This window comes from Haliotis cracherodii, unplaced genomic scaffold (assembly GCF_022045235.1).
Source record: "Haliotis cracherodii isolate W230 unplaced genomic scaffold, xgHalCrac1.p SCAF_2, whole genome shotgun sequence".
Lineage (NCBI taxonomy): Eukaryota > Metazoa > Mollusca > Gastropoda > Lepetellida > Haliotidae > Haliotis > Haliotis cracherodii.
Genome location: NW_027266275.1, coordinates 66747298 through 66819386, shown reverse-complemented (window position 1 = coordinate 66819386; position 72089 = coordinate 66747298). Strand labels below are relative to the sequence as shown.

Here is a 72089-nt window from a genome sequence, read left to right as displayed (position 1 = left end):
AATAAAGAATGTTTATTTCTCCTCCTACAGCTACTGCGATCCACGCGCTGTGAAACATCAACAATCTGTCCCCCCTCCCCAACAAGGACCTTTAGGCCAAACAGATTACAGATTACACAACTATTCACATCAGTACCCCTAGCTCTCTGTACCTGACTCGGAGAAAAGGCAGCAGACTTAAATTTCTGTTTTACATTCAATATTATCAAAGGAGGTTTCAAATGCGACTCTCTAATAACAGCAGTACGTTTCAGTCGCATCTGTCGTAAACAAAAACAGCCTCCGTGTCTGCTGCTTTCGTTAACAGCAGTATCATAAACAAGTTACAACTTCGAACCAACACGAAATTGAAATGGAATTTTCTTGCAATAAAAGGAATAAATACATAAGTTAATGACTACACCCCTCCTTACAGAGAGACAAGTGAGCTGGGAGACTTTAAATTTGGCACTTTCTTAAATTTACGAGTCCGCTTGAAGGAAACGAACATCTGAAATTCGTGACAGGGTTTTTTTCTTGACAGATTTATGCTCGGCACATGGAGCAGTATTACAGGCTTGAAGGGGCGACGTCAGCAACGGACGTCTCTGTCAGCGGTTAAACCTCTGTGATCTTCTGTGACAGCCGTAAAGAGGGGACAACAGGTCAAAGGTCACACCCCTGTGGGAATGTTTCTACAATTTCGTGAGAGACACAAAGCTGATGTTTATTCATCAAACGCAATGACAAGAGACAACATAAACAAAGCATAAGGGCGTATGAACCACGTCTTGCAATTGTGAAGAGTAACAACGTCTATGAATATGACATAAGACGATGAAAAACATTACGTAATGGACAGGTCAAAGCATTGTAGTGAAATGAGTAGAACCACTGATTTCCAAATATGCTACATTATACGCTATGAAACTATCAATATAAATAATCTAGTTCTAATATACTTTCAAATGTGATATTCAAAATATACAAGCCAAAAGTTTCCTTGCATATAGAAATATTTGGAATATATCCGTGTGTGTGTGTGTGTGTGTGTGTGTGTGTGTGTGTGTGGACAAGTCCGAACTAATGCCGTCTGTGTGATATGTCATTCGTCAATTAATTGTTTGTTGTTGAACTCAGCAATACTCTAGCTAAATGACGACGGCTTGTTTGCTTGTGTGTTGTTTAACGCCACACCAAACAGTATTCCATCTTTTAAAGGTCTGTAAATAATCAAGTCTGGGCCAGGCAATCCAGTGATTGTCATCATGATCATCGATCAACGCAATTCGGATCGATGACATGCATCAACAAAGTCCTCGAGCCAGACCACCCGATCCCGTTTGTCGCCTCTTACGGATAAGTGTCAGTGTAGAGAATATAGAACATGTTCTACCAATTCCAACATCTATATTGATGTTTTATAATGCTTGTACTGTTCCTCAATTGACTGGCTAAGCAAAATATCTTATCCTATCTTTTGACACATGTTATAAATGAAGTACGCTGTGGGGTTTTAAATCACTGTCATTAGGTCTTTGTCATACAAGTATTGATGTCGTGCAAATGAATGCCGTACGTCGCTGACATTTTCATTACAAACACTAAACGGTGGAACACGAGCCCTTGACATTCTAAATATGATAAAAAAAATCTACTCATCTAATTTCTATGCAAAACGAAGTGATGATACCTTTGCTTGTGGAGTTTTATGTCAGTTCTATATTAGCAAAATATGGGCCTGTCAACATAACATTTGTAGAAAACTGGCATTTAGTAAATCCAAAATAACTAACAGACATTAACGTTCTTTGTTAGGTCATGGGGTAGCAATGTCTTGTGTCGAGTAGCAATCTTCAATTATTCTCTGTGGGAAGTATGTCAGCAGTAACTGGACACGAGACTGGGAATGAGAGGTCTACATCCGGGCACTGACGTAGCTATTGCACCTCCTAATGCCTGGAATCAGACTGAATTGTAACCTCAAGCTGCGTGTCATCTAAATCTCGGCAGCGCAAAATAACCCCTGTGTCGTGCAATAAAACATAATTTTCTCGAACAATACACCAAATTTGAAGAAAAACATACTAGTTCAACAAAAACACCCCGCTATTGTTTTTAAAGAGTTGATTTTGCCCCCGGAAGTCCCAAGACGACTATTTGCTAGCACGTGACCCACGATCCGCCATTGTTAATGACGCGTGATGTCATTGGCACGTGGCCCCACGTGATCTCATTTGCGCGAGACCATCTGCCGGCGCTCGCCTCTCAGCACTGCATTGTAAACACAACAATAGAAGCAGATCCCGAAATGCCCAATTACAGTCGGCTACTTGAATGCAAAGTTCATTATTTGTTTTATTAAAGTGTCAACGCAAGCAAACCTCCAATCTCCTAATTAGAACCAAGCTATGCGCCGGATATGTCCCCAGTAAACTTTACCCAGTTAATTTGACAAAACATTTAAAACTAATAACCTCCACCAAACACGCTCACACACTGGAACAAAAGTCCGCGTTAATGTGTATTTTCTCCTCTGGGATGCCTGTCCTATGATAGACTGCAACTCGAACACAAACCAATGTTCGGGACACCGTGCAATGACTTCCGGGTTTGCATAACTGAAGCAGATAGTAAACATATGTCCCAGATTTTCTTACGGCATGTTCAAGTTCAATTTTGGAAACAGATAATGAATTCATTCCCAAGTGATGTAACCAAGATCCTCTCAACTAACGTCGTTACCCGACATTGCATTAATCATTTGACTTTCTGGGGATTAACGTCATGTTAAGATGCTCTGTTATTTGTCTCTCCATGTTCCTTGTAATATGGATAACCAGGTTCGAAAAATGTGAATGGGTGAGTGAGTTGGGCTTAACGCCGCTTTTAACAGTATTACAGTTATATCACGGCGTGTCAGCTTAATGTGGGAGGAAAGCCCGAAGTGATGCAGGCCTCAGACGTTTACCACTTTGGTGAAACCCAGGTATGGTGCTGACAAACCTAGAAACATCATAGGGGCGAACCGGGATTCGAACCCACAATCATTTTTTCTGGCGTGCCCAAGGGACGCAACTCTGCACAGCGAATCGCGGCGCCTTAGACGACCTGGCCCCTCGCGCTCCCGACAAATGTGAATATAAAAGCTGGTTAATTATAAAACTAACTAACCTTTCAGTAATAAATTAGTAATCGGTCATTAATTCATATGGTATAGTGGTTCGCCGGAATGAACTAAACGCCGATTTCCTTTACAGGGTGTGGAATGAACAAATAACTGCAATTAATTAGTAAATCATGTTTAATGCAGAGTTAATGAGTGAGTGAGTTGGGTTGAAAAGTATTCCAGTATTTGATGGGCGGTTAGAAGTTGGAAGAACATGAAGACATGACACATTTTATGGATAGCAACTTCTTTTATTCTTTCTCGGGACGTTTCAGAGCTGCTTCTTGCTCCTTCATCAGGCGAAGGTCGAGTAAGTGAAAGAGTATTCCAGTTATATTATGGCGCGTTAGCTAAAGTATGGGAGAAAAGCCCGAATTGATGCAGGTCTCAGACGTTTACATCTTTGGTAAAAAACAAGGAGCACTGGCATCGTGCTGACAAACCTAAAAACTTAATCAGGGCGAAACGTTAAAATAGAGAACACGCCATGAAGGATTTTTTTATTTAAAAAAAAAAATAACTGGGTTCACAACTATTCTTGTGATACTAGCCAGGTAACCTATTTGTACCGTTCATGGCAGCCATGCAGGGCCTCGCTTTGGAATAGGTTTGATTAGATTCCTTGAATCAGCTTCAAGAATGATGTCACTCCCTGTAGTTTCCTGTTGAAGGTTTCTGTGACGTACACGTACATCTACCTAAGACCTGCCTATTATCCAGATCTCTTCATTGAACATGTGGTCATTGATATTCGGTGCATCCCTAAATAGTAATCCACCGAGATTGCCGCAAAACATCTTTTGTGGCACGACATGTTTTGTCACGTGACCATATACAGTTTCGTTCATAACAGAAAAATTCTTCACAAAAACATGTTCTCATATACCATGATCCTGAAACACAATAGAGGGACATATGCATTTAATTCAAGAATAGATTTAATTTAGAGAAACGAATAACGGACCGGAATGATTCATTTTTGTGGAATTTCACCTGTCACCGGGTAAGATAAACGTTAATAACAAATGATACGGATACGTGCTCAAAATACGAATGTCTAAATGATACGAAAACAGATAAAGTACAGCCCTCCACTCTAAGTCTTTGAACAATAATTACTTGTTTGTTTGTTTGTTGTTTAACGCCACAATCAGCACTATTCCAGCTATGTGTCGGCGATCTGTAAATAATCGAGTCTGGACCAGACAATCAAGTGATTGATATCATGAGCATCGATCCACGCAATCGGGATACGATGACATGCATCAACCAAGTCAGCGATCCTAACCACCCGATCCCGTTAGTCGCCTCTTACCACAAGCATAGTCGCCTTTTACGGTAAGCATGGGTTGCTGAAGACCTACATGTATTCCTCCCCGGACCTTCACGAACAATAATTACTGATCGTCTAAATATGATATTAAACCCATTTCCAATCTCATTCACATCTCGTACCAAAGAAGATCAGAACTATATGGAGCAACTTTAATAAGCTGTCGGTATAATGCAAGCTGTATTTAATTAAAAGCGACAAAACCTTTTTATTTTCAAATGAAATATTTGCCCAAAGCAGAGGCGATTGTACGATTCCGACTATATCATGAGCTAGTGTTTATGAATCACTGCCAAATAGTGAGGATACTAGGCGTTCGCGAAAGGGTGAGCGTATCCTGCACATCGGTGGCACTCATAAACACATGCAAAGGCAAGTCAATTGTTCAACAATAAGTGAGCATAAGGTAAAAATCAAAAGAGGAATTGCATCGGACATTATTCTTGTCACTGATGCGTCAAATTTGGAAATGTCTTCCACAAAGAACGTATGACGTGTATGTATGTGCTCTGTTAGGTCACATGTTTTTTGTACGATAAACTTCTTCTAGAGGGGAGTGATAGGGTTTCCGTCAGTACATGAGCATATACAGAAAATGAGCAGCGTAAACCATATATATTACCTACGAGGGCAAACATATCTGGGTTCATAAATATCATATGTGCCGTAGGGTCATATCACGTCACTAGACAACAGTGTATTGTGTCCGTCCTCTCGACGGCATTGTTGACGTCATTCGAATCTTATTGTGACGTGAGGTCGGAATGACGTCCCACTAGAAACGACGTCACAGCTGAAGATGTCCTTAAAGGTAAACACTAAAATTCGTCTTTGTATGCAGACATCTTTTCGGTAATACATAAACATAAACCACATCATATTCGTGTTCATGTCAAACTATCTTTACGACACTCGTGCCTAAATTCCGATATTTGCCTCGCTCTCGCTCGGGAAAGACCGGGATTTAGACACTCGTGTCGTATAAATAGTATGGCATGAACACTCATGTAATATCCTCTGTATATGGTTCTAATTGAATGGATGAATGAATGACAAGCCTCGAATTTGTTCCTCAGGCATCTCGAGTGGCCTTCTATACAATGTCCAAACACAAAACGAACAGTATTGTGACACTGCCTTCATGATATGCAACTGACACCATGGAGACTTTACAGCTGTGTGTTTCACTCCATCAGTCGTTAAAGGTCATAAAAATATTTAGTGTTTGGAACAGAGGTTCTATCTGAAGGTTTATCATTGCTCTGATTGACATTGGCAGACATTGTTCTCTGACATAGGGGGTCCTTTTGTCTTTAACACTTGAGTGTATGGTGTATCTTTGTCATTTTGGTAACTAAAGATTATGTTTCCGGGAATAAAACCTCAGAGAATGATGTCATTGATCCTTGTTTGATTTAGGAAGCCGTCTCATGGCAGTTGTAATACTGATGCGGCGTCAGGGAACAAGCACTTACTTATATATGCAAATTGGCCAGTGTTACCGGTAGGTCAGGACATGCTTACCCTTTTTGCCAACATCTGGTGTCATCTCTGAATTTCAGTAATCCATTCATCTGATTGTCACCTCTATGTGGCCTTTTACACCCAAAGGAATGTTTTGGCGGATAATCGAGTCAGGTTTTTCTCTGGGGTTGACCTTTTTTTATTTAGAGGAAGTAGACATGAACACGTGTCACGTGACCTGTTCTGAACTGTGACTGGCTGCAAAGGTTCGCCAGTCGTAATAGTATACAAATCACCTTTTCTTTTGAAATTACCTTGTGTTGTTCTTCGTGGTGATAAATGGCTGAAGTGTCTTTTCTGTAAAGAAAATTTCAATTTAATTGAGTAAAGGAGGTTCAAATAAAGACTAAAATTGTGTTGGTGTCTTACCATGTTCCCGAGGCGAGGGAGTTAACTGACTTTAAAAGGCCAGTTTCCACCCTTGCCGATCTAGGCTGGAATTATGCATAGCCCAATCAAAATCCCGTAACTAAACCTATATCCGGTTCATTAACAACATTGTAACTGCCGTGCCGATTTCGTTCGACTGCAGAATTTGCAGAGCATTTGTACCGTCAATATCGCGTCGACAGATATTTCAAAAAATCTTTTCATGTTTCAGTCAAGGTGCCCAAGTGATATGATTCACTTCGAGCGGTAAAACACGTTTTTTTTATAATAAAGACCTTTGTTATAGATGAGATCGTCTCGATTGGGCGCCGCCATTTTGTTTGAAGCAAATTCAAGTGATATGTGACGCGGAATCTGATTGGTTAGTACGAGGGAACATAGAAGGCATGTAACTCCAAATAGCCACTGGTGGCTCTCCGATCGAGCCCAGAAATTCCAGACTGAGTCTAGTTCGGCAAGGGTGGAAACTGGAGTTTTAAAGTCAGTTAACTACCTTGCCTCGGGAAGATGGTGTCTTACAAAGTAATACAGTCGAACCTCGTCCGGGAACCTGGGAAATAGTTCGGGTTATCACGGTCACTCAAAATGGTCATTAAAAGTCTGTTAATGTGTGGGGTATGGCATACACTGTGAATCATAAAGGCGACAGTAAGTTACTGCAAAAGTCAACGGTAAAGGGGTATAAAATGATTTTTGTTTCTTTAACATAGTGAAGGACAAGGCAGAATGAAGGCACTTTTCGTCCTACTGAAAAAAAAAAATATATATATATAATAATGATAATATCGAGTTTATGTGCAGTGTGTTGAGAAGATCAGCAATCCTGCAGAGTCATTTGCTTGGATGAAGTCGTCTGGCCTAAAAAGTGAAACAGACGGCTTTCTGTTTGCTGCTCAGGACCAGTCACTTCCCACTCGAAACCGTCAATGTGTGATTTTGCATCAAAATGTGAATATGAAATGTAGATTATGTAATGAATTTAAGGAGACTGTCCAACACATTGTCAGTGGATTCCAAGCTTTGGCACAAACACAGTATCTTACACGACATGATGGTGTAGATCGATCATTTTATTACCGACGTCGCCATGCTTGTGGTTTTGACACAGAGGTCCACCCATGGTACGACCCGGAATATGTAGAGGGCGTCATGGAAAATGATAAATACATAATTCTTTGGGAAAGGCCCATTTACAGCCAACAAACCTGATCTTGTCCTTTTTGATAAATCCAATGAAATCATACATATCATTGAATTTTCTGTCCCCTTTGACACTAATGTAATTGACAAGATTGAGGAAAAACATGGCATATATGCGGACCTCGCTTTCGAAATTTCACGCTTGCATTCCAAGTACCAAGTTGTTCAACTCCCCATTGTTCTCGGTGCCTTAGGTGTGGTACCTCCCAATCTGTTGACTGACATTGGGAGAGTACCCGGGTTTGCTACCAGGAATACAGCCCTTCTGACAATCTGGGTAATGCAGAAGGCTGCAGTGCTGAGGAGTCTTCACATTCTCCGAAAAGTTCTGGGTGGGTTTGACTAGGCAGCGCTTCCTGGGAGAAGTCCCATTTGCTGTCTGGGCTGCGTGCAGAGGGGTAAAGGGCACTGAGCTGATGATGAGCCTAACCAGCCTGACTGTGCCAGGATCACCTAAACCCTCTTTGCTGCATTTTTTATCCTAATCTGTAGATAATAATAATACTAACCAAACAGCAACCAGCTGAGGCAAATAATCTAGAATTAGTCTATCATTTTGATATAAATCAATTTAAGTGAACATTCCTCTAGGTATTTCACTTTGACAGGCGAGACTTATGGCAAATATTATATGTTTATCTGTAGATATGTAAATGTAACAGTAGCTACGCATAGTGTTTTCCGAACAACTATGTCTGTGCTGAAGATATCGGTACGACACGCAAGAGACGTTTCTAATACATTCTCGACCATCAAACACTACATGTGCACGTGGAGGAGATCATTATACACATAACTAAATCACCTGATGTTTACTGTTGTTTTCACCAGGATGCTTACATGGGTGCAAAGATAAACATGATCATATCAAAGAAATATGAGACTGCTAATCCTCGTGACAGGTGGAAATGTGCGGTAAACGTTTGTTTCGCGACACCTGAAGTCATCACTGATTTTTCAGAGATCAATTTATATAGTTTTCACCTCTCTTAAACCTTTACGCCCAATTGATAATCGACGTTTAATATTTGCTAATCAAGTTCCAAAAAGGAGTTAAAATAAAACATAATATTTTAAAATCTTTATTGCGCAATTCATGTCTTTTTCATTGGACGAGGAGCATGTTGAGTTTTTTATTAAATTAAAAATAAATAAATAATGTAACCGCCATCATTATTCTTCCTAAGGCTGTGTAATAAGATTCTGGACTTTTTCAACATAACATTTCATGCAGAACTGCATGTCGACACTCTGTCATGAAATCCATCATCAACCGTTCTGAAGAACCCCCATTAATGCAATCATTGCCGAGCCCGTAGAGTTGGTAAATGCCGTCATTAGTTCTCAATTAGTCCTAAAGTCAACAAAGAAGAAAAGAAAACAAGCCCAGTTTATGATTCTCCCAGAATATGTCATCCTTCCAACGAGTCCGATTCCAAGTGGGAGGACGTAGGAAAGACAATCACCATCAGTTTCTGCACGTTATTTAGGAGAAAATCTTACGACCATGAAACAATACACAGGAAGGTTGGGAACCGTTAACCAAGATCTAATAGCGGCTTTGGCTCCAAGACAATAGTAATGAAAGTTTTCAGCTGCGGAGCTTGATAATGGCCGTTCTAACGGTTCATTGTGTCCAGTCTGGACGTGTCAAGGGCCGCTTGAGATCAACTCGCCATAGAGAGGATAAGTTAAGGGGCCACTTTTCGACCAGCTCTTTGTAATGACACGATTTCTATCTTTTGATCATAAAAATTGTTTGAAAGAGATATTTTCTACTTCTTTTGATTATTGTCCGAAATACGACTCTTTGTCAAAATATTAACCGTATCAATTATAGCGATTGGATGTTAATCCTGTTATTGTTTTCGCTTCTGTGTATCAGAGGAAGAACGTTTCAAGTGATTGATACGCCGGTGTTCACCTTTCATCCGCTTGATCCCTGCAATGAAATCACAAGTTTATTGATAACATTGTTTCCCTTGATTGCTCTTATTTCTCTTCAGCATTGATTAAAGTCTAAAAAAGCTTCGTTTGGGGAAATACAATTTCAAACAAATGACATTTTCAGTATTTCAGATGAGTTTGAACATTTTAATCATATTAGTATTGTGATGCTGTTCCGAAAGAAAACAATTTCTTCTTTCAGTTGTTCTTGTTCGATCTGCTTTCATGTCTGAAGTATTATGATCAGATCAGTGTATTCTCCCGGTTTTGTCTCTACTTATGTGTTGTACAAAAGGTCGGCTGTGAAACCAGATTTTGAAGTCAATTCTACACCGAGGATATTACGTCTTAAAACTTTCATAGGCTTATATCTTTTTATGCATTATAGACAACACCATCTCTGGTTCCGTTCATATCAAGTTCATCGCTATTTTGCCTTTTACGCCCAATGGAGTCTGTTCGGCGGATAGTGATGACAGATTATTCTTTGGCGTTTGTGTTTTATATCTATAAGCACTCACGTCTCGAATAGGTCTATACTTCGATATTTGTCTCAGCCATTCCTTAGAAATTTCTTCGTAAATGTTTGGCACCAATCAAGTTAAATTAATTAAAAAAAAATTCTTACTGGTTATAGGTTTAAAAGTTACTATTTTTACACGATTTAAATCATATTAACGTATCATATTGATCCTATCAAACAAGACCTGTTATATTGATCCTATCAAACAAGCACTATCATATTGATCCTATCAAACAAGCACTATCATATTGATCCTATCAGACAAGCCCTATCCTGTTTGGACATTTCAGAAAACGATTGAGTCTGAATCGGACATGAGAGAAACGTAATTCACTTTTAAGTTTAAGTGAACTGAAGTAATTCTATCAACATTCCTTTTATCCTTTACTGATATAATAAAATAAATATTCAATGAATTTTGATGAACCTCCGCGTATTAATCATCATAGTTCAAAGTTCAGTATCGATCCCCGTGTCCTGCTTTCTCTGAACTCTCGTCAATCCTCACCCATTCTCGCCCTAACGGTACCACCAAGCAATGCCTATTGCGTCACCATTTTTCAAAATCCTTCATGCAATGGTCCTATCATTCCGCGCATCAGTCAACGAGATGAAAGACAGATGGGTGTGCCCGACCCCCCTCCGCATTTTCAATCCCCAAGTGGGCGTCACGCAACCGTCCCCCTCTTCTGTCTTCCCAGAAATAGATCAGTAAATGAAACAAAGAAGCGACAATACAAAAATAAATCTCGTCTCGATCACGTGACCAGGTCTTCAGACGGAGGTGGTGACAGAAGGCAGATGTGGAAGAGTCACGCCGATAACCACCCATCCCCCCCCCCCCCCCCCCCCCCCCCCCGAACGGTAATTAGTCCTTATGATTAGACTAGGAACTCAAACCGACTTGGGAAAGGCTTCTGTAATCCACCTATTCTCTTCTCATTATTAAATGCTAAATTAAGACAGATATGTTGATGTGATTGATTTTGTTCTTTAATTTGAACGACTCTGCGGACTGAAATTCAATCCTCCATTTTCAACCTGGGTTTGATGATTCCACCAAAGGTGGAGACATTGGCTTTGTCTGGTTTTAAAGTAATCCTTGGCAAACCCAGGCTGCCATTTTGCTGTCCAGGATCGTGTTGCGATGTTTTCAATCAGGACAGCTTAATTTGAGTTATGTTTTTCCCCTTGTAATTTAAAACGGTAATTCAATTTCGTGTGTTCGGGTCTATTACCAGTTGATTGCGTCAGACTACACAAAACAGGAAAGCTTTTAAGGTCATGTCAGATTAGGCCATAGCAGGTGTATTAGCATAGTCAAACACTGGACAAAAACATCGTCTATGTTTAAACAGCATTAAGATTTTTATGAGTGAAGACTTAAGGCAGAAGGTCAAGGTTCCTGCTGAGAGATAAAGGGAGGTAACTTGTAGAGAACAGTTATTGAGAGAGACCGTGGCTAAATTAATGTTGAAACTGTACTTTATAAAACAATAGTACATTGAACTGTCCTTTGTGTTACACGTCAGGTACCCGTCATGTATATCGCTGTTCTGCCCTGTCGTTTAAGGCGCCGCGATTCGTTCTGCAGAGTTGCGTCCCTTTGGCACGCCAGGAAAATATGATTGTGGGTTTTTATCCGTTGGCTTTATCCTGCCGACAAACCTGCCCATTGTATGAAAATGTTCAATATTGGTAAAATAGCCAGTTCCGTTTTATTGATTTTCCCACCTGAGCTAGAAATAAAAGTGACCAGTGACACCGCTTCGCCTGTTTCATATTTAGATCTATGCATAAACACTTTCCACCAAACTGAATGACAAGCTGGATGACTTCAACTTTCCAACAGTCCACTTGTCCTATAGGCCGATCAATATTCCAGCAGCTCCAGTCTTTGGCATAATCGAGCATGTACTTTCTACGAAGATTTCAAGGAGCGTCATACGACTTGCTCAATAGTTTTTGATTAGATTTACAGCATTCAATGACATGGTAAAGCTCACGAAACGTTTTATGATAGACATGTAGAGTACATTTAATAATTTGACGCATCAGTTTAATTTTTTGTCTGATATAATTCCCTATTTAGATTAGCATCACATGTTCCCATTTGTTCAGGCGAACTCTTAACTTGCCTTTGCATGTATTTGTTTGTTTGCTCTTTAACGTCGCAAGCAACAATATTCATGCTATATGACGGTTGTCTTTAAATAATCTAGTCTGGGCCAGACAATCCAGTGATTGACAGTATGAGCATCGATTTACGCAATTGGGATACGATGACATGCATAAATCAATTCAGCCAGTCTGAACACCCGATCCCATTAGACGCCTCTTTCGACAAGCATAGTCGCCTCTGACGGCACATGGGTTGCTGAAGACCTATTCTACCCCGGATCTTCACGGGTTACGTCTTCGGCGTGACGAGAGAACGCTTTAACCACTAGGCTACCCGACCGCCCCTTCACGAGAAGAAAGAATGTCGGGTTCCGGTAAACACAAAATTTTATTTCTCTGTCCCATCTCTCCGTCATCCCAGGTTAAATTTGTCACCAGGATGGATGATGGTGCTCTTGATGAAGATTAACACGTCTGTGTGTCTTATTTTGTTGGCTAAAGCTGATAAAGCATGCATCGGAGTAGACGTGATAGAATACCAGCAAACCAGAACACGTCGTCGTAACATGCCCCATGTCATTACCGTGGCCTCTACATACATCAAGACAAGCTGGTTCCATCCCCTCTGTATACCATGGACACGTTGTAAGATTACCCTACAATGCTTTCCGAACATTCAGCCCGTTTCAGCATTGGCCAGACAGGGCAATGTCACATGTGTCAGGTACATCAGCATCTCTTGACGGTTAAGGATTACGCTTCGTGACGTAATTTCTATAAACCCTGTTTATATGAAGATTTCCTGCTATACCTGCCACGCATTGTCGGCACCAACATGGCTGGCATATGCCGTCTACGATCACGGATTCATAGCATTAACTAAACGTCATATAAAACTTGTACATTTATCATTACGAGACCCCATAAATAGTACCATTTGTGACATTCATGATTATATTTTTACTTTTTTTAAAGTCACGGGGGTTTGTTTCTATTTTAGTGTGTATAAGTCGATCACGCGACCCGGAAACTGACGTCCTTGCTGGCTGAATGACATTGTTTGACGTTGATTACCCTTCCTCAAGGTTATACGTTAACCGTTATACGTTATAACACCGATATAGTACGCACTGTTAGATTTGCAGGGGATCTCAGGTTTCAGTAGCACAAACCAGGTTATAAATTAATATTGATGGATACTTTTTATATTACCATATTTCGTTCTGAAAACTAGGAAATCGCTTGGTTGTTAAATCTTGTTCGCCATATCTAGCTACATTTATCTTCTACGTTATACAATAGCAGTACAGCAGATTTCGAAGGTTGAGTAAATGCAATTTTACATCTTATAAGCAATATTTCTGCCTTAAAGTAAGATTTCGAAGGGCGAGTTTGTTGATTGTTTACAAGCACCCGTCTCGTTCTGCTGTGCGGCGTTGAGAAACAAACAGACACTTACCTTTTCACGCCTTGGAGACCATTGTATTTACTATTGTGTTTAAAAGTGATAACAATCAAACGGAAAGATATTGACTATTGATTTGACACAGTTCATGCTGTATGCTGCAACTGTAAACCTCTTTTATTCACAAGGGGAGGGGAGGTGAAATGGGGTTTAACGTCGCGTCCAGGATTATTGCACCTATATAGCGACGTGCATGTACGTGTGTGTGTTTGTGTAGCTGCTTGTACTAGTCCGGACTGATGCCGGTTTATAGTGCTAGCAGTTTAACATGAATACCCCACTCAGACATAGTATACTGACTCCGAGCCGACCAGTCCTTATTTTAGCCTCTTAATGCCGAGCGCCAGACAGGGTAACAACAAGTACCATTTCGTAACGTCTTTTGGTATGACGCAGCCGGGATCGAACCCCGGACCTTCCGCTTTCCGGGCGGACGCTTTACCACTAGACCACGGAGGCGGTCTCTTTTATTCACAAACAGCAATGTTATTTAACACTGGTCATATGTAATCTTACGGTTCGCGACATTTTTAAGTGTAACAACGTAATACATATGGGTGCACAACTGTTAATGTTGTACGATATTCAATTGCAGTGCATAAACAACTGTTGATAAACATGTCAGGGGGATGTTCAAATATTAAACAAGTTACCGAGGATTCTGGAGCTGATGCATAAAATATGAAAAGAGCGTTCCAAATAAACGTACCAAGAATAGCTACTATTATTCAGTTTACAAACATACACGTAGAAGCAATTTGTAATATACAGAATTCAGTCATAACACAACGATATCAAGGTTTTGCTCATCTGATTAAAACCTATTTGTACACAAGCTCGTGGGTTTTTTTCTCACACCGCGTCGCCTACCAACTCACGATAATCAATTCCTACATTGTGTGAACACCGTTCGAGATATTACCATGGTTACACATGCAGATGCATGTACGGAGGAAATTAAAACAGGGATCCGGTATTGGTCAGTCAGTCAGAACAACATCCAATCACGTCACGCAAAACACGGGAGACATCTTTCTGGCATGCAATCTTTCCTGTACACAAATATCAAGCTACACCACATGGTAAAGGATGTTTTTATTTAAATTTGAAATAATAATAACAGCAAGAATGATCATGACGTCGGTAGAATTAAGCCCACAAGAAATGTATGATAAGTTTGAACAATGGGAGACAGGATCAAAGCGCCCCAGATTGCCTCCAAGTAACAAGTTGACTTCAAAGGCGCCCTCTATCGGGCTGATTGCTTGCATGCTCGTGTAATCAGTCCTGAAAACACAATGTCTTGTGGTTTGTATGCGTTTTTATCAAAGTTGGGATGATATTTTGATTTATTTTGAGATTACAGACTCCACTAGTGCGTCACGACACAAAAAGTGTTCAACTTGTAAACATTCTGACTACGAAAGCACTCACTTTATGAAAAAAAAGTTACAGGAAAGATGTTTTCAAATTTGTATTTAAATAGGAGCACTTGTTTCCGCAACATGAAACCTCAAACGATTGTTGCGGCCAATTATTTTAAACCGTTGGTCTCAGAGGGATGCCAAATCTTAAGATGAACCGTTCAGGTTAATATGCGGGTACTCACACTTCAAGCTCGATCCTTTGACAAGAAGACGTGTCCCCAAACGCACAAACATCCGCCATCAAACCTAACTTCGAGTCTACCTCATTACTCGCAGGGTGCTCCTTTTGGGCATGTCTGGACCGGATAAAAAATGGCCGCTCTGTAGTTTCCGGTTAAACAACTACGTCGCATTGCAGTTGAAATGAAAGGGCTTATCAAATACGAGTGGGTTTTTTTCTTTTGGAGCAGAAAAAAACTGACAAAGTTCTAGGATATTAGCTGCATTACTGCAATAATTGTTTGAAAATCTGTAGGTGGTCGAAATTAAGGACTACTTTTACATTATTTGCAATTATCTTTTGGCAATTGTTTTGTTCAACGCCGCACTCAGATATATTCCAGATATATGACATCGGTCTGTAAATAATCTGGACCGCAATTTGGATTAGATGACTTCCATCAACCAAGTCAGCAAGAATGACCACCGAATCCCGTCTCAGGCCTTTTCCAACACTCATTGGTTGCGGAATGCCAATTCTAACCCTGATCTTCATGGGACTTGTGTTTGTTAGTTTTGCCAACAACATATCATTTTCTAGTTGATAGCTTATGTAAATATGGCAGACATGTTCATCAAAGTCTTCACAGACTCACGAATGTGGGTAATTCTACTAGTCGCGCGGTCAGTAACGATTATAGGAGCGGTAACAGCCATCACAGAGCTCATCTACGGAGGACGGCAATAGGTTAAGTGCTGTTTCGGTAATTGAACAACTTGGCCAAATCATACCGATTTTCAGACTGTCCCTTGCCTGTTAGATATATTGACGAGCTTGACGCCAGTTCAAAGGCTAAGAATCACTGTACAATCACGCCAACCATTCTAGATGCTCTCTTAGTGGGGAAAGAGGAATCGATTCTGGTGCTTGTGCAGAACGATTTCACCATACACTGGGTGGTAGACTCAGCAATAGGAACCGATAAATAAATTCAATTACCAGAATCATGTCAGTCTGATTGTGTACACTAATGACTTGAAGATACCGACGATGGCACACTCTAAAGATCACTGATAATACGACCTATAGAGCAGGGCGACTTGGTTCTATCATGCGGATATTCATTATGATTTGCGAATAGGAACCTTTATGGATTTGGGTTTAGTCAAGCGATGTCCAATATGGCTTGTCTGGGACGCAAACGGAATATTATATCATAATTAATGAATAAAAATATTATTAAAATACCATCCAAAGTTGCATAATCGTAAAATTAGCATTGTGAAGTTGTTGTTGGGGAACGAAAGCAAAGACCTTGCCTATACACCAGAAACATGTCGGAAACTGGTTTTAATTTCTTCAATTTGCGCTATACAATTTGTGGGCCAATTTTTTAAAAAATATGTCAAATGTGGGGTTCATCAAATTAGGTTATTCTTCCATGAAACCACCTGTGTCACGGATATCACTGACTAGCTACACGTTGTATTGAAGTTGTTTCATGATATATTCGAAATTCGAAATCTTTATTCGCAATGGCTACGTTTTGGTATTGCTGCGAACATGTTTGTTATGCATGTGTTTGTATTAATCACGAATCACAAGAAACGAAAGAATGAGTGAGTGAGTGAGTGAGTTCGGTTTAACGTAGCTTAACACGCCAATACAGCGTGTCAAGTAATGTAAGGACATTTGCCACTGTGGAGGAACCAGTGACGACGGGTGCACCGAATGCGATTGAGACTTTTAATTCTTACTCGTGTAGTCGTTCTTTACTAACACTAGCACACTCTTGTCCAATTAAAGGAGACCCGTTAAGATCCAGGGTAGAAAAGGTCTTCAGCCACCCATGCCTGCCGTAAAAGGCGACTATGCTTGTCATAAGAGGCGACTAACGGGATCGGGTGGTCAGGTTCACTGACTTGGTCGATGCATGTCATCGATCCCAATTGCGTGGATCGATGCTCATGATGTCAATAACTGGCGGCGTTAAACAACAAACAAACAATTAAAGGATGATAAATTAACAATAGAGAACGTCAACGCCAAAGACTTTTTATCTGCCGAAACAGATTATGTTGGGCGTAAAAGGACAATAGCGGTGTAATGTATATGGGTGGATAAGTGATGACACCGGGTGTTCGGGGAAAGGGTAAGTATGTCCTGCTGTAGTACCCGTCTGTAGTACCCGTCGATCACTAAAGTTGCATTCAAAGGTGGATGTTTATCTGTTGCCTAGCACCGCACTGCAATACTCCTGCCACACAAATGCTGTCTGTAAAAAATCGAATCGTAAACAATCAGGTGATGGACCAGACAATCCAGTGATTGAGAGCCCGAACAGACAAGATAGTCAAGTGACAGCGCATTGACTGGAACCCCTCAAAGTCCTGGGGGACTTTTAATAAATGTCAAAACGAATTATTCAGGTTTTCCGCGACACAGTTCACATAGCCACACCGGGCCCCACAACTCTCTGGTTAGACTAATATCTGAAATGAATAAACTTGGCAGCTAATATTTTTTGTTAAATTATAATTATGAAATATAATATAAAAGGAGCCCATAGACTTCAGTTTTAGATACTGCAGTTATCGAGACTTGCCAAATGTTATAGACTTGCATGGGCTGTATTGGATATATTTGTTTCAGGGTCTGTATGACAGATTACTCGCTTGTATTCTCCCTAATATCACGCATATATGAGCCATATACTTGATCACGTTCCTCACATCGTTGTCGTGTAAGTAGACAGCAGTTTGGTACCATAGGAAGGAGCGACAAAGCCAGGGATCAACAGGAGGCACTGGCACAACTGTTACTCGCGCTATCTAGTTACGTGGACGCCTCGTTATGGGGGCAAAACATCCTCTCTCCACTGAACACATACACCCGCCATTGTAAAATATGTCTGGAAAAGTAGACGCAAGATTTATGAGGATATGAAAAAGCGGTCGGTGCAGAGGACGGGGGTTGGGGTTGGAGGGGGAGGGGGAGGGGGAGGGGGAGGGGGTGAGTATAATGACGTCGTTGACCCTGACGTTACGTCACTGTATATACGTATATGCTCTATACACTGTATCTCCCTCAAGGTGTTTTCAAAGTGCTTAATTCATTCGGTTACGTGATTCTATACACGTCAACACATGCTGTGCCCTTCTGTATAATTTAGTAAAAAGGGACGGCGAAACAAATCATGTGCGATTAGATGTATCTTGTGTCTAGTTATTGGTGACACTCAGTAGATGTATCTTGTGTCTAGTTATTGGTGACACACAGTAGATGTATCTTGTGTCTAGTTATTGGTGACACACATTAGATGTATCTTGTGTCTAGTTATTGATGACACTAAGTAGATGTATCTTGTGTCTAGTTATTGGTGACACACAGTAGATGTATCTTGTGTCTAGTTATTGATGACACTAAGTAGATGTATCTTGTGTCTAGTTATTGGTGACACTAAATAGATGTATCTTGTGTCTAGTTATTGGTGACACTAAATAGATGTATCTTGTGTCTAGTTATTGGTGACACTCAGTAGATGTATCTTGTGTCTAGTTATTGGTGACACACAGTAGATGTATCTTGTGTCTAGTTATTGGTGACACACAGTAGATGTATCTTGTGTCTAGTTATTGGTGACACACAGTAGATGTATCTTGTGTCTAGTTATTGGTGACACACAGTAGATGTATCTTGTGTCTAGTTATTGGTGACACTCAGTAGATGTATCTTGTGTCTAGTTATTGGTGACACACAGTAGATGTATCTTGTGTCTAGTTATTGGTGACACACAGTAGATGTATCTTGTGTCTAGTTATTGGTGACACTCAGTAGATGTATCTTGTGTCTAGTTATTGGTGACACTAAGTAGATGTATCTTGTGTCTAGTTATTGGTGACACTAAGTAGATGTATCTCGTGTCTAGTTATTGGTGACACTACGTAGATGTATTTGTGTCTAGTTATTGGTGACACTAAGTAGATGTATTTGTGTCTAGTTATTGGTGACACTACGTAGATGTATTTGTGTCTAGTTATTGGTGACACTACGTAGATGTATTTGTGTCTAGTTATTGGTGACACTACGTAGATGTATTTGTGTCTAGTTATTGGTGACACACAGTAGATGTATTTGTGTCTAGTTATAGGTGACACCCAGTAGATGCACATATGTGCTCTTTCGCCATCTTAATTCCATCTTTTTAACCAAAATTACTCTTCATCTCTCTCTTCCCTACAGTTCTACAGGCCTGTCTCTTTGACACGTTCCACATGTCTACTTATATACCGGGTATCGAATACATTAGGGCTTCAATAAACGTCGGGTGTAGGGCAAATATGTCAACAAGCACCTGGTCAGATTTACGGAATTTATTCATTCAAAAAACCTTCCAGTAAATTCGCCTTTGTTATTAACCAAGTCACATCACTAGAAACCTGAATTTACTGGCAGTATGCCGCAATAAATGAACCCCACTGATGAAAGATGGTTACAAAAATAAGCCTCCATGCGTTCATAGAGGGAGTATGGTGTATGTGGGCGGAGGTGGCCTCTGATCCATCAGACATACCAAACGTATCTCACCTGGGCCGGGATACCGACTTCCAACTTTCCCCTGTGGCGATCTGACATTCACGGATGCCATCTCGGATATCGACAGAGGGACGGAGAGACGACAATGTACACCACACCATGTACCGCTTGTTTTATTGTCTGGGGTTTAAAATATAACTATGTACGACCACAAATCATGACCGTAGTTAAATAGGTGCGCAAGGAGACTCTTTGACATTGAGTTTCAGAAATATGTTTTCGCATCATACATCATGGTGTTATTATATACATGAAATTGTTGTTACACAACGTATGTTATTACATACACCACATGGGGAAATCATAAAGGGCCCTGGTCATTTATATAATCCCCCCTGGATGATAAATATGAATGAGGGGAAAGAAACCATACGGGAGATACAGCATCCTAGCATGTGGGCTTTGTGTTGCATGATTGCCATGTGTAAATCATATGTATCGTGTATACAGGATCGACATGAGTAAAGCTTCCCACGTTATGGCGCGGCAGGGTGGCCCAGCAGTTCACGTGATCAGACGTCATACAGACGGCCCTGTAACGCACACCGGTGCAATTTGGGAAGTCAACTCGAGGTGTTCCCCGCCATGATATGAGAGAAATATTTCTAAAGCGGCGTCAAAACTCCACACCGACGTCTGATGTCTACCTAACATACAATTGTTGGAGGATTAATCTAGAAATGCCCCCCCCCCCCCCCCCCCCCCCCCCCCGCCTCCTGCTCCTCCCCTTAGACTATAGGCGTGGTTTTGTTTATCTATTGTTCTCTTTGATTTAGGCATTGCCTTGCATACGAGGTCAGCGTCGAGCTACAGGTGTGTGTATAATTTACCGTTATGACTCAATCAACGTGAGGCGGTGTGGTAGCCTAATGGTTACTGCATATTGCTGGAATATTGCTAAGAAGGGAGTAAAACCTACTCACTCAAATCAACGTAAAATGGAGAGGTCATATATTAAGACAAACAGCGGGTGGAGGGTTTTAGCCGAGCGGTAACAGTGTTCGCTCGTCACGCCAGCCCGGGTTCGATGTCCGTATGGGCACTTCGCGTGAAACCCATTATTGATGTCTTTGGCATGGATTTGGTTTAAAAAATGCTAAAACGACATAAAACCAAACTCACTCAATTTGTCAGCCATACATTCTACCATAAGCAGATTAAGCCCATAGGCTCAACCAGAACGTTAAAAATGTGCTGAAAGGGTCGTTCGGTCATTTTGTATCTGAATCAACCATATCTATGTGAAACAAAACATCACCGAGTTAACTTTTATCATGGAAATGTTTAATCATTGATTCCCTCTCACGGGCTGATGTGATATTGAAATACACTCGAGAAAGGAGCCTTTTGATTACACCCGGGCCTATTCATCATAAAACTGTACTAAAACTAGCATAACATATCATACAATAATTGATTTTTATAGGAAGTTCCGAGTGAAGTGTTGTCGGTCATCAAAGCCCAAATTACCTCGGTGTCTATTGCCCTACTTCAACTGATGGGTCGTTCCATCCAATACATCACGCGCCTGCACGAACATAACGGTCATGTGACCTACATCTCCACTGCACGTTCTTCACGTGCTACCTCGAAAGGCGACTGACTTTTCTCAACATCTATTTCGGGTGCGTTTTGTTTGATTTTACGTCAAGTTCAGTTTCAGACCATCGATCTGGATGATTAAAACTATCTCGAATATTGTAACGAACATTTTAAATCCATATACAAGGCGGGAAAATGAGTTCATTTCAGTACCGGGGGTACTAGAAGCATATAATCTATATACGTTGAGGAGATTAGAAATATAGATTGTAACCAGTGCACCTTGCTATCAAAGAAAACTAAATTTGATTGAGATTATAACATTTTGGCATCTTAATAACGAAATTTACTATTTCCCGGATAATTTAGACAAGCGAATTCATCTTTTAGTTACATCATTGTCATATACGAAATGTGTGTGTCAAGAGCCATCGGGTTAAAATTCGAACGTAGCAACTTTATTAAGTTTATGTATCTTTAATAACGCCTAAATTTGAAATATTTACTTCAGATGGATCATGCATTGTAGGACAAAGCCGTAGATTTCTTAATTTGAAGGGGCGTAACTCTTGATGTTTTGGTCGCCGAATGCTGATGCGGCTTCAGTGAGTGAGTTGGGTTTAACGCCGCATTTAACAGTATTACAGTTATATCGCGGCATGTCAGCTTAATGTGGGAGGAAAGCCCGAAGTGATGCAGGTCTCAGACGTTTACCACTTCGGTGAAACCCACGAGCACGGGTAGGGTGGTGACAAACCTCGAAACATAATCGGGGCGAACCGGGATTCGAACCCACAATCATAGGCAACTCTGCACAGCGAGTCGCGGCGCCTTAGTCGACTGGGCCACCCATGCCCCGGATGCGGCTTCAAACATGATTACTCGACAGATATCAGCCCTTATCAACAATTCGTCCGATGCTGGCTTCGGATTAGTCAGTGGGAATCAAAAGATCCCTTCTATTTATTTTGGTCTGCAGAGAAATTAGTGTGATGAGAAACAGAAAACTAAATGGTTCCCTTACCAGCTTACGGTGCAACAAGAGAGGCGGCGCGCCAGGGGACTTGCTGCCTGAAACCAGGCTGATGAATCGTGCACCACGGACTGTTATCGTAATTCCTGGTCAATGAGTTCCTGGTCAATGAGCCATTGTGCATTTTATTGCTGACATTAACAGATTAAGTCTTCCATTTCTGTAGTGTACATGTTAGAACGGATCGTGTTGGGAGTGAGATATTTCCTGGAATATTGATTGTATGTGGGGAATGTAAATGTTTATGCACACACGCACGCGCACACCTCTAGCCCCATCCCAACCCGTGGTCATACGTACGCATTCTCGCACACACGTTCACACACACACACAGACACGCACACAAACAAACAAACACACCATTAACCGTGCGGTGGGGTTGCCAAGTGGTTAAAGCGTTCACTCGTCACGCAGTAGACCCGGGTTCGATTCCCCACATGGGTACAAAGTATAATTAAAAGCACATTTCTGGTGTCCTCCGCCGTCATATTGCAGGAATGTTGCTAAAAGCGGCGTAAAACCATACTCACTCTATTAATCTATGAGGCACTAGTACTTTACAGTAGACTGAGTAGTCTGATGTAGTGAAGGTTGTTTGACGCCGTTTTGTCACCTCAGTCACATCACGTCATCCAGCTTATAATCAAGTCTGGACCAGTCAAACCGCACAAATCATGCTTTCGGCGCAAAGGGACAAGTCAGAGAGACTTCAGGTCCCCGAGCATCGGTGGATCTTGTGTGATCGATGGATTGAGTGAGTACGGTTTTACGCCTCTTATAGCAATATTCCAGCAATATCACGGCGGGGAACACAAGAAATGGGCTTCACACATTGTACCCAGGTGGGAAATCGAACCCGGGTCTTCGGCGTGACGAGCGAACGCTTTAACCACTAGGCAAACCGACCGCCCCTTTGTGTGATCGAAAGTCCGACAGGTAACTGGCGATGCGATCTATAATGATATCATGGTGTGCTACCGCAATGTGGGAGGATCAAAATCCCGAAGTGGTGCATGTCTCAGGCGTTCCTATTTGGTGAAACCCACGAGCATGGGTTTGGTGCTGACAAACCAAGAAACACACGATCGTAGGTTTCTGGCGTGCCCAAGGGAAACAACTCTGCACTGAGCATTGCGGTGCCTTAGACGACTGGGCCACCCATGCTCCCGAAATACCAGGTCTGATATAAATAAGCGAGCATTCTTTAAATACACAATTACGCTTTGAATCACTGGTAACATGGACATTTCGACACATAGGGAGTGGTGACATAAAGCTACCCCATTGCTCTCTGGATAACTTAGAAATAACAGTAGGTTCGACATAAAAGTGGTGAGGTGAAATTGGGTTTAACGTCGCGTCCAAGATTATTGCACTTATATGGCGACGTGCATGCACGTGTGTGTGTGGCTGTTTGTACTAGTCCGGGCTGATGCCAATTTATAGTGGTAGCACACTGAGATACCATGCTGCAGTTCAACATGAATACCCCACTCAGACACAGTATACTGACTCCGAGCCGACCAGTCCTTGTTTTAGCCCCTTAATGCCGAGCGCCAGACAGGGTAACAACAAGTATCATCTTTTAACGTCTTTTGGTATAACGCGGCCGGGGATCGAACCCCGGACCTTCCGCTCTACCACTAGACCACGGAGGCGGTCCCTTGACATAAAAGAACTTGGCCAGATCGACATATATAAAGCGACATAAACATACCACATTCAACTCAGGACAACTAACCGGAGGTTCGATATAAGCGATTGATGAAACAATTTACACATCCGCTCTAAACAACTTGTTCCTGTAGGATAGAGAACAACGAAATTAAAACACATTAACATTGGCTGTTCGTAACAGTAAATCTGATACTACACACCTTTATGTTTATTTATTGATAAGAACATCAACTGTATTACAAATCGTTTGAAATACCTCCCACGTCTATTGGCGAGATGTTGTATAAGATCTAGACATCTGGCGAGCATCGTTTCTTTCATCCAAGCAGTTGTTCACGTTGTTGTATGACGAACCGATGGCATGCATCGAGTAATTTCATTACAAAAAACGTAATGAAACGAGCGGCCGCCATCAAATTAGGTTCGTGTTCAGAATTTGGTTTGCGTGATTTGTAGGTTTTTCTAATCCTGTCACACAACGTTCAAATATGACAACGTATTTCCAAGCTGGGCGGAGCTCTCCCTTATCCCTGCTTAATATATGTGTATATGACACGGGATATTTATAACGTTCATGTAGATATTTACTTGAGAGCTTGTTACTTATGTTCAGCTCCTCTTGATGAAGGAGAAGGAGAGTGGTATTTGACGTTGGGGAAAACTATTCTACCTATTCATAGTTTTGTTCGACCTCATTGGATTCCTGCTCAGAATTGGCCCCCAGAACCCCATATTTCCAAGCACTGGTTATAACCTGTAATCTGAATGGCAGTGTGTCGTCGCAGCACGGCGGCGGGATCGTGTCTCATGCTATCAACCACTGGTTAGTATGGCCCCAAACTACTATTTACATCGTTATTGATACAGCTGTAATATTGAGTGAGAGGCAACTAACGGGATTAGGTGGTCAGGCTCGATGACTGAATAGATGACCATATCCACTGCGTGGATCGGTGATCGTGATGTTAATCAATGGATTGTCTGGTCCAGACGCGGTTATTTATAGACCGATGTCATATAACTGGAACGAGTGCGGCGTTAAACAACAGATAAATATTGTAATATTATTGACTGTGGCGTAAAACAGAAGTCGCTTATTCTAATTCCACTTACTCTATAAATTCGTTTGTTCTCTCTAACTCTACTGCTATGTGATAATGCGTCGTTTTGACGAACTATTGGGGATTTTAACTGAAAGCGAAAGCTGTTTATGAAACTATTATATCCTATTATTGCAAAACGAAAGCCTGAATTCCTTAAAAAAGCAATACGCCAGCAAAGTCGATTTTCAATTTTACCAAAACTTCTGCCATTACGAAACCAGAAGAGTATCAATAAACGCCGTGATGGCTCCGACCCGAAACCTCGCGAGAAATGACGAGAAGTCATTATTCCCTAATGACGTTGATGTTATTCTCGCTAATACTCATTAGCCCAGTGATAACATTGAATCGTTCCCTGTCAGCCGCCAATAATACCCCAATACACCAACTAGTCGTCATTTATTACGCAACACGAAACTATGATTGGCCAATAGAGATGGAGTGTGATAGGCATCAGGCATTTGTGTATCAGCCCATCACAGGATGGATGGGGGCCAGTCGTCTTCTCTGTGCAGAGTTGCGCCCCTTAGGCGTGACAGAAACCTGTGATAGTAAGTTCAAATCCCGGTTCGGACTGATTATGTGTCAAAGTTAATCAGCACCATACCCGTGCTCTTCGGTTAAGCCAAAGTGATAAACGCCTAAGACTTCGGGCTTTCCTCCCACGTCAAGCTGACACGCCGTGATATAAGTAGAATACATCAGAAAAATGATCAAATTTCATGACGTCCCCGCAATAGATCCAGATTTGCGTCTATGTTACCTGTCTGTTGACGTCAAACCTACCAGTTTGTTGTCGTCAGCGTTACCTGTCTGTTGACGTCAAACCTACCAGTTTGTTGTCGTCAGCGTAACCTGTCTGTTGACGTCAAACCTACCAGTGTGTTGTCGTCAGCGTTACCTGTCTGTTGACGTCAAACCTACCAGTGTGTTATCGTCAGCGTTACCTGTCTGTTGACGTCAAACCTACCAGTTTGTTGACATCAACGTTACCTGTCTGTTGACGTCAAACCTACCAGTGTGTTGTCGTCAGCGTTACCTGTCTGTTGACGTCAACCCTACCAGTGTGTTGTCGTCAGCGTTACCTGTCTGTTGACGTCAACCCTACCAGTGTGTTGTCGTCAGCGTTACCTCTCTGTTGACGTCAAACCTACCAGTTTGTTATCGTCAGCATTACCTGTCTGTTGACGTCAAACCTACCAGTTTGTTGTCGTCAGCGTTACCTGTCTGTTGATGTCTGTGCTAGCTTTCTGTTGTCGTCAGCGTTACCTCCCTGTTGAGGTCAACCCTACCAGTTTGTTGTCGTCAGCGTTACCTGTCTGTTGATATCTCTGTTAACTGTATGTTACCAGTCAGTTGATATCTCTGTTACCTGCCTGTTGGCGTCAACGTTACCTGTCAGATGATATTTGAATTCTGTTACCTGCCTGTTGGCTTCAACGTTACCTGTCAGTTAATATCTCTGTTACCTGCCTTTTGGCGTCAACGTTACCCGTTAGTTGATATCTCTGTTACCTGCCTGTTTGCGCCAAGGTTACCTGTCAGTTGATATCTCTGTTACATGTCCGTTGGCGTCTAAGTTATCTGTCTGTCGTGGGTTTTTTTAGAGAGATAAAAAGATTTAAATACCAGCATTACCAACAGCTACAGCAACAGGTTGTTTACGTAAGTGCCATGTTGAATACTCAATTACTGATGGGCCTGTCAGGTACGGTATGAAACGACACCAGGTAAACCCGTACACATGAAACACCCATCTGCTCTATAAAGTCATCAGTACCTATATGACCTATTATGCTAGCTTGTTATTTCAAAATCGATTCAGACTATGACATGAAGACAAATCCTTTTCTTAAAATGCATCGCGTGTTTTACGTATCAAAGTGCAGAAAGGTTCGTCCTCAGTGAGTAACTTACAGTTGCAGATGTCGCTGTCTTAGTTGTAGGGTTTTCTCGAGACACATAATGGATCAATTTGTCAGTATACCACGGGAGGCTTTGACTGCATGATGCCTACAGGCCAGTTTGACCATCTCCTGAAATGGAATTGATTCCTGGCAAACAAACGACATGGTTTTGTAAAGGGACAAAACAGATAATATAACGCCATTAATTTGATGTATCGTTTGCAAAGATCGGAACTGCGATCTAATATCATCACTCCGCTGGTCTCGAATTTCGGAACCTGGACATTTTCCTGAGGAGTTCGCGTAACTATTCTAACGGTTCCTCGTCACAAATGAATATTTTTGCCGACAAAAAATATTCACAGTAAGGTCGAATCGAAATGTACAAAAAGAGTTCTCACTTTGGAGATCTGAAGTTTGTATTCCTTGGATGGATTTCTTACTGGAGATTATGGGTCCGGAGGTTTTTATGTGTCTCTCTCTGTTCTTAAAAATATGTTTCCATGGAAACAGTCAGAAGAAAGACACCCATAAGCTGAATGCATCATTCAAAATGAGCCTTTATATTTCATGTGATTGACACTAGCAAGTAGAGATATAATCATTTTTAAAACCTTTTCGATGAAACATGTTCTAAACCAGCAATCGTTCCACAATGTGAACTAAGCACTACGTCAACCTGAAAACTAATACTGAAATATAGACTGGTGACAGTCGTAGCACTGGGGTCGATTTTTGGAACGAGGCCCATCGTGACGGGTTCTGTGGTTACATAAAGACGCTTGTGTTTCCCGCACTTCAAACTAGGGATTACACGCGACGAGAAACGTATACGAGGACCAGTACAGTTAGATAAATGTTCAAACGTTTTTAAAGACAGTCCGTTTTTACAAAACTGTAAAGAACGCATCCCAGCCGACGGTCACATTGCAACTTGGAGGTTTGTACACTAAAGACGTAGAGCAAGACATATATGCAGATCTCTGAAACAACAGACGGCATCAGCGGAACATGAACACGTGATGTCAAATCTTTCTGACTCGTCTTATCCACATGTTATGTTTGAAATGGCATCAGCTAGATACTCATTCTGTGGTAACGTGAAAAACCATTCTTGGAGGATCGACTTGCATCACTTCGGGCTTTCCTCCCACATTAAGCTGACATGCCGTGATATAACTGGAATACTGTTCAAAACGGCGTTAAACCTACTGACGGACTTACTCTTGGATCGTTAATACGTTCGATATAACTCATGTTATAACAAGAGTAAACTGTATATCAATCTTCGTAGCTATCGACGATTGTAGGTAAGTGTGTTTGTATTGGTAGAAGAAAAGGGAGACGTTGCAAACAGTCGATGTAGTACCTTCAGTCGATGTAGTACCACATATATACGTTCAATAAACCGTTACTTATCAATCACAGTCTAGTCATATTGCACAATAAACGCTGACGTCCTCATACATTGTGTCACAGACTGGTGGGGCAGTTGGGTAGCCCAGCGTTCGCTTGTAACGCCAAAGGGGCGGGTTCGATTCCCCAAATGTGCACGTATTTCTGGTGACCCCCGCCTTGAAATTACTCGAAAACTGCTAAAAGCGGCGTTAACTATATTCACTCACTCATAGACAGAGGTCTCACCTTTAAAACGGTTCAGTTCGTCAAGTCGTCAACAAAAATGAAGATATTTACAAACTGCACATTTCTTTGGTGATAAAGAACCTCATCCAATATCATATATTCTCACTCAAGACTGACTAACGCTCGCGAGGTGTCAATCAGCTGATTGCGACCATGGCTCCTTTCATCTTCACGACCCTGCCTGACAGGACTCCAGTATATCAAATAAAATTAACAAACTTGCAACTCAGCACAGAAAATATCAACTCGTTATTATTCATATCTTGCAGCATGTCTGTTTCGTTTACAGAGACCCGGACTGACGTGCATGTTATCTAATAAACACAGACTCCTCACAAGCGTCTAGTTCGTCCCGTGCTTCAAGAAGCTGTCAATAGCACGGGGACGCCATTGACAAAAAGTCTAATGTCGATCGATTGAATCTAGATTTCATTTTAAATTTGCATAAGTAGTCATTGGACAAAAACAAATAATGCTAAGCTGCAGTTTTAGCCATCACACACGCCACCCTCCTCCTCCAATATTGTTTGACTGTACAGGAACCTGGGCTAAACTGTTTCGGCCTTGTGGGTATTCCTCTACGTAATTCAGGCTTGTGTTTCTGAACTCTGAGATTGCATTTCTGTGTTTCCTGTACACAATGTAAATATTAGAGATTCATGAACAACATAAACACCGATTGAATTGTCGTCCATGGAGGCCCTGTGTTATATGACACGCACTTATCCAGCGCCATTGATGTCTGCGCCAAACTGCAGCCTGCTGCGAGTGACTGAATGAAACATCTTGGATTATTCAAAAGATACTTCCAATTCAAAATATTTAAAAGTTGGATATCATATCTTAATTCAATTACCTGATTATTTGCTTTCTCTTCCGGGTTAATGCACTAAAGTGGTCATTTGGTTTTATTGTTACTGGGTCAATTATTGAAGTAGTCCTTTGGTTTAAGTCCAGAGATATTTCATTTATGTAGTCCTTTAATAGTTAATCTGTTTAGTTGTTCTTTGGTTTAAGTGACGGGGTAAGTCAGTAAAGTGTTTCTTTGGGTTATGCTAGAGAGTATTTATTAATTAAAGTGTTAGTTTAAGACATGGGGGGTAATTCATTAAAGTGGTCCTTTGGGTTAAGTACAGTGATATTTCATTTATGTGGTCCTTTAATAGTTATTCTGTTTAGTTGTTCTTTGGTTTAAGTGACGGGGTAAGTCAGTAAAGTGTTTCTTTGGGTTATGTTAGAGAGTATTTATTAATTAAAGTGTCAGTTTAAGTCATGGGGGGTAATTCATTAACGTGGTCCTTTGGGTTAAGTAAAAGATTAATTCATTTAAAATGGAACTTTCATGAAGTCAAGGGGGTAATTCATTAAAAAGGTTCTTTGGGTTAAGTAACAGATTAATTCATTTAAAATGATCCTTTAATTGAAGTCATGGGAGTAGTTCATTAAAAAGGTTCTTTGGGTTAAATAACAGATTAATTCATTAAAAATGGCTCTTTAATTTTAAGTCATGGGGGTAGTTTAATAAAGTGGTCCTTTGGGTTAAATAACAGATTAATTCATTTAAAATGGCCCTTTAATTTAAGTCATGGGGGTAATTGATTAAAGTGGTTCTTCGGGTTACGTAACAGGGTTATTCCTTTTAGTTATTCTCCGGTTAAAATCACGGGATAATTAACTAAAGTTATCCTTTGGGTTGTGTAACAAGGTAATTCACAGATCCTTTGTTCAAGTACTATAGTTGAATTCATTTTAGGTCTTTAGTTTTGTTAATTCGAAGAGACCGTTCCAAAAATTATTTCTGAATATGCCTTGCCTCCGTGATGGACCATATCCTCAAAAAGAAATTGAAAGAGGAAAATTAAATATAAAACGTCAACGCCAGGCAATAACCAGTCTCGACTATCTACTAAAACAGATTCCATTGGGCGTAAAAGACAAAAAAGTGATGAAAATTATATGATGAATCACTGAAATCTGTGATTTCACCAGGTGTTTGCGACATCATCTTCTAGAGAAACATTTACTCCAAGAAACGTTTTTCCTTCAAGAAGACCATTTCTTCGACATAAGCCATACATTATGACCTTATGATTGATGTAAAAAAGCATGCAACCTTTAACACAAGGCTACCAAAACTATTTAAAATTCTTACACAATTGAACAGAGTTTATCAATGTCTGAAGTGCATTCCCTGCGTTCCTAAGATTATAGGCGGGAGTGTTTACATACATTATACTGTCAAAGGTTAGTGATTTATCGCTTTCTGCTTACACTGTAGTGTTTTGGCGATCACTTCATCATAAAGTGTCATGACACATGTAGGCCCATAGTTATGTTCAGCATAAGGCTCGCGGTCATTCAGATACTGTTTACTTCGCGGTTTCATAAGGACAATGATAGCTAATCCGGTATTACTCTGTCTTGTAGTGTTATCGGAGCTAACATATGTCTGGGGGATAACATATGTTTCAACGAACCCACGACCTTACTACATATGGCAATCTAAACACACTTGCGTTCGATTCTACAACATATTTTATTAGCTGGTGTTAATTAATTTGTGTAAAACACAGCTTAACTACAACTGTAGTGATCCATGTAGGGTATAGGCCGGTGATCGATGTACTGTGCTAACACTTGTGGGCGTGATGGCATTAGTCGGTTAGCTATCGCTAACACATGGTGTAATGCTTGTAACTGATAGCGGCCCCTTGGTTCAACCGGAATTTCCATGCATACGACGGTCCTGCGTTCACGCTATACCGAGAGAGCTGTAACCTGAAGAAGCGGACGTACAATGTCTGCAGTTTGACGATGATGCATGCTGACGCCGATGGAGGCTGCAGTGGAGGTTGTCGTCTTCACGTATTATTTTTATTAAAGTATATTGGCGGCATTCCTGGATGGTTCTGTAAAATTCTCCAATCGCTGGTAGCCTAGTTGTTTGTCGTCACGCCTCACTCAGACTGGTCAAATCCACCCACTTACTCGCTCAACCACCTACCCACTCACTCGTCCACTTCCTCACTCAACTACCCAGCCACTGTGTCACTCAGACTACCCAAATCCACCCACTCACTCACATAACTACCGACTTACTTAATTAACTACCCATACCCTCACTAATTTAACTAGCCACTAAGTCTTGCTCACACAAGTAACCACTCACTCATTCAACTACCCACTCACTCACTCTGTAGACAGAATGTGATAGACTATGTATTATGCTATATACTACATAAATGGTACTATCATTCTTTAACGCGTAATATCTATCTATCTATCTATCTATCTATCTATCTATCTATCTATCTATCTATCTTAGTTATATAAACATAAAACTGCCGGTGCCTGACCGCAAACGGTGAGGCGGCTCCATGACGTAGGTCATCTGAATACTTGCAGTGTAAAAGAAATAAGGTTAAACCATTCCATCTGTGGAATTGTTGTTGTTCTTATCGACCTGTCTCTTGTCCAAATCCCAGTGTCTCTAGCATACGTGATGCGCTTATTCCGGCGGATCTGTAATGGTGTTTTACAAGAACTCCACACTCGCAGACAACAGAACCGTTTCTCTCAGCGCCAGAGCTTAATTCTCTTCGTGCTGAAACCAACCCGACCATACCATCAGCCAAATGTTCATGACAAGCCCGTACACTGATCCTGGTGTATGTTGCACAAAATCGGTAGCTGAGTAATGGATGGCGGGGAGTTGGTAAGAGAGAGTTGTTGCTTTTTTTCACACCGCTTTTTGCAATACTCCAGCATTATCACGGCGGGGGACAACATTATACCCATGTTGGGAATCGAACCCGGGCCTTCGCGTGACGAGGGAACGCTTCAACCAGATTCAACCCATATAATAGAAGTGTTATATGTCCATTTTGGTGTGGATGGGGAACGCCTCAACCACTAGACAAACTGCCACCCCGGGTTAGAGAGAGAGAGAGAGGGAGAGAGAGAGAGAAAAAGAGAGATATTCAAACAGATTCAACCTATCTAATAGAAGCGTTATCTGTCCACTCTCGCAGGTGATGATGGGGGGACTGGAAAACAGTCACGGTGTATAGCCTCATGTAGTGTTGCCAATGTGACATCAAGGCTGAGAAACGCCACGTTATGTAATCGCCTTTATATGTTACTTTCAGCGTGACATCTCGATTCTCCATGCCGAGAATAACTGACGTAAAACTGCGACAAAGAGCAATATTTATTCCACCTCGTTTCTCTATTGTCACAGAAGTTCTGTTTGGTTTGAACTTTTTATATCTTTCTAAATTTAAAATAAATGTATTTATTTGAATATTAGAATTCATTGACAGATGCATAAACAGTCAACAGTACAACAATACAAAAACAAACCAGCCATGTTTAGACAGACCACGGACATTTTACATGTAAGTGTCCAGGCTGTACAGTATGGAAATATCATCGCCGTTAATTTCCAAGATTCACTGAGGTAACTGACTATTCTGATGACATGATCTCACAGAATCAAATGAGTTATTAAATGCTATACCTTTGGTGATACGATTTATCAGAATCAGTCGGGTTATTCAATGTGGACGATATGACCTCCCAGAATCAATGGGGTTATTCAATGTTCTGCCTTTTGATGATATGATTTCCCAGAATCAATGGGGTTATTCAATGTTCTGCCTTTGACGATATGACTTTCCAGGATCAATGGGGTTATTCAATGTTCTGCCTTTGGTGTTAGATCTAACAGTCGCCATCACTGTCCATCAAGGAAGACGCCATGCTGATCCTTGGGGAACCGGATGCCAGGGAACACCACCCGGGCCACCTCCTGCAGGGTCCCCGCATCCAGGATGAGGAGGAAGTCTTCCTGATCCTCCCCAATAGTCCCAACCACCGACAGCAACATACCTGCAACGATATCATACCCACAAAGACATTATACAATTCTGCTATTTATTTGGATCATGAGGTTTCAAATCACAATAACCACTGCTAATATGAAACAAGTGGTTTGACGGCAGCGTCAAAGCGGAAGTTAATGTTAATAGAAATCATTGTCGATAGGAGTTTTGTCGTCATAATATCTTGTCTGTCCGGGTTTGGTTGTTGGGTGATGGTCGTCTTTTTCAGGTGTTGGTCAATGGTCAGCTGTTTCAGGTATTGGTCAATGGTCAAATGTTTCAGGCGTTGGTTTATGGTCAACCGTTTCAGGTGTTGGTTAATGGTCAACTGTTTCAGGTGTTGGTTATTGGTCAATTGTTTTAGATAATGGTTTATGGTCACTGAGGCAAGTGAATGCCGGGGAATTTTTGTAAGTGAAGTTATTGAAACAATTAAGCTGCTGTTCTTTGCAGATGATATGTCCTACTTCCAGACTCCGCGATAGAATTTCAAAGGAAATTAGATACATTAGAATTATTTTGCAATAAATGGGCAATGAGGGTAAATCTAGAGAAAGAGTACAAAGTTTATTCTTTAAAAGATTTTTGAAACTGGGAAAACAAGCACATTCAAGTGCTGTTTTGGGCGAAGTTGGCCGTTAAAATTTATGTATAAACTATTTTAACAGATGTTTAAAATATTGGTGTAGACTTATTTGTATGAATCCGAAGCGTTACCCCTATGCCCGTTATAAAATTTTAAAATCATTTGATGCGATTGGGGCTTAAATTGGGTTTCACATGTCAGGATGTTATTATTTTAAACGCCGCCTCCGTGGTCTTGTGGTAGAACGTCCGCCCGGAGAGCGGAAGGTCCGGGGTTCGATCCCCGGCCGCGTCATACCAAAAGACGTTAAAAAATGGTACTTGTTGTTACCCTGTCTGGCGCTCGGCATTAAGGGGCTAAAACAAGGACTGGTCGGCTCGGTGTCAGTATACTGTGTCTGAGTGGGGTATTCATGTTAAACTGCGGCATGGTATCTCAGTGAGCTAGCACTATAAATCGGCATCAGTACGGACTTGTACAAGCAGACACACACACACGTACATGCACGTCGCTATATAAGTGCAATAATCTTGGACGCCACGTTAAACCCCATTTCTCCTCACCTCACCTCAACCTTGCCATGGCAGAACGACCGGCCAGATGTTCCCTGCACATGGTATAAACCTACCTCATAAGGTATATGAATAGGTCACACAACTGACAACAGCGACACAGGTTGTAAAACATACATGACATCGTTGTATATAAACATCCCATCCTGTGACACCAGAAACCTGATGCTATGCACCATGGGATTATTCCATGAAAGGTCATTTCTTTAACAATATTTCAGTTGTGAAATATCATCTTCTAAAGAAAATAGTATTATTATGACATTAATAGATGATTCTGCTCGGAGATCAGGTGTAGGGAGATCCTAATGCTGGTGTCCCTGGTGGTTCCTGCTCCCAAACTGAACTTCATCAACATTAATCTCATCCACATCCTTCTGCCATCAATAACCAAGTGCCAAGGCCTTGAAGCGGATCTCCCTCCGGATGATGGCTGTATATACCAATATATCTCATCTCTCCACACAGGGTCAGGGGAACAGTATCATCCACTATCACCATCAACTCTTCTGAACACTAGCATTAGACATGACGGGCCAAACAACTCAATGGTCTTAAATTGTCTAGACTTAAGTAAAAATAACATTAAGAGTAGTCTCAACAAATTAGGGGGACCGATCATGTATTTCATGGTTTTGTGGGAACGGGGAGAATGGAAGGCGAGGGACTGTTTTGTTGTCGTAAGAGACAAAGTATGTTCCCGGTCACTGCTTCATTAGATATGAGGGAACAATTATAAAAAACATTCTATCACATTTTAGCACATATGCCGCGTTTTCAGCAACACTTTATTTCCAGTATTTTCAACAACAAACTATTTTTTCAGGAACATCTTTTTCGGTGTAGATTGTAAATTTAGAGGGAAAGGTCATAATCTTATTAATAATTCTGTTTTTCGACAGCAGTGAAATGATTTGGACATTTTTATTACCCCAAGTATGAAATTTCATGCAATCAATCATTGTTTTGCTTTTTAAATGCTCGTTGAAACTCGTCGCTGTTGTATAGCCCCGACTACACGTCACGGTGACGTAACTGTACCTGTTGCTGACTGCAGCTCTCGTGACATAACTGCAATATTGCTGAATACAAGCTTCCGTGACATAGCTTGGACACGCCAGAAACCTATGATCCTGGGTTCGAGTCCCGGTTCGCCCCAATTATGTTTCTAGGTTTGTCAGCACCATACCCGTGCTCGTGGGTTTCACCGAAGTGGTAAACGTCTGATACCTGCATCACTTCGGGCTTTCCTCCCACATTAAGTTGACACGCCGTGATATAACTGGAATAGTGTTAAAAGTGGCGTTAAACCCAACTCACTCACTCGCTCACTCGCTGCAATATTGCTGATTACAAGCCACCACGTAGCTGTAATATTGATGACTACATGCTCCCGTGAAATCCCTGTCAAATTGCTGACGACAAACCACCACACAGCCGTAAGGTCGCTGATTACAAGCCACCACAGAGCTGTTATATTTCTGACTACAGCGTTAACCTTCACTCACTCCTTACCGTCATCTTCACGTGAAGCTGAAGGTCGCGGCACAAAGATGGCTTCGGAAGGGAAGCATCCGTCTTCGCACCATTTCAAGGTCGTCTTCTCGTTGATGTCAACCTTGAATATCTGAAAACAATGAAACGGAATTGTTCCTTACTAACTGAGATTCATTAAAATGTATGTCGTCTGACAATTTATATCAAATAGGTATAATCAAATGCAACGATAACGCAGAAATAAAACAACATAATCACTGAATTTGAAGGAACTGATGAAAAGAATTATACCATAAACGGTCGCTTCAGACATGACTATCTTTTAACTCTAACCGTTGCTGCACTTAACCAATAAAAACGGCAACTTAAGACGAATACATTATTTACCGCGAAATCCGATACTTTAATAATGTACATCACTAAGATTCAGAGTAGAGCAGGCGCATCAATCACGCCTCTTAGACAACTTGCTCTTTCTGATTGTGTCAATACACAGAATGGGTAGGTATGGAAGATAAATGATTTGTTAATACATTTCTAAAAAATGAAATACGAGTCTCGTTGTGCACCCCACAAATGAATATGTTTTGTCCGATGGCAGATCAGTCAAATGCCGCCCTGTTAATCACTGATCACATTAGTTATCGTGTAAACGTATTACGTACGCCTGACGCAAAGTAAAACAAATGATTTATGCTGCTGCTTTTGGGTTTACCCATTATGTGTTTTTTTTGTAACAAATCGTTAAATTACGTCAGTCTCTGAAGGCGAACGAAAAATCAATCTGTTTTATGAGTAAAGTTAATTGGATTTGGAAAAAAAATTGCTCCTTCCTGCCTGAAGCGGTATGGCGACCATGCCTTTAATTGGGCTAATTGTGTCTTTAAAAATTTAGACAAACCAATAACAAAAAGTTCAGACTTTGCCTTTTGGGTTGCCATTGTGCCGAAGTCCCGGTAAGCAATGTCGTGGTGGGGAGTGGGGTAGTGGAAGTAGCAGCAGCAGTAGTAGTAGCAGAAGTGGTAGTAGTAGTAGCAGTCGCAGTAGAAGAAGTAGTTGTAGCAGCAACAGTAGTAGCAGCAGCAATAGCAACAGTAGCAGTAGCAGCAATAGCAGCAGTAGCAATAACGGTAGCAGTAACAGCAACAGTAGCAATGACAGTAGTAGTAACAACAACAGTAGTAGTAGCAGCAATAGCAGCAGTGGCAGTTGTAATAGTAACAGTAACAGTAGCAGCAGCAGTAGCAGTAGCAGTCGCAGTCGCAGTAGCAGCAGTAGCAGCAATAGTAGCAGTAGCAGTAGTAATAGTAGCAGTAGCAGTAGTAGAAGTAGTAGTAGCAGTACCAGTAGCAGCAATAGAAGTAACAGTAGCAGTAGCAGCAGTAGTAGTAACAGTTGCACTAGTAGTAGCAGTAGCAATAGTAGTAAAGGTAGCAGTAGCAGCAGTAGCAGTGGTAGTAGTAACAGTAACGGTAGCAGTAGCAGTAGCAGCATAAGCAGCAGTAGCAGTGGCAGTAACAGTAGTAGTAGTAGTAGTAGTAGTAGTAGTAGTAGTAGTAGTAATAGTTGTAGTGGAGGCTGTGGTAGTGGTGAATATGTTGGTATCGGTACTCAGTGTGCTGAAGACCTTAAGGAGGTTGTAGTGATGCGGTTTGTGATGTTGTTGTTGGTGTTTTAGTTGTTGATGAAGTTGGTTTTGGTTGTGTTGATGTTGGTGTTGGCGATTGTGGGAGAGATGTAATTGTTTGAATTCCTGTCAATGTTTGTGGTTCTGTTGTCGGCGTTGGGGTTGGAGACGTTGGGGTTGTATGGTGTTGCTGGTGTTGTGAGTGTTTCTGTTGTAGGCAGTGGTGGTGTCGGTGTTGCTGTTGGTGGTGATGTTGTCGTTGGTGTTGTAGATGTTGGTTGTTTCTAGTGCTAGTACAACAGTTGATGATGTATTAGTGGTGTTAGTGTTGGTGTTGAAAGTGTGGTTGTTGATGGTGATGGTGACTTCGGTGATGTAGATGTTGGTGGTTTCTGGTGATGTTAGTAGGGCTTCTGTAGTGTTGCTTGCGGTGTTGTTAGTGTTGATGGTGTCGGTGGTGGTGGAGATGATGGACTTGCAGTGGGTGCTGGCGTTGTGTATCACGTATGCTAAGCATCACTACACAGGTACGTACTGTAGGCTGATTCCCCGGCGCTGCCTGGAGCCCTATCCCGTACATGTAGCGGTACTTCCTCCCGTTGACCATAGAGTAGTTGATGATCGGTAGGTCCATCGCTGAATAAAGAAGGAAGCTGGCATAATTACACCGACAACGTTAACTCTCGTCTACACTCGCGAACTCGCGTCAACACACGCGAACTCTCGTCTACACTCGCGAACTCCCATCTACACTCACGAACTCTCGTCTACACTCGCGAAGGCTCGTCTACACTCGCGAACGCTCGTCTACACTGGTCAATACTCATCAGACCAGTGAAGATCCGGGGTAGATAAGGTCTCCAGCAACCCATGCTTGCCTTGAGAGGCGATTATGCTTGTTGTAAGAGGCGACTAACGGAATCGGGTAGTCAAGCTCGCTGACTTGGTTGATGCATCGCCACTCGTGTATACATGTCAACCATTGTCCACGATGTCCACGCTAGGTGACGCCCATCAACAGTCTCTTTACTTAAGGAAGAGAATTTATGGATGTCAACTTTCGTTTCGGAGTACATGCTTACTCCTTCATCACGTGATTCACGAAGGATCATTGTCTTGAAGAAGGAGTTAGTATATAATCCGAAACAGTGAGTTCCTCAAAATAAAGAAATTCTCTTCCTTATGTGTATCACTTATAAATGCCTTTCAAAGACCTGACTCTCTTTACTTGTATATACATGTACTATATTGGGAGTGAGTGCTTGTCAACGCTTGTATACACTCCTGCAAACGTTACTCAGCAACGAACATCTTGGCTGCACAAAATTGTCTGTTTGCCTAACAACACCGATAGGTCCAGTGTTCTTTTCTTGCTGCTTGTTTCACCCTGTGATGAATTGTGCTTACTCGATATTTGACCAATCTCAACGTTCTTTCAACCGCTAAATTGTTTAAGCTTTCCAAACAAAGCTGGTGAACATTGCGTTAAGCATTCAACAATCTGCACATAAGCTCTTTATACAGTCTTTACATGATTAGCGTTTGATCATACACTGTTACAAATATGCCGTTATGTTACTATTTGATGGGCAGATTGAGTGTGAGAAACTCATTACTTAGACCCTGAACACAAGAACTATCTTCCCATCAATTGGTATTGCATATAAATGAGTTTGTACATGCGCTTCATTATTCGATTAGGGTGGGACAGTAATTGTTAATTGGCCATACCACTATTTCACCTACTTAACGATTAACCCGTAGGTTAATATAATACTGACACAAACATTTAGACCAACGTTCATGAAATCTTCTGCAATCACATTACAGCAAACATCAGATACGCAACCTTTCGTTATTAATGTCCAAAATGCATGTACGGAATCTTTTAATCGAAATGCATTTGAAGTCCTGGCTGCTCTAGCCCTGCCTAAAGTGACTCGTGTCTATTAAACAGGATTAAATAGCCCATTACGTCCTACGGGCGACTCGGGAGACTGCAGATAGAGGCAATCTTCCGTGGCCATCGTTGCCGTAATTTGAAGTAAATGAGAAGATTTACGTTGCAACCGATGCTCAGATAGACGCTGTCGTGAGATAAGAGAAGATGAAGGCTGATGTTGGTCCCTACCTGTGTTCAACACCTGTCAGGTGCAAATCACCAGGCCACACCTGATCTTATCCTCTCCTGATCGATTATGTTCGTCGGCTTGATGGAGTTTTTAGGTTAAGGTAATGGTGAACCCGGGCGTTTCGTTTCATCAACTTTCAGAGTATCATTTGCAACGAAACGGACCCTGAAATGCCCTTAATAAGATTGAAATGCCGCGTGTCTGTTGACGCATGTGTCAGTGGCTTGGATTAGGCTTTGTAGGGTGGTCGAGATTAGGTTCTATCATGTGGACAGATTGGTGATGAGTGTTGACGGAACCAATAGGATCACAATGCAAAGAACAATGCATTTTACTGATCTCCGAAACCAATTATCTCCGAACTGGGATTAGGGATAAAACATTGCCATTGGCCAACATATACATTAATCAGCCGAAGTTGGCAAATATATATCAAGATTAAATCCCTACTCATCAATAATGGTCTGAATTTCAGTTTCATTAATCTACCAATCAGGATCCCGTACACCCCTGTCACAGCGGGATACTCTGTCATGCTATAGAAAATATGTATTGCTAAATATATTTCATTAATGTAATACCACTTGTTCCAAACCTCCATTCCATGTGAATTGATGTAAATGTATATGGACCTAAACAACAATATAACCTCATCAATACTTAAAAGAAGTAGGACCGCCTCCGTGGTCTAGTGGTAGAGCGTCCGCCCGGAGAGCGGAAGGTCTGGGGTTCGATTCCCGACCGCGTCATACCAAAAGACGTTACAAAATCGTACTTGTTGTTACCCTGTCTGGCGCTCAGCATTAAGGGGCTAAAACAAGGACTGGTCGGCTCGGAGTCAGTATACTGTGTCTGAGTGGGATATTCATGTTAAATTGGTATGGTATCTAAGTGAGCTAGCACTATAAATCGGCATCAGTCCGGACTAGTACAAGCAGCCACACAAACACACACATGTACATGCACGTCGCTATATAAGTGCAATAATCTTGGACGCGACGTTAAACCCCATTTCACCTCACCTCAAAAGAAGTGGAAAGCTACTTTTGTTTACTAAACCATTTCAATAATCATAAGAAAGTTCTGCTGAAACTCTACAGAACAATTCCGACTATACCGTAAGCATGATTGTGTATATGAATTACTATCAAATAGTGATGACACCAGATGTTCGCGAAAACGTGAGAGTACACTCTAGCAAATGTGTTTAGAATGTAAACACAGACAAGGCATGTTCAGATCTAAACATGATTAAGAATGTGTTTAAATACTAAACGGAATACACATTTGGTGTGATCTATCGAGGCGTATTTAGGTCTAAACACATGAAATAAGCAAATAGTATCGTCTCACAGCCTAAACACCACCTAAACACAGCATTCCCATAATCTAAGCATGTTCAGAATTTAAACACGTTAAAATGTTTAGATTTTAAATATGTTTAAAAATGCTTAGAATTTAAACCTCTAATTTCAAAATATATTATACATCTTATCCATATTTGACTTAATGCCTCAATAAAATATTATGCACTTTGAAACAGGTTTAAATTCGAAACATGTTTAAATGCGAAACATGTTTTAACTTTAAACATGTTCAAACGTATTTAAAATCATCCGTCACAAATGCTCACAAAGGCAGATTATTTGTTGAAAGTTACTTTTTGAGGTTGGTTTTGTATTGTATTCATCCATTTCCAGGAGCATTGTGTTTGTTTCATACGGTGGGAGTTCTGAGATGTATGGATGCATTTGTTTGGGTCAACATGTCCTAAGGAAGAGGTCTGGAGCTGGTCACCTCGCCAGATGTATTTATTATGACCGCGTCATACTACATGACGTTACAAGATGGGACACTGTTTGGTGCTCGACAAAAGGCGAAAGCGAAAGGTCCGGGGTTCGATCCCTGGCCGCGTCATACCAAAAGATATTAAAAGATGGTACTTGTTGTTACCAAGTCTGGCGCTCGGCATTAAGGGGCTGAACAAGGACTGATCCAATCGGAGACAGGATACTGTGTCTGAGTGGGGTATTCATGTTAAACTGCGGCATGGTATCTCAATGGGCCAGTACAATGAATCCGGCATTCGCCCAGACTCGTTTTTGAGCATGCTACATCTTCCACTCGTTATATCAACGTGATCTACCCCGTTTTTGACTGAATTAGCAAACGTAGACCAAACGGCAGGCTGAATTCCCAATATAGCAAAACCCCGTGAACAAGGACAGTATGATTTCCTTATTCACAAACTTCCCTGTGGCTGAGACATGGGTTGACCGTAATGTCCAGGGTCCGTTTCACAAAGCGATCTTAGCTCTACGACTATGGATTAACGACAGTCGTAGTCTTTCGATCGTGCTGTGTAATGAGGCTCTGGACCCGTATGCACAAAGCGACGCTACGGCTTTTGTAACTCTTACAATGTAACATCCCCTGACAATGATTGAAAAGCTAAGATAGCTTTGTGCAAGCTGGCCCAGTAGTCGGAGTCAGGACCAACGGGTCTTTAATGTATATGAAACAAGCATCTTTGTCCACCTACATTCTGTCGACAGTGGTTGGTACGTGCAGAAAATCTTTTTCTTCTTCATCACAGCCGTGGCGTCTGAGTCTGGAAGCGTCACAAGGTTGCTGTCTGACTCTGACTGGAAAAGAAAAGAGCCATACCAACCGTCAAACAACCTCTTTCCTATGATGTGTACAAACATGACAGAATGGGATGCTATCAGCCCTTCAGTGTCTTACATTATGAACACGAAGCCTGAAGACAGATCAGCATCAGTAGCAGAGGAACCCTAAACTGGACCACGTTGGTCATAGGTGCTTGTACCAACAAACGCCCATAACCTTACACACTGTCATGTCGTGCAAACTAGAGACATATTTAATATATGTATACAATAATACCCATGATGTACATTATCTTTGCTATACTGTCGGAAATCTGTTTATAGATTTTAAACATGTTATTATCGAAACATCTACATGATGCTGATCTAAGCTTAGATTCACGATTGGCACGTTTGGTTTTCTCAAGAATGTTACCCTGTTGCTCTGGGATACAATAGACTAATATAGCTAATAGAAGTGTTACAATAGAACAACATCAACATCAAGAGGCTTCAGATGAGTACCCCTCTGATATGACTTTTGAATATTGCTGTATTTATCCATGCAAAATGAAAACCGAAGGTATTTAGAGAACCTAGCGTTTAATGTGTTAACATATTTAGACAGAGAGACGCTATGTGATTATTATTAGTCCTTTAAAGATCTGAAAATGCTTTCACACAGTGATCAGCATTTCTTTCTGCCGTATGCATGGTTTCTTTGTCCTAAAGAGCCTCAAAGGCTCATCTTAACTGAAATACTGTTAAACATCAGTCACTCACTCACTCTCTAATCCAAGGTTCTTCATTTATTTGACATAACGATTGATACGACAGTAGATCTGCTGTAAACCTACAAATGTACTTCCTGTTGAATCGCACAAGGGAGGTAACTATGCAGTTGTATCTTTCCCCCAACTTCATCCTTAAATGTAACTGGGCGGTCGGGTAGCCTAGTGGTTAAAGTGTTTGCTCGTCATGCCGAAGACCCGGGTTCGATTCCCGATATGGGTACAATGTGTGAAGCCCATCTCTGGTATCCCCGCCGTGATATTGCTGGAATATTGCTAAAAGCGGCGTAGAACTATACTCACTCACTTACTCACTCACTTAAACGTAACTGTTACTTCTACTTCTGTAAAGTATATTTCACACGTTTTTGTGAATATATATTTTATGAACATTGTTAAATATTAAATATAAACACCCAGAGGAAGTAAGAAAGAGGGAAATAAAACTCCACCTTAAGTTATATGGCGTCTATCAATGTACAGTTAAAAGACAGAAATAATTTACAAAACCTATTTACGTCACAGTAAGACGCAATTCCACATCATATGAGATGACTCCATGTCGAAGTAGATATGCATTTAGGAAAAAAACCATTTCGAAACCACCAACATGGTATTTCATGTAAACAATTACCAATACAGCACCCACAGACTTCTGTAGAGTAGTCATAAAAAGTATTATGCATCAATGGATACTCTCAAAAGATATCATAGTGATTACACCTCGATGAAGGCACATACCCAATCATGTCTTCCGCTTGAGCGTTTCAAACTAACTAGAATATGATCTTTAGAGTTGATAAAGGGACACCAATATCTGAGAACTTCCCAGCAGTTATTAATAATTCATGAGATTAACAAGTTGTTCAAATGTAGCTAATACTATATGACAAGTTAGTCATTCAATTGTATTAAAATAATCAATATGTAACATTGACAATTCGACCTAATAGAATAATTAGATTACATAAATCAGTTCGACGCCCCGTCATAGCCTGGTCGTGCGCCAAGTTTTTATTTCCCTACATAAACGCACACATATTTTGAGAGTATTACTTTAGGAATGATTCGTAACTTAAATACTTCCACACTGTAGGAAATGAATGTTGCGAACATGACAATTTTGTCTTACATAACCAAAACCAAGGTGGATGCGGCGGAGATTATATCTACGGCGCTAATTACAACATCAGAAAGATGTTGCCTTATGATGAGGTCAGAAGATGTTGCCTTATGATCAGGTCAGAAGATGTTGCCTTATGATGTCAGAGGATGTTGCCTTATGATCAGGTCAGAAGATGTTGCCTTATGATCAGGTCAGAAGATATTGCCTTATGATCAGGTCAGAACATGCCCCGATACGTCGTGAGGAAACACTGCCATTAAAGTGGTTACCCACTTATACGCCGAGGTAATCAACTGCTCAATGAGTACATAACACTGAAATTAGACCTTTTGATCAAGTCCGATCTAATATGGTACAACTGTCCGGTCAGAGCAAGTTGAATTCTCCCAATCAGGCTACTAAGCCCTTCATCAATATGTAGATGGATGGTCCTGGCATGGTGATGCAGGTTTATAAGCGGCGACATGCTACATGTAGGTGTGCTGCACATGAAGGGAGTGAAGTGAAGACATCTCCAGACGTCTACATTAACCCTAGTTAATTGTTAGTGTTATCATTAACCTCTAGTCTTTGTGAACCCGTGGGGGCCCGAGTCAGCATAGGTTCCCAGGACCCCATTGTTGGTCGGAAGAGTCGACTTAATTGGATCGAGTGGTCACGTTCTGTGACTTAGCTCATTGCGTGTCATTTTGCATCTTCGAAAACGTTTAAGTCAGTCACTGTTGTGCCTGGTTCGGAGTCAAATATTAACAAGGTTGCAGTGGGAAGAACTGAATATTGACTGCGGAGTAAAACTAGATTTTACCTGATGACTGATGAGGGTAACATGATTTTATTTCATAATATTTCAAGGACAGGCAAATAGAAATGCCATCCGAGATTATTCAACATATATAGCGACGTGCATGCTTGTACTAGTCCGGACTGATGCCTATTTATAGTGCTAGACCACTGAGAAACGATGCCGCAGTTTAACATGAATACCCCACTCAGATACAGTATACTGACTCCGAGCCGACCAGTCCTTGTTTTAGCCCATTAATGCCGAGCGCCAGACAGTTGTTGTCAATAACAAGTACCATCTTTTAACGTCTTTTGGTATGACGCGGCCGGGCATCGAACCCCGGACCTTCCTCTCTCCGGGCGGACGCTCTACCACTAGACCACGGAGGCGGTCGCTCGGGCATGGGAAAAACATCCCCTTTCAGTATGGACACTTTTGAAGGAACAACATCAACCCAGTGTTCCTCCTCGACCTCGTCCAATCAGTGATCATTTTGTGACCTTTCAGCTAAGTCTTACATTTATATCTACTTCAAGAGGCAAGACGTATCTCCATGGGTGAGGGCGTGGCAGGTTATTGATGACCTCTTCAGCTTTGTCACTGTTGAGGCGGTCCATGTCGAACTTGTCGAGGATGTCGCCAACATGAAAGCCACAGACATCGACCACTAGTTGCCCTGGGAAGAGAAAAACATGTCAACAATGGTATCTGTGATGTATTAAACTGGAACCATTGACCAGAAAAAATCTGATGAAGAGCTAACGAAATCTCATGAATTTATGCAATCAATGCATTTAACAACGAGCAGAAACAAAATTACTAGTGTTTAGTAGCCTAGACTGATCTAGTGTGACGGTTGCCAGCGTCACAATGCAGCACCTTAAATACATTCCTAATCATGCTTAGATCTAAACATGCCTTGTCTGTGTTTTCATTCTAAACATATTTTACTGTGTACTCTCACCTTTTCGCGAACACCTGGTGTCATCAGTATTTGGTAGTGATTCATAAAACACATTGATTAGTCGGAATCTTTCAATCGACTGCCTTCAATAGAGATCATTCCTTATGAATATGGGCTGAAAAATAACCCACTTGCTTTCTTTTGTTTTAAACTTAGTGAGAAATATACAAAAATGTAAATCTTTGAAAGGTCCATAAACTACGACGACGTTAATTTGATACAAACTAGTTAATTCATGAAGTCTACTTCATGGATGTTCAATTTTCCAAACTTTCCAAAGAAGTATACATATTTAGCCTTTTTTAAATGCAGCGATATATTTGAATTAGAAACAAATCTCCCAGAGAAATCTTAAGAAAAAAATTATCCCGTCTTGTAATTCAATTTATCGGGTCATACATAATGTAACGAAAACCTATATACAATAAGCAAGATGCCATTAACACCGGCCGAGAGAATTCCACGCGAACATGGAGGCAATATAAGCCGACTCGATCACTACTATATGGTGAACGATGGCCGAGTACTAAACAAGATAATTTGTCAACCTAGCTTCTTGTTTACACAAGGTACAGTAAATGGATGAGCTCTTAGAACGCTAGGTATTGGAGAGGTTGATAATCTGGATTTATTGATACCAAACGCTTCTGTATAAAACTTAATGTATAATACTTTGAACTTTAACCTTATATGTCCACATTAATATGCATGCACATGCACACCAGTGTTTCAGATTTACATAAATGCATGGATGTACTTTGGTGTTACTGAATGTCTGGGGCTCCAGAAGGATCCATTATCTGTGAGGTGTACATTCCCATCTGGTGTCCTGCTCTAGGTGTTGAAATAAACACATGACGTCACACATAACGTCATTCGAGGGTCAGTTTTATGTTTAAAGTTACGATGGTAATATTTATACAAACCCTGACTCCATTAAACATTTCGCTTATTGACAAGTCACAAGATCCACAAAAGATGAGATATATAGCACAATATCCAAATACTTGTAAATATAGTGAGTGAGTGAGTGAGTATGGTTTTACGCCGCTTTTAGCAATATTCCAGCAATATCACGGCGGGGGACACCAGAAATGGGCTTCACACATTGTACCCATGTGGGGAATCGAACCCGGGTCTTCGGCGTGACGAGCGAACGCTTTAACCACAAGGCTACCCGACCGCCCCTACTTGTAAATATAAAACACCAGAGAATAACCAGATTATAATCCAGATTACCCGCCGATTCCACTGGGCGTAAAAGAAAAATATATGGATGGATCATCGAAAATCAGTGAAAAGGGTAAGCATGTCCTGCCCTACCGATAACACCCGCTACTCAAATAAGGGTAATCGTCAAAATAATGCGAGCGACGCATTTTCCTCTGGACATATTGGAGTCTAGTGTCATGTCAGCTTCACTGCCCATGGGAGGAAACAATGGCATATATAACAAAACTCACAATAAACAATATAACTGAGACCGAGATTTAGACAGTGCCTTTCACAAATTTCCGCACGAAGTGTTGTCAGTTTGTTTGATCAAGCCGTTACACCAGTCACCCACCGTGTATGACGGTGTCTTTGTCCATGGTAATCTTGTCAAATAATCTTATAGTGTCAAGACGAACGCTTCCCACCTACTTTGTGAAAATGTCCAGAGCAGCAACAACAGTCGTGAATACATAACACCTCTCATTTAAGTTCAAAGTATTGCGCAAACTCGTGTAACACTCAACTTAAACGGGGGGCACGGGGGGCCCAGTCGCCTAAGGCGCCGCGATTCACTGTGCAGAGTTGCGTCCCTTAGGCACGCCAGAAACCTATGATTGTGGGTTCGAATCCCGGTTCGCCCCGATTATGTTTCTAGGTTTGTCAGCACCATACCCCTGCTCGTGGGTTTCACCGAAGTGGTAAACGTTTGAGACCTGTATCACTTTCCTCCCACATTAAGATGACACGGCGTGATATAACTGTTATACTGTTAAAAGCGGCTTTAAACTCAACTCACTCACACACTCAAACGGTTTCAACACATATCCAAACGAGACAGGTAGGGTCACCGACGAAGATTGTACAGGTACTAACATTGAGAAGATAGCAGTGATATCATTCTATCGAAATGCTACCTTCCCCCCCAAAATATCATGGAATTCTGGGGCTTGGTGTTATCGTTTACTGGTTTGTTATTGTTCAAAGTCGGTCGGGTAGCCTAGTGGTTAAAGCGTTCGCTAGTCACGCTGAAGATCCGGGTTCGATTCCCGACATGGATACAATGTGTGAAGCCGATTTCTGGTGTCCCCCGCCGTGATATTGCTGGAATATTGCTAAAAGCGGCGTAAAACCATACTCACTCACTCGCTCATTCAAAGGCAGTGTTGCTCGCCTTGATTTCATGTCGCATTCAAGGTAAGGGGTGGACACTTGCATTAATTTCACGATTTACAGTAATCTCCGAATCCTCCACGAAACTGAGATTACACAAACACAATAGACGTGCTCGAGCTTGAAAGCGTTTAAACTGCATAACACATATGTATTGGAATACTTAACACATAGGAAATTGAGTGTTGGGTGATATGGAAGTCATTCCTTCTTCTAAGGTGGACCAGGTCACAAGCGAGGTTAGCTCTGAACAGTTTACAGGGGAAGTTTATCACGTTGATTCGTACGGCCTGGGTGGAGCCGGGCAATCAATGACTGCTGGGATAGTTGAGACGGCCACTCTACCGATTATCTGATGTCCCCAGCATGTGTGATATTTGTCTGACCCAGACAGCCAGCATTCAAGTGTATCATGTAGCTTATAAACCATGTTCCGTAGTGGAAAATCATACACTTCGCGGACAAATTTCAACAGTTTTATATAAACTAAGCGGCAAAAGAAAGTATAGGTCGGCAAATTGTAATTTTACTAAAAACAGCGATAACTAGTGGAAAGTGGGTATTGGGAATATGACTGCCCAGGAACATGTACCAAAAAACACCTCACCCGAACGCGCCACCTGTGACGGCGCTCGTGCGAGACAAAAAAAATGGTGAAACAGGTTTCCCGCCTATGGCATAAACTGCACGTGCATGTCAGCTGTATAAATGCGTGATGAAAGCACACAAAAGAAATGCCACGACTGTCACAGGAGAAGAACGAGAGAGCCATCGGTATGGCCAAAATGGGGGCAAAACAGGTCCAAATTGCCAGAAGGTTTGGTTGTACACCATTGACAGTAGCTAGGCTGATTCAATGGTACAGGCAGACAGGGAGGACACAGGACAGGCCTCGAACCGGACGACCCCGAGTGACAACACTACTGGAAGACGGTCAGATACGGCTCATTCCCCAGCAAAACAGATTCGTAACGGCGACGGCGACGGCGACGGCAGCAACAGTGTTGGGACATCCCATTAGCCAACGTACAGTACTACGACGACTTCGTGCTGCTGGAATCCGAGCGTATCGTCCTTTCCGAGGAATGGTACTGACTGCTCAACATCGACGCCTGAGACTGCGATGGGCGAGGCAGGTTCGACGCTGGCAAGTGAGAAATTGGCGTCGAGTGCTGTTTACTGATGAAAGTCGGTTTAATTGTTTCAAAATGACGACAGAGAACGAGTTTATCGACGCAGAGGGGAATGTTTGGCTCCAGCGTGTATTGAAGAGGTCTATCCATTCGGCGGGGGAGGTGTCATGGTGTGGGGCGGTATTTGTGGAGATCAGAAGACTGATTTGGTGATTATACAGGGCAATCTGAACGCTGTGCAGTAAAGAGACCAAGTGTTGCAGCCAGTTGTGCTTCCGTTCTTACAAAACCAACAGCAGGGGACATTGTTTCAGCACGACAATGCCAGGCCCCATACTGCAAGAGTGACTCGGAACTTTCTAAACCAGCAGAACGTTGACGTTTTGCGCTGGCCTTCCCACTCACCCCATATGAATCCTATTGAACATCTGTGGTACCATCTTGACAGACAGATTAGAGCACGCCATCAGCCTCCCATCAACAGACAAGAATTGCAGCAGGCCCTGAGAGACGAGTGGCAACGGATTCCAGTCCACGTCATCAGAAGACTGACGTCATCGATGAGGCGGCGTATCACAGCATGCACTGAGGCAGCTGGAGGTCATACACGCTATTGAAGGCAACTGTGTCGACAATGAACTTGTAGTGTGTCTGACAATTTTGTGGTGACATTTCAGACAACTTTTGAAAATGAAATTTCTTGCCCCACCGTTGTTTACCTTGAGCTTACATTACCTGTGATTGCACAATTTCATTCAAACTGTGGTTGAGCAATCATTTGTTACCCCTCCCTAGATTATATTATAATTCACAACAAAAACTCTTCTTGTTATTTTTTTATCGATCATGGAACTCGACCTATACTTTCTGTTGCCGCCCAGTTTATATTTAGCTTTATATAGAATCTGTAGTATTTGGATAGATACACCTTCACTGACAAAATACTAGATTACCATTTAGTTTAATTAGCATGTCCAATTTTTATGCTAACACCTTCACTGACAAAATACAAGATTACCATTTAGTTTAATTGGCATGTCCAGTTTTGGGATGTTAACACCTTCACTGACAAAATAGCTATGCATAACATGTATTATCATACATCAGAATATTTATATGTCTATGAATATTTAATCTAAATAAGTCATGTTACACTTGGTGGGTATCAACAATTAATTATGTATCATGTATATGAAACCCGTGGACTTTCCAGTCGTCAACTTTCTCATCATAAAACAAAAGAAGAAGAAAAGAAAACAACAAGAAACAAAAATCATAACATAAAAACCATTTCCCATCATGTCCATCAATGTTTCACTGGCTCCGTGACTTACAATCGAGTATATTCTTTGTAAGAAGCTAGTTTTAAAGAGCGTCATACTAATCCATTATATCGATAATCTAAGTATGACTACATCACCTTCTTGTGTACGTTCATTGTTCAAGGCTTTGGTATTATTTGGCTCTCCCAGACAGTTGGTGATTTCATTTAACACTTTAGCATGCGTGTTTTGATATGTTTCATCAGAAATGGCATTAAGATATTTACGAAAATTCAAGATATGATAATTATCGCCAGTTCAAGTTGTTGCTTGAGCCAGAATCCTAGTTATCAAACTTATGGCACAGGAATTTTCGTAACATCAGTATTCGTTTTAGACTTGGCGTGAATGATCCAAAATTTAGAAAGAAAGATTTTTATCTATTAAGAAATCCCTAAGGTTATGCCCACTTTGCGACATTGTTGTCGAAGATGATTACCATTTTATGCTAATTTTCCCTACATGTATATACGAGAATCTAAGAAACAAGTACTTACCGCAGCGGTGTTTATTTCATTCTAATGCTATAAGATTGTCGTCGTTACTATCCTGAAGGGACTCGATAATAACACAAACGAGCTTTGTACATACATCATGCTTTTTGTTACGAAATGAATTGTCACCTTGACTTTGTATCTAATGTGCCATGTGACTCACTCATATGGGCCCTCTGGCCTTTCACACAATAAAGAATTGAATTGAATGCTTGACTCTTTGACTTGAATTAAAATGTGTGTGATCAAGATTACAACATTCAGTAAAGCCTCAGTAAAGCTTTCAAAAAGATTTATGGTAGACATTTGAAGGATATTTCTAAATTTGACGCATCAGTGACAAACATGATGTATGATGCACTTCCTTATTTTGACTTGAAGCGAATGAGCCCGTGTTTTTTTAGGTGAACAGTTGACTTGCCTTACCGTGCTGGCCAACGGTGGGACAGGGTAGGCTCACCTCTTCCCAAACATCAGGTATTTGATTTTAATTAATAATATAGATGGAATAATAGAATGAACTCTTTCTTATGGCTATAAAAAAAGGTTTGTTGCTTTGTGTCCATCCGTCCTGCATCACATGGACCTCACATCTTCCACGACAGTTCCGACATAAAAAAGACTATTTAAAGATTCGGACACAATGCAGCTGTGAAGTTTGTCAGTTTCAAGAAAAACACGCTCTTGAATACACGCGTTTTTCTGTTTGTCTGTTCTGGTGTCAGTTTTCATTATCAATCAGCTGCGATTTACACTGGAAGTATTGAGACAAGGGACAAACTGAACGCGTGTTTAGAACGTGGTTGGATTCACGGGAAGAGCACATTCTGGGTGACAGAGACCCGGTCGGTGAGACTGGAAATATGACTGTCACGAAAATATATTAATCTCTTAATAAGTCAAGCGTTTAAGAGTTGGTGTGTTTGGTTTGACGCTGCATTGAAGCCTATTTCGATTATGTAGCCGCCTCTCAGCATAATGTGGAGGAAAGCCCGAAGTGATGCAGGTCTCACACGTTTACCTTTGGTGAAACGTACGAGCACAGGTATGGTGCTGATGAACCTTGAAACTTAATCGAGGTGAATCGGGATTCGAACCCGCGATCATAAGGGGCGCAACGCTGCACAGAGACGACGACTGGCCCCCATCCGTCCTGTGCTGGGCTGATACACAAGTGCCTGATGCCTATCACAATCCATCTCTATTGTACCACCTTACAGGCCAATCATAGTTTCGTGTCGCGTAATAAATGACGACTAGTTGATGTATTGGGGTATTATCGGCAGCTGACAGAGAACTATTCAGTGTTATCACTGGGCTAATGAGTATTAAAGGGATAATCATTAGGGAATAAAAATGTTGTGACACCTTAATGAATTAGCATGATATATGACTATCAAAGACAGTGCGTCAACGTTCACTTTTCCTCGACAAAACTATACTAGAGAGTGAGTGAGTGAGTTGGGTTTAACACCGCTTTTAACAGTATAACAGATATGTCACGGCGTGTCAGCCTAATGTGGGATGAAAGCCCGAAGTGATGCAGGTCTTAGACGTTTACCACTTCGGTGAAATCCACGAGCAGGGGTATGATGCTGACAAACCTAGAAACATAATCGGGGCGAACCGGGATTCGAACCCACAATCATAGGTTTCTGGCGTGCCCAAGGGACGTAACTGCACAGCGAATCGCGGCGCCTTAGACGACTGGGCCACCCATACCCCTCCAAAACTATACTAACATCTCCTCCGTGGTGTAGTAGAGCGTCGGGAAGGTCGATGGTTCGATCCCCGGCCGCATCATACACTATCACGTTAAAAGACGGCACTTGTTGTTGCTCTGCCTGGCGCTCAGTATTAAGGGGCTAAAACATGGACTGGTCGGCCCGGAGTCAGTATACTGTGTCTGAGTGGCGTATCCATGGGACATTGTATATAAGTCAGTTAGCGCTAAAATCCTGGCCTTAGTCAAGACTAGTACAAGTCAGCCACTCACATACACGTGCATGCATGTCGCTATATGCTCGCAATAGTCCTGAACACGGCGTTAAACCACATGTCACCTAATCACCCTTTACCAAAACATCAAGCAGGTAAGCTCTTCAGCATCACTGACCGAAACGACATCACCAGCAACCATGGTGCAGCGGCAGAAGCGATAGGGTGGATACTGTATTCATAGGACAATGAAGGCTTGATGTACAAGACGCTGAGTTACCGACCTTGATCTTCGAAGGCGTTGATGTGATGCAGCACTAGAAAGGCGTCGGCTACATACGGGCATTCAGCATTGACCTCATTACCAGTGCGCCTGTCGATCACGTGGAACCGAGTCTAGAAAACAGGAAAACGTGGTCGAATGTTTCACGTCATGAGTATAAATGTTTCAAGTCATGAGTATAAAAGATTAACAAACATAAGAAGGACGAACAATCAACATTGTTATGCAGGTAATAGCGCTTTGTAAAAGGAGCTGACTTTACAGATCTTTTGGATTTTGTCATCTACAGTTTTCCGATGTCCCCCTTATATAAAGTATTACCACAGTACCTGGTTGCCGATGTCCCCTTATGTGAAGTATAACTATAGTGCCATGTTGCCTATGTTTTCCTATATGGAGTATTACTACAGTACCTGGTTGCCAGTGTTCCCCTATATGGAGTATAACTACAGTACCAGGTTGCCAGTGTTCCCCTATACGGAGTATCACTACAGTACAAGGTTGCCGGTGTTCCCCTGTAGTGAGTTTTACTATTGTACCAGGTTGCCAGTGTTCCCCGATATGAAGTATTACTACGGTACCAGGTTGCTGGTGTTCCCCGATATGAAGTATTACTACAGTACCAGGTTGCCGGTGTTCCCCGATATGAAGTATTGATACAGTACCAGGTTGCCAGTGTTCCCCTATATGAAGTATTGCTACAGTACCAGGTTGCCATTGTTCCCCTATATAGAGTATTACTTTTCTACCAGGTTGCTGGTGTTCCCCGATATGAAGTATAACTACGGTACCAGGTTGCCGGTGTTCCCCTATATGAAATAATTCTAAAGTACCAGGTTGCCGGTGTTCCCCGATATGAAGTATTACTACAGTACCAGGTTGCCGGTGTTCCCCGATATGAAGTATTGCTACAGTACCAGGTTGCCAGTGTTCCCCTATATGAAGTATTACTACGGTACCAGGTTGCCGGTGTTCCCCGATATGAACTATTGCTACAGTACCAGGTTGCCAGTGTTCCCCTATATGAAGTATTACTACGGTACCAGGTTGCCAGTGTTCCCCTATATGGAGTATTACTACAGTACCAGATTGCCGGTGTTCCCCGATATGAAGTATTACTACAGTACCAGATTGCCGGGGTTCCCCGATATGAAGTATTACTACAGTACCAGATTGCCGGGGTTCCCCGATATGAAGTATTACTACAGTACCAGGTTGCCAGTGTTCCCCTATATGGAGTTTTACTACAGTACCAGGTTGCCAGTGTTCCCCTATATGGAGTTTTACTACGGTACCAGGTTGCCGGTGATCCCCGATACAGAGTTTTACTACAGTACCAGTGTTCCCCGATATGGAGTATTACTACAGTACAAGGTTGCCAGTGTTCCCCTATATGAAGTATTACTACAGTACCAGGTTGCCAGTGTTCCCCTATATGAAGTATTACTACAGTACCAGGTTGCCAGTGTTCCCCGATATGAAGTATTACTACAGTACCAGGTTGCCGGTGTTCCCCGATATGAAGTATTACTACAGTACAAGGTTGCCAGCATATGAAGTATTACTACAGTACCAGATTGCCGGTGTTCCCCTATATGGAGTTTTACTACAGTACCAGGTTGCCAGTATTCCCCTATATGAAGTATTACTACAGTACAAAGTTGCCTTATTCAAATTGCGTGGATCGATGCTCATGATGTCAATAACCGGGTTGTCTGGTTCAGACTCGATTATTTACAGACCGCCGTCATATAGCTGGAATATTGCTGAGTGCGGCGTTAAATAACAAACAAACAAACAAACAAACAAACCAGGTTGCCGGTGTACTCTGGGTCCCACTGTATGCATTGTAGCATGTGATGCTTCTTCACCATGGCTGCCAGAATCTTCCATACATTTATCAACATCGGTTGTTCGACAAACACGTAGTAGTTCTCCGTCATCCCGAAGCTGTGGAAGTACGACGGATGCATGGAGTGTTCTGCCATCACAGATGCCACCAGTCTGGACTTAGAGTAGCCTCCTTCGTCATCTGCAACAACGACGTCGTCAGTTTCAATAAATGAGCCTTCTAAAATACTAAAATATAATAGTAAAATACACACGTATCATACAACGAAGCCTTACGAAACAGCGACTATAAAGTCTGCATAGAGTAATAATAATCTCATTGTAAACACGATATGATTGTACAATTGCTGAATGTCAACTGACAAATATTACAACCATTTACTTCATCATAAGACGATATTCATGCTCTATTTAAAATGTTATTAGATCATAGAAAGATTATTCAGGTTCTGACGTACTGGTAGCTACGGGTGTTCGTATCAGGCAATATTTGGGCCTCCCTTTTCCAAACTGGTAGCCAATGCTGTGCAGTGCCCCTCCCCAGTCCCTGTGGGCATGAGCAGCCGCCATGTTGATTGGAATATGATCAGTCAGCACAACCTGTGGGATCATATGTCGACAGCATCATGATCATATGGAGGTATTAGATTTTAGTCTGACTGAGGTTTATAGGAATGTATGACGGACAAAAATCAAGGTTTTAACATCAAGTAAAATGTCCAGGACAGTATAAAGTGAACTGTGAACATTGAGCAGTGAACAGCGAACACCGAACTGAGGGATGAGGTATTATGTAACCACCTGCACCACTTCGTTAACCAGGGGGCACTGGTGGCCCAGTCGTCTAAAGCGCCGCGAGTCGCTGTGCAGAGTTGCGTCCCTTATGCACGCCAGAAACCTATGATTGTGGGTTCGAATCACGGTTCGCCCAGATTATGTTTCTAGGTTTGTCAGCACCATACCCGTGCTCGTCGGTTTCACCGAAGTGATAAACGTCTGAGACCTGAATCACTTCGGGCTTTCCTCCCACATTAAACTTACACGCCGCGATATAACTGAGAAACTGTTAAAAGCGGCGTTAAACCCAACTCACTCACTTACACACAGATTGGATTTCGAGATTCGACTTGATTATGTTTCTAGGCTTGTCAGCACCATGCATGTGTTCGATGGCGTCTAAGACCTACATCACTTTCCTCAAACATGTATCAAGTTAACACCATGATATATCTGAAATACTATTCAAATCGGCGTAAAACCCAACTCACTCACTGATGTGTGTCTGATGCGGCGTTAAGCAATAATCACTCACTCACTAACGTGAGTCTGACTAATTGATGCCTGTGTTTGTTGTTTAACGTCGGATTCAGCAATTTTCCATCTAACAACGGCGGGCTGTAAATTATCAAGTCTGGACCAGACAATCCAGTGATTGATATTGTGAGCAACGATTCGTCGGGGTACGAAGAAACACCATCAACAAAGTCACCAATCCTGATCGCCCAATCGGCTAAATCGCCCCATATGACCATCATTAGTACCTGGGGGCCAATTCTAACCCGGCATCCCCACGGGGTCTCGCGAATGTAACAGTGTGTACCCCTCTGAACAATAAATGGCTGTTTTTATGGTATATTTCCAACATGTTTGTATCTTCTACCCAGTACATGCGGTGACTGACCCTGGCTTGTGTTTCCAGTGTTTGGGGATTTAGACGGTGCAGTATGTTCGACTCCGAGGACGTGTACATCTCTCCCCCGAGGATGTGGATGTTGACGTTAGTATTGTCCGTCGGCTCTGCCGTCTCCGTTACGAACGACACCGCCCTTGAATAACAGACAACAACAAAAATTAGTCTGTCTCTCAGGCCGTACAGGATATATAAAAAACGGAAGCACAAATCTAGAATGATTTGTCAAGTCTGCATTGCCTCAGTCTTAAATTAAGCATTGTTCTGGGCTCCATTTGGATTATGTATTTTTATTTTGAAAATAATATTATATATATTTATACATGAAAACGGTTTTTTCTGGAACTAAATGTCGGTAGAATAGTACATGGCGCATTGTGTGTAGTCGACTGAATGAGTTGAACGCAGTGTATGAATGAGGTTGTACTCAAAGGACGAAATTGAGTGAGCCTGACCAACCGATCCATTTAGTCGCTTCTTACGTACGACAAGCACGGGTTGCCGGGGACCTATATTCCTGTGCAAAACATGAAAATCTTTAGTCGCGTCTTGAGATCACGTGTTAATTTAGGTCTTTTAGTCTTTGTGCATCGCTCAATGACTTCCTTTGATTATGTTGAGAAATGGACGTTTACCTGGCAATAGACCCTTTACACGGATCCGGGAAGGCGGTGGTCGCGAACTCGGTCACTGCGATGCGTTTTGCCGCCATGTTTTTCTTGTACGTTTCGCTCTGGAGGAACCGGCGCTGGTACGTCACTTCCTGTTTGGTCACGTGGAAGCGTTGGAGGACAGCCATGCCGTCAAACCAATGGTTATACTTGGTTGTCCCCACCTCGAAAAGGCCGGGGCCATTTCTGTATAAACTGCCATCTAACCAATCGGGGATGGTGCCTGCAACACCCAGGGGATGCGGGGGATGAATATAGTGTCCATAAGATATACTAAGTACTACTCAACAATTGAGAGGAATCTTTGACTATTTCATTTACTTACTTTCATTAACTTTGTACACTGATCCATTGATCGGGTAATAAATGTCTAAGCGCTTAAAGCATGTAATCATTATCTTCCAAAACTGGCTCCCAGAGGAGATATCGCTTGGGTGAGATCAAGCGATGTCTACATTGTAGATATAGCTGCAGTGAAATTGCATCACAATGCTTTGCAGACCATTGTGACGTCATTGTTACCATGACGTCACAATAAAATGACATCACTAATGGCTCTGCTACTGAAGCTGCTATCAGTACTTTTACACTTAAAACTGCTTATTACTGTCTACAAACTGAAAAAGTTTGAAGAATGATGTTGGATGATCTCACCCCCGTGTCTTTTGGCATAAAATATATCAACGCTCGTTGATAAAAGTGGAAAAACTCCTTGGCAAGCCTCGGAGTTTTTCCATTTTAAAAAGACACTCGGGTGAGATTCTCTATATAAATGGACTATTATTATCATCATCATCATCATCATCATCACCATTATTATCATCATTATTAAAATTAAAATGACGCTGAACATGCTCCAGGTTCCACATATCCCTACCAAATGTTGAGTAATATATATACATAAATTGAAAGATGTCTTTGTGTACTGCTCATGCACCTTCAGTGCTCAAGCATCGTTTCACAAACGGGATAAAAGGCAACATATGTGATCATGTCCATGTATGTTATTTTGACCTGTAACTATTGGTACTCACCCTAACCCCTAACACGGCAACTCTCAGAGAGTATTGAATGGACCAAAGTAACTATGAATAAATTTGTCACGATGGTTTACAATTAATGTAAAGATCGCGGAGCTTGCTATACTTAATAGAAAGTGAGTGAGTGAGTGAGTGAGTATGGTTTCCCGCAGCTTTTAGCAATATTCCAGCAATATCACAACGCGAGACGGCGGAGGGTGCGCTTCACACATCATACCCATGTGGGGAATCGAACCCGAGTCTTCGGCGTGACGAGCGAACGCTTTAACCACCAGACTCCTCATCCCCTTCAACAGCAAAACATCTCGGCTTTCATCGTTTGTACAAACATTGGATATGAAAGGATATAACAAACCCTATCTCTAGCCTCTGGGGATCATCATTCAGACATGCATATCCTATGACCAGTGTAGATGGCGCACACAGAGCGTACCAACTCACCACAAGCCTGATGGTACTACACGACCAACAGTCACACTAGACTAACACTCAGTCTTTAAAACATTTCTTTAAAATAATTGCATTTTTTTTAAAATTTCATCTTCTGCTGTTTTAATCAAGGAAACTAGACTTGGTTTAGTTTGATCTAGACTTGCCTAGGCTTTTAGTAAAAGCAATATACTAGTATAAATTCCACGGACGTGGCGCAGGACTACAGACATTAACATACATACTCGTTTTGGCTGCGGAAACAGGCCACGCCCTTTTTGCATCCTTTGTTTGTGTCATGTTCCGGAAATTCTCATTCTGAGGTTTGTTTCTGTTATGGAATAGAGTGTTTCATGGAGACTATAAATAGATCGCTGGCGCTCCACTCGGACAAGGCGATCTCCAGGTTGGAGTGGAGGAGACGTGATACTATTACGCTGATTTATTCATGTCGGCATCAGTTTCACGAGACTCATGCAATTCTGACTGATGAGACGTGATTATGGTGTTGATTGTCAGGAACTTGCGTTAGATTCCTGGGACCTGGAACAGCGTCCGACGCCTGGGAAATGCTACAACATTAGATGGGTTTCGGAGCCAGAAACACTGTGTGTTGGGTACAGAGACCAGCGACCGAGAAATGTCCGAAATTTGCTCTCAAGTAATCATAGTAATATTGAAATACTCATACTTTTAGCTGACATGGAAAACATTCAGTCTCCCTTTGTGTGAAAAAGGTGGAGGGGAGCTGAGAGATGTGATATGGTAATTTTCTGTTTCCAATCGATTACGTTTGTTGAAATCATATCGCCATCTGATTTTAATCATATCAATATTGAAATACTCATACTGTTAGTTGACACGAAAAACATTCCTTTATGTATATAAATGGAGAGGCTACGCTGACCGCTGACCTCCACCCCAAAACCCCAACCCCCGATTCCCATCATGCGAGCTTATTAATCAAAACAGTAGTTAATTCCATGAGACACCGTGCTTGTCAGAGATATCAAAATGGGGATCAAGGGGTGATCACATTGTTTGACCTGTTTCATTGTGTATCAGGACCCCGAAGATCCAGATAGTCTCTCCTCTATCATCCTACTCATGTCATCACTGGTTTCAGTTATCCATTCAAATAATTCCCGCCGCTATTTTACCTTTTACGCCCAATCGAATCAGTTTAAACGGATAATCGAGACTGGTTACTCCCTGGAGTTAACCAAAAGCGGTTATTCACAGGCCGCCTTGCTAAAGCTGGAATATAGCTAACTGCGCTGTTACACGATGTTCGGCCACTCGCGGGTTATATTCACGTCCGTCCGTGCGATAGGTTCAATTCGGAGGGATAGTCGTCACGTGCGGTCAGAGGTCCAAGCCCTCCTCGCAATTATTTTGCATTATCCTTATGGATACTCATCGAGCACTGGGGACCCTGTCTGACCCGACATCCCACGGGGCCGTTTGTGCAGATGCTTTTTCCAACATCTATTCATGAGGTCCCGAAAATCGATGATGAAGAGAACAAAACTATATTATCAGGGTTTATATATATTCATCTTCACCTTGCCTATCTGGCATCTCGCCGCAGTACTCCGTATCACGTGGCGTAGGTTACGGTATTATGTAAAAAGGAGGTCAAGGTCACGTTGTCCAAGGCTATGCTGATAACAAGATGTTATACAACATCAGTACTCCTGGTTTCATTAGGACACGTCGATGACGCTGACCCTGACATTTGACAATCAGACATGCATGCATTCAGGGTCTGGACAACGCACCGCAATCTTTCTCGCCGGAATTAAGTTGTCTGCGTATCGAAAATTATTTTAGCTGTATCACCTTAGCTGAGATACAAAGTACATGTCATATCTTTTCTCGATTCGTGTGTTCCGAATACACATAGGATTGTGGAGGTCACAAATATGTCAGATTTGCATAAATTCTAAGGAAATTATTATTAATAAATTAACAGTTACGAAATCAAATTGTGATTCCAGTAAAGATAGGTGTACTGACTGTCGGCATACCGTGTTAAATATCACGATACAGTTATAAAAATTATGTTTTCCCTAGACTTACGATCAGTCTCTGAAAATATATAAATTACAATATTATAAGAAGAATATAAATTATAAGATACAAACAACTCCATTTCAATTGAAAATGAACCCGTGTGAGATGGGAGATTCAGCCTGGACGTATGGAAAACCTAGACTTGCTTCTATTAAGGTAAATAGCATCACAGTAAGGGCTGGGCGGAAGGGAAAATATTTTGGTTGATGGGCTGTGACACAGTCTGGGTTTTGTCTGCAGTACAGTCTTGATACAAGGCTGCACACACCTGTATAGAATTCAGTTTATTTCCACTATGACGCCTGACACAGACAGGCCCAGTCATACGACATGGTTGTCAAAACAAACCATACCACATAGCTGTCCAAACGAAAGAGCTACGAAAAGAGAAACGGCTGACTTTGCAAATAACCATTGACTATCCACCCCATATAGATAACAACCTGTAATGTACACGTCACACTAGGGACGCCACGAACACCCCACCCCACCCCAAATGACAGACCTACCTGTGACGTTCCCCGGGGTCGGGGTAGGGTACTCCTCCCTCACAGATTGATACAGTCGCTTCATGGTGGGCTCAGTGAATGAATGCCTCACAACATGAAACTAGTCATGTGTCAGAGGTCATTGTTGAGTGCAGCTCAATGTCTGATAGCGTGTTGACGTTATCAACAACATGGATATACTGTACAACACAGATGAGGGCATCAACACGGTCTGTGTCAGTAATTATTGTAAACCACTCATAAAATGAGTGAGTGTGGTTTTACGCCGCTTTTAACAATACTCCAGCAATATCACGGCGGGGGACACCAAAAATGGCCTTCACACTTTGTACTCATGTGGGGAATCGAACCCGGGCCTTCGACGAGACGAGCGAACGCTTTAACCACCGACCCTTAATCGGTCATATAAAGTGACATTGTTTACGGTATATGTCATGTATAACATGTATGAATGATATATTATTTTATTCAAATCAGTTTACCAAATCGCTTGGGCAATCTGGAACACGTTGTGACGTCACGATGACATCATAATCTCGTTTCATTATGACATCACGGTGACTGATTATGAAATCAAATGTCAGTATCGTAAGTGTTCTCTGGAGTGAAAAGGGGCGGTCGGGTAGCCCAGTGGTTAAAGCGTTCGCTCGTCACACCGAAGGCCCGGGTTCGATTCCCGACATGGGTACAACATGTGAAGCCCATTTCTGGTGTCCCCCGCCGTGATATTTCTGGAATATTGCTAAATGCGGCGTATAACCATACTCATTCACTCACTCACCCTGGAGTGAAGTGTTTGACATTTCGTACTACTCAAAACAGTTTTAGAACATCTCATTGTTTCACATGACAAACGTTAATTATGACAGACTAACTGTAGTTATTAAATAAAATTAGATGTTCAAAAACTTCTTTGGATTGGTATTTTTGTGTTGTTTACATACTGAATAGTGTTCAAATATATACCTGACGACTGAATGACGAACCTTTAATTGTGAAGATTAAAAAAGATATTTTATTTTCCAGTATAAAATATTTTGTTTGTTGTTTAACGCCACACTCAGCGCTATTACAGCTATATGACGGCGGTATGAAAATAATCGAGTCAGGACCAGACAGTCAAGTGACTGACATCGTGAACATCGATCAACGTAATAGGGATACGATGACATGCATCAACCAAGTCAGCGAGCCTGACCACACGATACCGTTAGCCACCTCTTACGACAAATTCTAACCTAGATCGTCACGGGTCATATATTTAGGATACGGAAACAAGTGAATGTAATCTATCACTATCATGAAATGTCATTCTAATAATAATCATTTAAAAAGTTTAAGCTGGTTTCATTTTCTTTGAGAAACCGAGTAAGAATACAAAGCCTGAGTGAACCGAAGACATATTTGTTCACACGACCACTCAAATCAGGAACTGTATTCACACGACCACTCAAATCAGGAACTGTATTTCCGAGCTTCTGGGAAACGTAATGGTTTATGTCTTTTTAACAAAGGGGGGGTTGTTGCATCTATGAATGGAGTTTAAGCATGTCTTGCAAAGGTGACCTCATTAGCATATTTATATGAACGCGAGCGAAACCAAGCCTATCGAATTAGTTTATCGTAATGTGAACAATACCAATATAACATATTACAGGTTGTTTTTTTTATAATACAGCTCTATATAAATAATGTCATTCTTCAGTAGAAAGTACTTTAACTGTTTTCGTCTGGGAGAAAAATTATGTACAATTTACAGCAACACCTTCTTGAAATGCCCACTTCAAAAGACCCAGACACGCAATCTCACTCGAACAAAACCCATAACGAGAGTAATATGTTTAACTGAGACAGAAGTAGCCATTTCCCCCGACACGTCAAAATAGGAAGCACAAAATGTGTTCGCCAGCGTGTTTATTAATCGCGTAACTTCAAAAGAACGAAAAACAATATATAAATCCAATTCGGTGTAATACATTTTACTAACACAACCGGTATCATTTTACCCCTGTCTTAACTCCGAAGCATCATTTACAACGAATGATGAGAGTCTCCAGACGTTCTCTAACAGGGAAAGAAGGTTCTCGTTCCCCATCCGCTTTAAACACAACTCATGAGTTGTCTTTTACATGTCACCCTCCATCAACGGGACTGACATGCTCACCGTCCGAACGCTCTGCTGATGCTTCAGCACTTTGATCTTTTATCCCACATATTTTTTGTCAGCGTTAATTTCCTGTCGCTCGAGCTTTGATCTGTCAGTTGCGCTAACTGTCTCTAACATATCTCGTAAAATCTCGCATAATAATCTGCAAACCAAATGAGTCCGAGATGGCGCGATACGGACGACGGACTCGCTCCTACCGGTAATACAATCTGTACTTATCCTACATGCATTACCGCGTGGACGGAAGGAGCCGATATGTGCTGATTGAAGCAGAAGGTCACGACATTGCGCTCCGAGAACAGACGATGGTGTCTCGCTCACCGGAACTGCCTGAGGTCACGTGACGATGACGGTGCGCACGTGTTGTGCGTTTTGTTCTAATCAAAGATGACAAGTTCATCGTTGCGTAGAGTAGTTGTCGGTTGAAATCAGGTTGTGTGGTTGATGTGCCTTTTGATTTGGGTTTATGCTGATCTGGCCTCGAGCCAAGTTTATTATTTCCGCTGAAGCATTTTTAATATCTTCACGCGTTCATAATGGAAAATGTGTATTACTAATTAATATTGTTTGAGCCAGGACTAAAGGTTTACTTTTTCAGAAAAGGTTTAGGGATCCCTTGAAGTTGAAGGAAGGCACCAGATAAAGAAGAAGGTATTGTATTCATGCCAGCGGTCGTGGCATTCGATGGCGCGATTGTATTTCATCTTTATTCATGACGAAAACTACAAAGAACGTTTTACTGGAGAACCAACTTGAGAAAAAACCGCACAGAACTTGCATTTGAGGTTTGAAGTGCACAGCCTCATGCACATAGAGCAGTCACTAATGTATTGGCGACATTGCAATGCCATCGGGAGTGTAGACACACTTAACACAAATTTAAATCCTGAATAAGCTTTAAGTTGGACGGCGAATATTTAAAGGCGAGGTGATGTGAAATGGTATTTAACGTCGCGTCCAAGATAAATGAAGTCGGTCGGGTAGCCTAGTGTTTAAAGCGTTCGCTCGTCACGCCGAAGAGCCGGGTTCGATTCCCGACATAGGTACAATGTGTGAAGCCCATTTCTGGTGTCCCCCGCCGTGATATTGCTGGAATATTGCTAAAAGCGGCGTAAAACCATACTCACTCACTCACTCCAAGATTATTGTACTTACATAGCGACGTGCATGCACATGTGTGAGTGACACAGTATACTGACTCCGAGCCGACCAGTCCTTGTTTTAACCTTTAAAGCGTCACACATAGTTAGAACAAGTAGTATCTTTAACGTCTTTCCCAACTGCAGATTTACATGCAAAGTGTTTTTACCATGATAAATTATAACAAATTTCCATCAACTGAAATTAACTGTGTTTAGAATGTAGACATAAACACATGTTTAGATTTAAACATGTTTAGAAATGTGTTTAAATCGTTAAATCGTAAATAACCCCATTAAACCCGAATGAAAACACCAAATATATAGAAAGCGCCCATAGTTTAAATTACCTACAATGAATTTCAAGCTGGAAAACGGCTCTCTCCAACGTTTGGACCCTTAAGATGTTTAGCTGTTGAACGGAATCGACTTCTCCTTTTCCATATTCAAAAGAAATCTCTGTCAAAAGTAGAGTCGATTGTACAATTCCGACCATATCATGTGCAGGCCTCTATGAATCACCATAATAAAATGATGATACCAGGTGTTCGAGAAAAGGTGAGCGTATCCTACCCCTCCAGACACAAACACATGCTAAAGGCTTATGTTTAGGATCTTCATACATTCTTTACAGTGCGGCATTCTTGTCTTCTTTAGTGTAAAACAACCCTGTCTTTAAGTACATTCTCTTCCTTGTGTGTTTCACTTCTAATTATATATAAATGCCATTCAAAGACTTAACCTTAGACTAACATTTAGTCTATGAAATCTTATATTACACAATATCCTTCTTGACTCTAAAAATGTTTAAAAAAATTCCCTTTGCTGATTTCATATGTGGAAAAAGAGCTAGCGAGCTGGCTAGACTTGCATTTGTATACGTTTCTAGATCGTTGTATTTTTTCATAAAATAAATACAGTCATGGTGCTGGACTTACTTAACCCTACCTATGTATAATACTGAAATAAAACGTGAATACGTGTTTTTTAATAAATAACGACAGGGTTGTTTCACAATACAAAAAGTGATAAACTTTCATTATTTTATTCAAAACTTCGGATATCTGTTAACTCCGGGTTTTTTGTACAACCCTCATCAACCTATCATCATCACCATTGTGAATCAGAAATACGAAAAGTAGGAATTTGTCATTGAATCCTCTTTTCCTTGAAATACTCCTGATCATGTCAACGCTGGCGTACATCACCAGACGAGAAGAACTCAACAATTCCAGGTATTTGGTCCAGAAACCCAAGTCATTTCTAGTTTGATTGAAACTTACAAACCATTTCAGTAGCATTCGGATGTTGGAATGTGGGCACCACGTGATTGACCGTTAACGAAGGCGGCCATTTGTCTTACGTTGATTTGTGGCTCCCCCTGTTGGTGGAATCACTCACTACAGAAGATTTATGATCAGAAGGCCTTCCTGAGCATTCTCAGGAAACGGTTACTCCAGGAATAATGTCTGCGATGAAAAAGGGGGAGGTATTTAGACGAGTTCTCGCCAATTCTTCATTCGCTCAGTGCTGTCATTTATGGGCCACCAGAAAGAAGTCCAAACATCTCTTTGAAGAATACTAAGCAGACAAAAGCTCAGTTCACGTGAGTGTGTTTCGATTAGACATGCCGTGCCCTGTTAGTAGATAATTATCACGTTTGTGGAAAAAGCTGTAACAGAATATGTTTTATGGACATATGCACCAGTGTCCATGTTTACATACGCCATAGGTTGTTTGATCATTAATAACATGAATAATAAACATGTATAAACGGCACGTGTTTTGTATCGAAGGTCGCGTGAATGATGAGGAGTATGAGTAAAGTGGGTTGATATTATATCGTTTGCTTACTTTGTAGATGTACCCATACTTATCAATAACAAGCTATGAAATACCGTTGCTGTGGTGCCACGAGGTCTGGTGGGAGGTATTTCACCCATCAACACGTCAATAGGTTAGAGGGGGGGTCGGGTAGCCTAGTGGTTAAAGCGTTCGCTCGTCACGCCGAAGACCTGGGTTCGATTCCCGACATGGGTACAACATGTGAAGCCCATTTCTGGTGTCCCCCGCTAAAAGCGGCGTAGAACCATACTCACTCACTCACTCAATAGGTTGAATGACAGTTACGCGTATACGCACATAACATATTAGTTATATATAAGTATATTTTTCCAGGATATACACAAGTATGACCATCTTATATCTGGGAGTTGTCTAACTACGAACCTTTTTCCGGATATAAATTTTAAGAATGTTTTTTGACAGTTTGGTCGGGCAGGACATACTTATTTTCTATACGCCTTTGTCATCACCGTTTTACAAAAAAGAGAGGGGCACGCACCCCTTCACCCCAACCCCCTCTAGAACCTATGCTTTCCCTCACGCATGCTGCCTGTAGTGTTATGAATCAAAACAGTTGTTAATTACACGATACACCAAGGTTGTCAGTGAGCTAAATGAGTAACGGGTGGTCAAACTGTTTGACGTGTTTGATATCGTAGGAAAGCACATCGATGATCCGGATAGTCTCTCCTTCTATCATGTACTGTTTTTCGCGAACACCTGGTGTCATCCATTAATATAATTGGTTCCCCCTTTAAGTTCAATGGAATTTGTTTTGTCGGAAATCGTGAATTGAACAATGGAATATTCTTAAAACTATCAGCAATAAAAACTTGATATGTAACGGAAAGGATGATAGACGAAAATAAACACGAGTCCTGCACCATGGATTCGATCTCAGCATCTTCACAGCGAGCGGATAGACGAATAGCTGTAGAGGTTGAAATTGAATTATCTCCCTCTACTCAATGTTAGACAGCAAATGTGTCATGTTATAGCTGCCGGTAATTGGATGTTTACAAATATGTCATCATTATGCTATTAAAACTACCCCCACCACACATACACACACAGGCAGAAAAAAATCACTTACTTGAAGCAAATTATACAAAACACTAAGAAAGAGGGTTTTTTTTGGTCAAAACACATGCTTAGGTCTATAAACCCCCTTTCAATTTGTCAATATGTTATTATAATCAGGTTTGACCCAGGACATTATTTTCAGTAAAATGAATCCATGAATAATCCTTCTCGGGAAATTTGATCTGGGTTGATAACAAGCTGGAATGAAATCACGGAGGGACTCTCCGAACAGCGCACCTCTTGTCTGTAATTCAATAAATAAAATCAGGCTAAAATGTCAATTGTATTTTTTTCAACTTTGTTTTACAACAAAGCGGGAAATTCCCGGGGTGACTCTCTAAAAATACTTCTCATCTAATTACGTATTCCCAACAACGAAACAATTCGAGTAGCACACAGACGTAGCTACCACGTGATGGAAATAAAGCAACGTATTTTCCTGTTTCAAATTAAAATTCCTCAAAAACGTCTCCAAGAACTTCCTGTGAAAATGTCGCATGGCAAGATTGCCTTTCACGTGCATTAAAGACGGAGGTTTGACATTCGCCAACAGCCCTACAAGGCTCTCGTCTTCGGAATAAATTACTGTCCCTTTTTGAAAAACCCGACACCCTGAAGCCTCGTCCTGGGATAGGTCATTATAATCTAATAAGGGAATTGTGGCCATTTTGTGCCTGGGGGTAAACATTTTCTTCGCCGGAATTGAACAATGAAAAGCAACGTTAAATACGAAAGCACCAGTAATAGCTTGTAGCTAGAGACTCACACAGATGCTTCGCTTGAACATGAATCCGTATTATGGAACCAACCTCACTATAACGCGATATCCCACAGAAAACAATGGCCCAACCTTGTCGATGTGGCCATCAATTATTAAGTAAACAGTCCATGGGTGTTAACAGAAGAAAAACAAAGATGAGTCCAAAATAGAATTAACCAAGATCAATAAAACGCCAGGTTTTACTGATAAGGTATTTAGGATTGATTGAAGGAAATGTGTGCTACCTTCCTGAAATCATTTAGATTGCGAATAAAACCAAAAAGGCATTAAACGTTTTAAGTGGTTGTTTCAAAGTTGTTTGATCGTAGGAGGGTTAATGACTAGTGTTTCTCGTTACTGTATTAAGGTTGATGTTGGGAATGGTATCTTTTCTTCTATTCCTTTCTTTAATGTTAAATAATGGCTCTTTTCCAAAAACTAAATAGCCTACCGCTTTGGGTGAAATTGCGTCTTTTGAATGCTCTCTTGAAATGAATCTAAACCTGGGATTGATATTGGTTTCCTTAGATTTGAACATCAATTAGTTTTAAATATGGCGTAAGATTGAATATTTCAAAACTTCACAAGATCGTGTTTCTGAAGAAGAACTCTCACTGCCTTCATTAAAACTTTAAACATTCTTACTCTTTCATCGACAAATATGTTTCTGCGTTCAGTGGTATGCGGCTTAATGCACATAGCAGTTCTTCCTGTGTCAGTGACATGGTAATATCAGCGTTGAGACTACTGCTCGACAAGAAGAAATGCACTGTGATCAAACCCGTCAACATAATGCACAGTGACTGCATCTGGACTCGATGATTGCACATTCCAACACAGGATGGCACTGAATCTGTTATGTCAGTTAAAAGCAGCAAACCTCGTTTAGGTTTTCATAAATGCATATCAAGTCACACATAATTGAATGAGTGAGTGAGGGAGTGAGTTTGGTTTTACGCCGCTTTTAGTAATATTCCAGCAATATCACGCCGGGGGACACCAGAAATGGGCTTCACACATTGTACCCATGTTGGGATTCGAACCCGGGTCTTCGGCGTGACGAGCGAACTTTTTAACCACTAGGCTTCCCGACCGCTCCGTAATTGAATGACAAAATGAAGAACTCACACCAATGAATTATTGAAAAGTTATGTGATGTTCACTAGATTTTGGTTACCATGGAGTAGGGAATATTGTTTGGTATATTTCGGAAATATTTCGGATATTGCACCAGTAAACAGTAAATAGCATCGTTTCATGTCACATATTTTGGTCATTGCAGCGACGGATGACACTGTTATAAAAACATGAATATTGCAACATTAAATAATACTGTTTGATGTTTAACATTCTGGATATTTCAACAGCACACATAAATAACACATTTTGATGTAAAACATTTTGAACATTGCAACAGTGGATGATACTGATTGATTTAAAACATTTTGCATATTGCAACGTCAAACAGATTTTAACACCGTTGGATGTAAACATTTTGGATGAGACTGTTTGATGTCAAACATTTGGCATAATGCAACATTGGATTTTATTGTTTGCCTCAAACACTTGGAATACTGCAATAATACTTGACACCGGTAGATGTGAAGCATTTTGAGTATTGCAACAGAAGGGGCAATAAGATGTTGAGCCTTCAGAGATTCAGTAGATCAGAGATCAGTAGATTACACCGATTGACGTAAAAGATTGGGTCAGTACTAAATTACACGATTTAATGTCCAACATTTGACAGATGACACTGTTCGACGCTGGACATTTTGGATTGTCCATCATCAGATAACATGGTTTGATGTCAGACATTCAGTATGGTGCAGCAGTTGATGACACTGTTTGATGTCAAACAATTAGCATAGGGGAGCAGTAGATGACGCTGTTTGATGTTAAAGATTCAGGATCGGGCAGTAGTAGATGACACTGTTTGATGTCAGACATTTAGTATACTGCACTTCTATATGACACTGTTTGATGTCAGACATTCAGGATATTGCAGCAGTAGATGTTAATGTTTGATTTCAAACACTCAGGATCGGGGAACAGTAGACGACAATGTTTGATGTCAAACATTCAGGATATTGCAGCAGTAGATGCCAATGTTTGATGTCAAACACTCAGGATCGGACAGCAGTTAAGGCAGGGCGGGACAACTTAGGAATGGCCAGGAGTCCGAACTTGACCACACAGAAGGAAGCGAGCTACAAAAACATGTTTTATATCATTGGAAAGATCTCGAGGAGACGAATCCAACTAATGTGTGTCCCAGTGTGTACACATGTTTACAAGCTCAAAAATTGGCTCAGAAAATGCATTACTGCAGAAATTTCTGGCAGAATTTTTTTTTTCTGCAGAAATTTCTGGCAGTATTTTTTTTTTCTACAGAAATTTCTGGCAGAATTTTTTTTTTTCTACAGAAACATCTGGCAGATTTTTTTTCTGCAGTAATATTTAGCAGGATTGTTTAAATTCAGGAGAAATAAGGTTCAATCATTGGATAGTTTAATCTGGAGTTGCTTTAAATGACCTTTTTCCCCAAAAAAACATTTTTAGTTCACATGATTACAAGCACAAAAAATAAAACTCATTTCATGAGATCTTTCAAAAAAATATTTATTCACATGCTATATTACAAGACATGTCCTTGGGCGACTTTGCACTATGTCTCATGGGTGAGGCGATGTTTCCAGCAATGGGTCCTATCACAGAAGAAAATAGCTGTATAGATGAGTGGATCCATATTGTCTAATATAGCATCAGAAGCCTATATGCAGCTTAGAGTTTACAATAGAGTCTAGGGCATAAGACGCATTAAGAATGTAAATAGTCTACTTTACTTACGTTTTCTTCTCAACATACTTGAAATGAATTCTTTTTTTCGTCTGGTCATTGAAACCTATGTGCACATATTCTGAAAAGATATGAAGAAACATTAAAATGCTTTTTCATTTCAG

At 41.3% G+C, this 72089-nt stretch overlaps 1 protein-coding gene and 1 pseudogene across 1 annotated transcript; both read right to left on the bottom strand.

Moving 5' to 3' along the window:
• Positions 1–32961: 32961 nt before the first annotated feature.
• Positions 32962–62196, bottom strand: LOC139469458 (carotenoid-cleaving dioxygenase, mitochondrial-like). Its single transcript, XM_071251638.1, has 11 exons — positions 62133–62196; positions 58043–58301; positions 57399–57543; positions 56176–56317; positions 55678–55898; positions 53868–53979; positions 45866–46023; positions 42580–42682; positions 38441–38541; positions 36297–36408; positions 32962–33630 (listed from the first exon to the last, which is right to left on the bottom strand). Exons 1-11 carry the CDS (start codon positions 62194–62196, stop codon positions 33476–33478), a joined length of 1572 nt encoding a protein of 523 aa, XP_071107739.1. The 3' UTR covers positions 32962–33475.
• A 9543-nt stretch (positions 62197–71739) lies between these two features.
• LOC139467741 (uncharacterized) overlaps positions 71740–72089 on the bottom strand; it is a 6346-nt pseudogene continuing 5996 nt past the window's right edge.

What these genes read in the sequence shown, in the direction of transcription:
- LOC139469458 (XM_071251638.1), bottom strand. Translation starts at nt 62,196, where the DNA reads ATGAAGCGACTGTATCAATCTGTGAGGGAGGAGTACCCTACCCCGACC. An exon ending in CACTGGAAACACAAGCCAGG is followed by an intron (nt 56,318 to 57,398) that starts GTCAGTCACCGC and finishes ATGATCCCACAG; the next exon opens with GTTGTGCTGACTGATCATAT. An exon ending in CAACGCCTTCGAAGATCAAG is followed by an intron (nt 46,024 to 53,867) that starts GTCGGTAACTCA and finishes TTCTCTTCCCAG; the next exon opens with GGCAACTAGTGGTCGATGTC.